General features: G+C 51.7%; 1 long non-coding RNA gene across 1 annotated transcript; it reads left to right on the forward strand.

The window, feature by feature from the left end:
• The first annotated feature begins 20,905 nt into the window (after positions 1-20,905).
• On the forward strand, positions 20,906-54,200 carry LOC125147884 (uncharacterized). Its single transcript, XR_007145339.1, has 5 exons — positions 20,906-21,195; positions 23,914-24,031; positions 24,350-24,537; positions 53,613-53,697; positions 54,091-54,200. It is a non-coding gene; the product is annotated as an uncharacterized LOC125147884 (long non-coding RNA).
• Positions 54,201-71,071: the final 16,871 nt, after the last annotated feature.

A 71,071-nucleotide genomic window follows, 5' to 3' on the forward strand; every position in this document is an offset into this window, starting at 1 on the left:
AGTAATAACATCGAACATTCCAGGTGAAGCTGGGGCTGTCCATCTCCTCTGTGCTCCTGGACATCCAAGAGGTCACAGGCAGCAGGAAAGAGAAAGGAGCCCTAAGTTGAGTCGGGGTCCACCTACCCTGCCCCCGTCTAGGCTGCTGACCCTCAGCAGAGGGCACCATGCATTCACTGGGGTGTGGCCTTGGGTCCCCATGCCATGGAGCTGCTGGTGAGGGTGGTTGGTCATAGCAGGGTCCACCGTCCTTCCTATACCCCACTCAGCCTGTCCCTTTCAGGGGCCCCACATCCCACATCCTTGGGACATGGCCCCATATCCAGAGATGTCACTCTGGGAGAGCTCAGGATGTTTAACCAGCCACCCCAGCCTCCCTCTGCTTCTCAGTAGGGCCTCACTTGGTCTCCTTCCATCTCCTTCCGTTTACAACCAATGGGATCCTCTCAGGATGCTTGCTGTTCCATGTGTCTCATTCGGTTCGGGCTTCTAAAACAAACTATGGTAGACTGGGGAGGTTAAACGGCAGAGATTTATTTCTTACGGTTGGGGAGTCCAAGGTCAAGGCACCAGCAGGTTCAGTGTCTGGTGAGGACGGGCTTCCTGGTTCATAGTTGGCCAACTTCTTGCTGTGTCCTCATATGGCAGAGAGAGAGGGAGCAAACTCTTGTGTCTCAGGGCACTAATCCTATGCATTGGGGCCCCACCCTCATGATGTAATCACCTTCCAAAGGCTGCATCTCCTAACACCACCACACTGGGGATTAGGGTTTCAATATATGAACTTTGTTGGGAGCACAAACATTCAGTATATAGGAATATACTCTCTACTTCAGAGAGGGTGATGTGGGGCACAGAATGGCCAGTAATCATTAGGGATTGCCTCTAACAGAGGCTGTTTGCTCTGAGCCATGGGAAGGTAGCCAAGGATACCAATTTGGTCAAGGGACAGCTAAATACAATCCCAACGGCTGTTGCTTGGCCCGTTGACTGTTTTTGAGGGCTGGCATAATGCTGGCCCAACCCTGGGTGGATGGGCATGCCCTTGGGGGTACCTAGTAGGTATTATTTATTTAGACTTTTCTGTGACCATCCTCAGGTCAGAGGTTTCCTGGAATAGTCTAGGTGGGCATCTGTACATTCCTTCATATGTTCAAAAAACACTTACTAAATAATTGCAGTGTGCTAGGCTCTTGGGAAACAAGATGGAAAATAAATGCGGTCCCAGCCTTCATATAACTCAGTCTTAAAGAGACTGTAGGTGAGGAAACAGGTGTATTAGCTAGCTATCACTGTGTAACAAAAAACCCTGCAAAACTATCAGGAGCATATAAGAATAAACATCTATTTTCATAGATTTGTGGGTTAACTGGGATGGTTCAGTTTCAGGCTGTAGGTCTGTGAGCATTGGTTGAGCTGATTTTATTCCAAGGTGGCCCATCCCAGGTCCCAGGCTAAGGGGCCACAATGACCTGGCACTAGACTCTTCTATCGATAATGACAGGGCTACGAAAGAGCAAGTGGAAACATGCAAAACTCTCAAGACCCAGGCCTGGAGTTGGCACAATGGCTCCTCTGTCCATATGCCCGTGGCCAACACAAAGCCACACCGCTAAGCCTGAAGCCAAGGGGCGGGGAAGAGCATTCCCGAATGGCGAGGCTACATGTATGGAAGGGAAGAATGGGGCTGATAATGCAATCCACCACACCATGGGCAGCTCCCTTAGGCACTGACCACTGGGGGAGCATGAAGGGGCCTGGGGGGCTGGCAGTGGTTGGGGTACTAAAACAGGGCGGCGGGGGGGGGGGTGCGGGGTGGGTGGGCACAGGTCAGTACAGCCGTGAACTGCATTAGTTTTCTGGGCTGGAGAAAGCAGGTGTTCCAAGCAGGGCCTGTGAAGGTGCTGGTTCCTGGCTTTGTGGCCTCTGTGTGCCCATGGCTATGCCAACTCCAGCATCTGGAGAGTGCGTGGGCACGAGTTTGGCCACATTCTCCGGGGCCTTGGTATGCTGCACGGAGGGGAGCACTGAGGCTCTGCTTGTCCTGTTCTTGCTCCCGGAAGGGCAGGCCCCTCTCTCTGGCCTAGGCCAGCCCACCGTCTGATGTCTAAGCTCTGAGCATAGCCCAGGACATGGCAGGTGCAGACAGCCATGCATCCAGGGAGGCACTTCCCCCAAGTCCTTTGGCACTGTTGGGCCCCTCTCAGTGTGGCGCTAGAGGCTTCCTTCCCTTCCCGCACGTCTCCCCTTTGGGCCCATGGAGCCACGCATTCAGCATTCTCTGGAACCCAGCCATGTCTCTGCCAGCCTCCTGGCTCGGGCCCCCCTCCTCTTTGCCCTGACTATTCTGAGAGCCTCCCAATCGGTCCCTCTGCTCCCACCCTTGTCCCCCCTCTGTTTCTTCTTGACACAGCACCCATCCCAACCCGTAGCTCGGGGCACGTCACTCCCTACTTCACCCCTTCTGCGGCTTCCCATTGCGCCGAGGGGAGAAACCTCCACCTTTTAGGGTGGCCTCTGGGAAGTCGAGGCTCTTGGAAAACGACACTCGGGCATTATTTGCCTCTTTCCCCGGTGCTGTCTCACGGGTGTGTGGTGGATTCCCACGGGCTTCACCAGAGAGCTGCACCACGATTTCAGAAGCAGAAATGAGAACTCGGTCCCGAAGCCAGGCACTGAAGGGATGCACAAACCCGTGAAACAGGACCACTTTCGCCACCGCTGTGTCCTCTCTCTGAAAACGTGGTATTTATGTCAGCATGCAGGAAGTTTATTATTGCTATTTTTAAGTGAACGAACAGGTTTTAAAACTGCTTCGGTTTCCTTTCTAAGACAGGGCATTTGAAAGACGGAACCCACGTGAGCGGAAGCCCTCCGGAGGTTTCCATGATAGACATTTTCAAGGGTGGTAAAGGGTTCCCGAGACCAAACAGTTTGAGGACCGTGGCTACAGAGTATTGCTGAAACTTAACTTGTCTAGGTCTGTTGAGAAGATTATATGCAAACATGGGTGCAGGGCATTGGGTACCTAGCAAGCGCTCAGCGAGTGCTCGCTAATATCACGGCTATGTAACAATGGTACTGTACGGCTGTATTTTAATTCAAAACAACAACAGTAATGAAAGAAACATTGATTTGAAGTCTACGAGGAAGGGAGGAAGAATTTGCTCTGTATGTGCGTTACGAGGGAGACGGGGAGTTAGAAGAGGTGGCTTCTCTGGGGTAGGGTTGAAGCCCCTGCTGAAAAGGCTAAAGGTGGGTTTTCTCAGCTGGGCTCGTGGCTGGCCATGAGGGGGCCCGGCCTCCGCCCGTCTGTGGTAGGTGGGATCTGAAGTGCTTGCCCAGCCCACGCCTTTGGGGGACCAAGAGTGGGTGATGGGACTTGGCCTCACTGGACAGCGCTCTCGCGGCGGCATCCGAAAGGCCAAACACAAAGAAAATGCTGGCTTTGTCCAGGACGGAGCAAATCTGTTGCCTCTCCCTTTGCTGGCGGCTCCCTGCTGTCTCATTTCGGAGTAACTGCTCATTTGGCTGGTAGAGTGAAACTAAGAGACAGGTTTGACCTTGGTATATTTATAGCCAGGAAGTAGGAAAGTATCATGAGTAAAACCAGACCAGGGAAACCATACGAAGTCCCCTGGGGAACAGCAGCGTTTGTGTGAATGTGTGAGTATGTGTGTCTGAGACAGAGAGAGAGAGAGAGAATATGTTTGCGCGTGAACCATTTGGTCAAAGGCTTGATTATTTCTAGAAGGAAGCCTGATTGGCTCGGTCAACTTGACGACCGGAACTTCTTTCCTTATCTGAACTTAGTTTCCCCAGCTATAAAATGGGAGCAGTGCCTGTGTCCTTGCTGTCCCTCTAAGGCCCACGGCGGCAGAAGTCACATAACTGTAAACCGTGGCAGACATGAGGTGATCTAGAAGGCATTTGTCCCCTCTCCAATCCGGTAAGAAAAAAGCCACAGCGTCGCTGGCTGAGGAGGGGAAAAAAACGTCCAAACACGAGCAGTTCAACTATCCGTGGCATCCTCAAACTTCGTGCAAGTTGCCCTTGACGCGGTGTGGCGACGGCAGAGAACGGTCAGCCCGAGGGATAAGGAGCTTCCGTCTGTCTGGCCCACGACGTCCTTGGCAACCGTGGGCCTCTCCTCAGATGGAAGCCACTTCAAGGCCTTGGGAGCCACGACCAGGGACAGCCCTGGCTGAGGGGGGCTGATATTGGTGGAGGTACGCCTTCACATAAAGAGTTGGGCAAGAGGAGAATTGCGGAGAAGAGGAAAAGTGCTCCCCCGCCGGGGGTGCAGAACAGAGCTGTGTCCCTCACGGACACACGGGGGCCTGGCGCCCTCTCATCTTCCTTCTATATAACGACAACTGTGTCCCCTCTGGCAGCAGTGAAATAGGGGATAACATCTGTGTTAGATGACATCTGAAGGGGGTGAGCCACCGTGAAGTGACCTCAGTGCTGAGGATGACAGTTTGGCAAGATGGCAGGCCGGTAGAGGTGACCCTTGGCCTAGAGGTAGGGTGACCATACACTTTCTTACACAAGGGGGGACGCTTGTTTGGAAATGAAAGGAGGCGCTATTGGTAATGAAACTAGGCATCAGGAGAAGACTAGGACAGTCTGGGTACAGGAGACATATGGTCACCCTCTTGGAGGCCACGGGAGGCTGATGGAAGAGCTTACCCCGTGGGGTTTCCCAGGGAGGGTTGGCTAGGCCGCTTCACAAGGGTTTAGTGCACAGGGAGAAAGAGCCCCAGCATTTATGCCCGAAGAGGGGTTGGCCAGCAGGCGTGGTCTTGAGAAAGGGACAAAGGAATGTTCCTCTACAGGTGAAGGGGCCCTTTCTGGAGGTCGGGTATGGAGACCCAAATTGCATTCTTCCAGGGTTTTATACTTTCCAGAACACGCTCATAGGATCCACGATATAACCAGAAAAGCCCACCCAACCGTCCAGGAGTGGATAGGGCAGATTATCACTTGAGAGGTGAGGAACTTTGAGGAACAGATGGGCCCAAAGCCCTCAGCCTGCGGGGAGTGAGTTCATTTCCCAGCATCTGGCGGAGGGAATGTTCCATCCACGACGCTACCTACCAGGAAGATGGCTAAGGTCTGAGTTTCTTCCAATGTGTTTCTACCCAACTGGTGACCTTCAAGGCAGGGCAGGAATCAGGAAGGAGAAACCCACGGGGCCACAGAACAGAGAAGCCTCTTCACGTGGAGAAGTGGAACTTGGTAGCCTGGGTGCCTGTGGGGCTAAGCTTCCACCCAGGTCTGTGTCTTTGTGGTTTTATAGGACCAGCTGCGCCCAGGGCGTGGGGACAGGCTGGATGAGGGATGCACCAAATTACCGAGCCCACCAAGGAGAGTGACCCACTGCCCCTGGAGTTTTGTGGAATGGCAGGAAGTTGGAGCTGAAAGTGGCCTGACGTTCACGTCCTCCAACGGCCTCATCTGCGACATGGAGAACCTGACGTCTGTAGCAGGAGAAGGAGGCGACGCGTGTTTGCATCTCGCCTGCGGGAGCCTCGGTTAATCCGTAAACCCCTCTGAGACAGGAAATGTGATCCGAGGTCAGCTCTGTTGTCCAAACGAGTAGGTGGGGAGGCAGGCTTCAAACCCGGTTCTCAGGCTGACTCTGAAACCCACACTCTTGGTAGCACATGGCACCCCCTCCCCCCGGGGCTTTGTCTGGAAGAGGTCAAGCCGCGCTGAAAGTATGCTGACCCCCATCTAAGTCTTTTTTAGGTCAACTCTCATTGTAAATGTTTTCTCTTTGATTTTGCAACCCTCGGCAATTAGTTACCCGGGCTGCAAAGGGAAGATAAGGTCGCAAGAGAGGAACCTCCCATCTGGCCCTAGTGAACCACGGGCAATTTCCGAGTGGCTCTCGGGCTGTCAAATGCAGTGACCCCACGAGGCGAACACTGAGGCCACACCGTAGATACGACTGGGCTTCGTTTTTCCATGATCTCAGCAGAACTGTATAAACCAGAAGCAGATCAGGTTCAGAGATGAGGGGAGGACATGGTCGCAGGTCCTAAAAGCCCACCCTCCCCAGCAGAGGGATCCACATCGGGGGTGGGGAGAGCTGGGTTGGGGGGAGAGGCAGGCGGATGCAGGTGTATTCTTGCATGGCCACCTCTGATCTGCTGTCTCCAGAGATGCTGGAATGAGGGCTGTGTTGCCAAGAAGACAGTCTTGCGAAGAGGGACGCCCCTCACGTGGGGCTGGTGGTCTCTGTAGAGAGTCTGGATGCAGCAGGAGGGGAAATTGTGCAAGCACTGAAGGGTGCAGGGGGCTGTCCTTGAGGCAAGGGTCAGCCCAGTAAGAACAAACAGGTTGTTTTGGAAACTTGTCTGGCACCCTTCCCCTCGGCCCTCGTTCAGGGCCCAGTATTTTCCGAGTCTTTCGCCTTATTTGTTGATCAGCGCTTACCACATCCTTGAGAAACAGGTCAATGCAGGTGGCTGGCCATGTTCACCCCTGGGGCCGAGGTTGGGAGCTCTGATCCACACAGAGGCAAACAGAGCCACCCCCAGCCCTCCCGCCCCAGGGACCTCTGCTGGGCTGGTCTCTCCACCAATGACGGTTCTGTCTGTTTCCATCCGTGAGATGCTGCTTGCCTTTCAAGGCTCAGCCAAAAGTCTCTCTTCACTGCCTGCCGCCTTATCTTCTGTTTCAACCTTTCTGCGTTATGAGCATTTCAAACATTCCGCAAGCTAGGGAGCAGAGGACGACGCGCGTCACCCATGTGTCATCCAGAATCAAGATTCTGCCGCACCCGCTTCATCTCTCTCTCTCTCTCTGAATTTTTTTATAGCATCATGTCATTTCACTTCTGCATACTAGACTTTGCATCTCTAAAAAGTACCGGCATTTTCAGACATAGTGATATTCTGGTTCGGGGCCTAAAAAGGGCCAGTGATTCCTTGCTGTCATCCAATACCCAATCCACACGGAGATTCCAATTGTCCCAATTTTTCCCCCCTCTCACAGGTGATTCTTTTGAATCACGCCTACCATGTGATTTGGTTGAGTTTCTGAAGGAACGGGGCTAGCCGTTCGGCAGAACTCCCACACATGGCTTCTACCCCCAACTTTCCATTTCTGTTTGTCTTACAGCCCTTATTATAGGTGCCCTCGATTGGGCCACTGCTGTCCTGGCCCCGAGTCCCCTCCACAGCGCGAGCTTTTTGAGGGCAGGCGTGATGTATTCTCTTCATCTCCGGGCCCCTCATGCCTCCCAACGTGAGGCTATGTGCATAATAAGTGTTCCGTTGACTCTCAAAAATGTCACCGTATCTGAGCGACTTTTCTCTTTGCCACTTACAACTTAGAGTCTTAAGATTTTTGAAAACCGCCCCCCCCCATGACCGGGAGTGACCGCCGGGTCCTGTGAGGTTCATATGCACAGCAGAGGACAGACCAGATTACCTTTACGACTCAGCACGACTCTGCGACTTTGGGTTCCAGAATCTGGCTGATGCCAGACATCGACTTCGTCCTCCGGCTTTGTCCTGGGATTTATCCGTCTTCTCGTGGTTAAATTCCACAAGCTGGCGTGATCTGAGGAGGAAAATTAGGGCATGATTTCTTGCCATCCCTTTTTACAGCTTGGCAAGGGACAGAAAGGTTATCCTTCCCTCCCCGTGTCGCTGTGTCTTCAGTGAGCTTGCATGGAGCTGAGGCCCTGGAACGTTCGGGGGGGTGGGGCTTCCTGCTCCTCACCTTGCTTTCTGACCCAATTCTCTGATCTCACAACCTCGGACTTGGTTGTTTCTAGAGGTATAATCTGTATGCCGTATTGAGAGTGGATGAGAAAATATGGCTTGGATTATGGAATTCAGCTTCGTGATTCATTTGTTCGACAAGCTTCTTTTGCGAACCTACCCTGGGCCAGGCCTTGCCTGCCTGGGTTCTGGGAGTCCAAAGGTAGCCAAGGCCCACTTTACCAGCTAGGAGTTCGCTGGTTAATGAAATAGATCATTAGTGCCAAGGTAGAAGGAAGCCTGGACATTATAGAAGACAGAGAAGGGCAGCCAAGTTAGACTGCTGGAGTATGGGAGGGCTTCCTGGAGGAGGCAGTTTGTCCAATGAGTCTCAAAGGACACATCGGAATTTACTGGAAAAAGGGGAAGGGGAAGAGGGAAGAACATTCCAGATATATTTCAAGGGTGTAGAGTAACATGTGGAAAGGGAAATTATATTTACCCTGTATTTTCGTTTTCTCTCTCTCTCTCTTTTTTACCCTATATTTTCAGAGATGCTTATAATATCATTCACACTTCTGAAATGATTTAAAGAAAATATGCCTTGGGGTACCCGGGTGGCTCAGTCGGTTAAGCATCCAACTCTTGGTTTCGACTCAGGTCGCGATCTCGTGGTTCGTGGGTTCAAGCCCCACATCGGGCTCTGTGCTGACAGCACAGAGTCTGCTTGGGATTCTCTGTCTCTCCTTCTCTCTCTGCCCCTCCCCCATTTGTGCACACTCTCTCTCTCTCTCTCTCTCTCTCAAAATAAATAAACATTAAAAAAATTTTATTTTTTATTTTATGTTTATTTATTTTTGACAGAAAGAGAGAGACAGAATGCGAGCAAATGAGGGGCAGACACACACACACACACACACACACACACAGAATCTGAAGCAGGCTCCAGGCTCTGAGCTGTCAGCATGAGGCTTGAACTCACAAGCCATGCGATCATGACCTGAGCCAAAGTCAAATGTTTAACCGACTGAGCCACCCAGGCGCCCCAATAAATATTTTTAAAGATTAAAAAAATAGGCCTTGAGGATGTTAAATGATTTGTCCAAGGGGAGGAAGAGGAATTAGAATTAGGCCCACAGATTCTCTGAGAAGCAGGGCAGCATCCTGACTCTATTCGGTGCCCACGTTAACACCCATCCCTCCGTGAAGTCCCTCTGAAATTTTCACTCGTGCCAGTCACAGAAGGGCCGGGCCCCGGTGAGGGGGCATGCAGTGGTTGCGTTCCGGAACAGAATTGCAGAGCAGAATTGCCTACGGCCTCTTCACAACATGCCCACGGTGCTCCTGGGGACCAGGAACCAAGGGCAACAAGCCTTATCTCAGAGAGTGGAAAAGTTTCTCTTCTTGAAGCAGACACAGACTGTGTTATGCTGGCTTTCTGACAAGCTGGAAATACCAGACTACTGACCAAATAGGATTATTTGATGGTTTATGTATTCCGTGAAAACCATTGTGTTTTATTATGTATACATGAAGTGTTAGTGAATGCAGTTAATCCAGCCACGATCTTCAGGAAGACCAAGACTTTTCTTCTCTTCACGTCAGATGATTTTTAAAAAACCTCTAGAAACTTAGAAGTGTTCCTCTAGAATAGTTCAAGGAGCTTTTGCAAATCCCCTTGACCCCTAAGTACTCGGCCCTGAAGTGATCACCATGGCAACGGGCGCTTTGAAGACCTCCTCAGGGGAAACAACAATGACCCAGCACCCACCACGTATTAGACAGTGTTCTAGACACTTCCACACGCAGTGCTGTTTAATTTGGGATCACGCGCCCTACCAGATGCAGTCATTGTTTGCCCAGTTTTTACAGGGGAGGGGACCAATATTCTGACAGGTTCAATAACTCGCCGGTTTCACAGAGTAAGGAGCGAATCGACAATTCTGACCCCGAAGTCTCCTCTTCCCTCAGCGCCATGATTACATTTCACACATGAGAGGAGGCGCCCAAGACGCAGCTCTCGGGTCTGACTCTCTGGGTTTGAACCCAGACTCCAGTAATGACTCACTCTGGACAAGTTACTTGGCCCCTTTTCCTCGACCTCCCTGGTTGTAAATGGGGAAGTAATGGTGGCTTCCTCATAGGAAGGATGCGAGGGGTCAATCCAGGTAAAATCCTCCAGATGGTGCTTGGTGCCGATAAACACCTCATGAATGTTAACGACTCGTGTGGGGACCTTTGCTTGAAATCAAGGTTACCTTTCGCCTGGGCTCGTCCTGCTTGGGAAGAGGACAGGGTGTTGGTGCATCTTTGAGGGCTGAACAGTTAGGGAAGCGGTGGGCCATTCGGGACTGGGCTTCCTCCCGGCAGAGCCCTGGAGAGCTGGCTGGTACGCGGGGGTCCGGGAGGCCCCGAGGTTGCGGGCTGTTTCCGCCACCCTGGATCCATCCGAGGGATGAGGCACGGAAAAGCACGTGGCTTTGGAGACAAAGGCTCCTGAAAATAACTAAAAGCTGGAAGCCTCTGTGAATTCAGTGATGCGCGATGTCCCTGCAGGTGCTTTCAGGGGAATCAGAACAGGGGCAAACGTCCGCCTGCCGAGGCCGGTCAAAACCAACCCCAGAGGGTGCAGAACAAGGCTCGGGTCAGAAGCTGAGTTCCCCGGGAATCAGTGGCCAGAGTGTCATTGCCTGCCGGGGAGTGGAGGAGGCCGTGCTGACCAGGGAGGACAGAGCAAGACGCCGGGTCTGGCTCGTCCACAGGGCAGGCAGACAGGACCGGGGTGGTGGCCTGTCACTAAGGTGGGAGTGGGTCCGGGCGGGGAAGTGAGGGCCACTGTTCACGTAGGAGGATCTGCTGGGCCACCTTGCAGGGGGTCAGAGAGGACCCACCAGGGAGAAGGCCTCTCAAAGGCCAAGCCAAGGGGCAGCAGACAAGGGCAGGGCTGGACAACAGGAGGGGACTTCTGGCCTACGGCAGAGGAGGCTGGCTCGGGAGTGGTGGGTCTTTCCAGCTCTGGTGGGTGAGGAAGGGGGTCCAGGTGGGAGAGAGGCCCTACCCCGGCCCTCTCGCTGCACTCCAATTATTTCTGCCAAGTTACCCCACCTCCCTGAATCTTGTTGGTCTCATCTGCAAAATGGAGTAAAAACAACTTCCTCTCCTTGTGCCTGTGAATGAAGGTTCTTGGTGCCACAAATGTTCGAGACATGGGAGTGCTCCTCGAGGGGCCGGGGACCTCGGGGGGAGCTAGAACCTCCAGGATGCTGTGGCGGTGTAGCTCTGTGTGCCCAGGGACCAGGCAAGGCCACCCCTTCCTGGAGCTTGACTTCAGCTGAAAGGCAGCGCGAGCCCTGCGTGTGGGGTCAAGCCTGCGTTTCCCGGGAGACCTTCCAGTCTCCACCACCTGGAAACCAGGCTTCCCCGTCACGGGGCCGAGCAGTGGACTCCTCTGCAGGGCGCTCTCAGTGCCACGGAGTGTCTCCCCCGGTCTCCCCTGTCCTCGGACAAGGTAATGGTGATATACGTAGACCCCCGTGAGTGCCTCAGGCGGGTGGCTTTAATGGCTATCTTGGAGGTGACATTCCATTAGGGGTGATTGAACTTAATTTTAATGGCAGGATGACTTACGTTTTCATCATCCCCTCCCAGGCCTGAAGGTCAATGGGAAAACTTTCTCTCCTCCAGGAATGAACCCTTTGAAATCGCCGTAAGGCCACGCCAGGCTTGGTTAATGCTGAGATCCTGAATTGTAAGGGAACCCCCCCTGCACCAGCGGGTTTGTTTGGCAGTGTGGGGTTCTTGGTTCGGGGACCCTGGAGCCAGGGATGGCAGAGGGTTGAAGGTTGACCCTACCACCCGCTGGCTGTGTGGCCTCAGGCAACTTACTTAACCTCTCTGTGCTTCCTCGTGTCCGTGTAAGGATTCCAGGATTGGCTGGGTGGAAAACGGCTAGCGCAGTGCCTGAAACGGGAAATTCCCGTGCAAGTATGGGCTCCCGTAATCAGCTTTTTCGAGAAAGGGACAGAAGCAGCAGCCATTTACAGAACGCGCGTCCGAAGCCACAATGGAACACAACGGGTGGTCGGGCTAAGGCGAGGGCTTCGGGCAGGAGCAGGTAGGTGTGGAACCGCAGATTGGGGCCGGCTGGCGAGGCATCGGAATTAAACCCCATCCTGAATGATACACCGGCGAGTGGAGGGCTTCCCGGGAGGGAAGGCGATAGGGAAGGGGTGTTTCTGGAAGATCTGTGCTGACAGTGGTGATGGAAAGAAAAATATATATGAGAGCCATTAGGAAAGAAGCCTCCCCAGGAGCTTGCCGTAACTGGATGCGGGGTGGAGGAGAAGGACTTTGAGGTGCCGGGGGAGGTGACTAACAGGAGAGTGTCCTCACCAGCGCGGGGGGGAGCTGGTCTGCAGGGCAGAGGGCGTTTGGCGTTCCGATACCAGAACCGTGTGGCCGCCCGGAGCGATGTCAGGGCTGGGGATGTGGTTCCGGGAGCCGTCTGCAGAGACGGGGGTGAGGAGAGAGAGAGGGAAGCAGAGAGGACGCAGTCCTGGTGTAGGGCAGCTTTCACAGGGTCTGAAGCTGATAAGGGAAGAGGAAATCACGAGGAAGGCCAAGAGCAGGGAGGAGGGCGGGATCATCCCCTGGGCAGGTGCAGGGGCAGCCCCGGGGAGCTGCGCGGGAAAACAGGGCACCGGCAGGAAGGGAGGCCTCAAGGTGTCGGGCGACTCAGCAGTCTTACGAATTTCTGCAAAGTGCCAGAAACGAGAAGATCTTGTCTTCCTCAAAGGAAAGTATCGACAACACAGCTGGTAGTCACGGAGGCCTGTGCTTCGGCTCCCTGGGCTGCCTTCCGGAGCCCAGACCAGGTCTATGTAATTTTGAGCAGACTGGCTCTGGATTGCCCACCTGTGATGGGGGGGGGGGACGGAGCGAGGGGCCTTTGTAGTGATGGTGCCTGGGGTCCCTCTCTGCCCCCTCGGCCCATGAGCCATCACTAAGTCATTCTGAGGACAGCGGTGGCCCTGCGCCGTGTGTGTGGGCCGTGTCACTCCCGCCCTCCCGCGAGCCCGGGGGGGCGAGAAGAACTAACGGGTGACATGAAAGCATATAGACTACAGGCTACTTATGCAAATGTTACCACGTGAGCTTGCCGTTACCATCCTGTTTGTGCAGTCAAGAAATTCGAGGTTCAGAAACTTGACCGAGTTCATGGCAGAGCTGGATCCAGACCCAGACACTGGTACCCTCAGCTCAAAGCTCTTTCCATCACCACATGCTATTTTAACATTTAAGCGGAGTAAAGTAAAAAAATGCTTTTAAGGTTTATTTATTTTTGAGAGACAGAGACAGAGACAGAGACAGAGAGCAAGTGGGGGAAGGACAGAGAGAGAGGGAGACACAGAATCCGAAGCAGGCTCCAGGCGCTGAGCTGTCAGCACCGAGCCCGACGTGGGGTTTGAACCCACGAACCATGAGATCGTGACCCGAGTTGAAGTTGCATGCTTAACCGACTGAGCCACCCAAATGCCCCAGAGTAAAGTAAAAGTTTTAATTTCAGTGGCATGGACAGTGTTGTGTCCTCCTTGAGGTATTTAACAAATTTGGTGTGGCCACATTTGAGCTGGGAGACCCTGCTGGTCATGGGGGCATTGGCTTCGCCAGCGTGGGAACAGCTGTTTTTTACCTCCCCCCCCCCCCCCCCCATTTGCAGATGGAGAAATCGAGGTGGCTCCAAATCAGCTTTCTGCTGCTGCTTCGGGATCTGATACCAGCTTGGACGGTGGCCATGGTAACCTGTGTTTCCCCAGCTCTCCAGGGGTTTATGTTCAGCGAGTGATGATGTGTCCTACTAACATCAGGCTCTGGCTTAAAGTCCTACCTGCATAACTTCTGGAACCCAAGCCCTCCCTTTCCCTGGAAGGTAAAGGTCCCAGGAGGGTTCAAAGGGTCCCCTTGGTGGGAGATAGTTTTGCACACAGCTGCTGCTCTGGAGTCCTTTGCTCCTGTCCTGCTGGTGAAGGGACCTCGAGATTCACCACTGCCACGCTGATGTCTCTCTTGCTGTCTTCCTCCACGGTCCCATGCCACCTGATGGGAAGAGGAGGCAGCCCCCTCCCCCAAGAGTAACGGCTTATACTCAGTGACCAAACGTAGGTAATTCTTACTCTTTCCTCAGGATTACAAGCCCATGTTTCACTTACTCCCTTTCTTTCAATGTCCCCTGTGCCTCAAGACATTAGAACAAAGTCCAGGGGATATGTGGAAAGACAACATGTATGGAAGCACCCAGCATTGCCCCCTAAATTGTCCCTCTCCCCTGACAATTGGCCCCCGTCTCTACATTAAGCTCAAGCACTCCACCAGGGCCTCGGTGGAGAATGGAGGTGAGGGCTGGTTGGATGTGGCCTCTGCCGTCTCTTAGCGGTGGTGGTTTCTCTATGGCAGAATTGAACATGTGCCCCATTATTCCTGGATGAGCATGCGTCCCATTTTTCCTGGACGAGCATGCGTCCCATTATTCCTGGACGAACGTGCGTCCCATTATTCCTGGACGAGCGTGCGTCCCATTATTCCTGGACGAGCGTGCGTCCCATTATTCCTGGACGAGCGTGCGTCCCATTATTCCTGGATGAGCGTGCGTCCCATTATTCCTGGACGAGCGTGCGTCCCATTATTCCTGGACGAGCGTGCGTCCCATTATTCCTGGACGAGCGTGCGTCCCATTATTCCTGGATGAGCGTGCGTCCCATTATTCCTGGACGAGTGTGCGTCCCATTATTCCTGGATGAGCGTGTGTCCCATTATTTCTGGATGAGCATGTGTCCCATTATTTCTGGATGAGCATGCATCCCATTATTCCTGGATGAACATGTGTCCCATTATTTCTAGATGAGTTGGAGTTTTCCCATCCTCTGCTGAACAGGCTTGGGTGTCCTTTGACACATATTTGATACCGGGAGTGCCATTACAGAAACAAACCCCAAGGGACATGGGAGTAGAGGTGTAGAGAGGCATCTGGTGAAACAAATGTCGGCTGTCAGTCAGACTCACCCGATGTGGCAGGCAGCCCCTGAACAGCCCCCAGAGAGTCCCACCTCCTGGTAGTCATGCCTCTGTGTAGTTTCCTCCCACGATGAATGGGGCTGACTTGTGTGACCGAAAGAATATTATGGGAGTGACCGAGCGTGACCTCTGAAGCTGGGTCTTGGAAGACATTGAGGCTTCTTCCGCATTGTTCTCTTGGATAAGTCCCTCTGGGAAGCCAGCTGTCAACTGCTGAGGCCATTGGTGGACAGATCTACGGACAAGTGTGAGGAACAAGTTCTACTGTTGGCAACGACCCACCAGTGTGTGACAGCAGAGCCGTCTTAGAAGGAGACCCTCCCACCCCAGTGAAGCATTCAGAGGACTATAGCCTCTGCTGACATTTTAACAACAATCTCAGGAGAGACACTAAACCGGAACCATCTAGCTAATTCACTCTTGGATTCCTGACCCACAGAAACTGCAACATAAGAAATGCCATTGCTGTTTTAAGTGGCTAAGCGTAGGCTAATTTGTTACACAGCAGCAGATGCCTAATACATCCGCCGTAGGTCACAGGGACTTGGGAGTCAGTCCGGACTCAGGTACAGGTCACACTTCCCGGAGTTTTCATCCAACACTGCTGCCTATCTGCCTGTTTCTCCCTGTGCTGCCTCTGTTGACGTGCAGGCTCTAACGGGGGCACTTGGTCCCTTACGTGCCTGCGACTTGCTTCATGGCGGGAGTCCAGGCTCGGAGCTTCACTTCACACTGGCGCAGTGTGGAAGCTGGAATACTCCCTCACGACGGCCCTCAGACTGTGAATAGACACGAAGGGCGATGCTGAGTCAGGCAGCAGGCTGGCAGGAGGGCACACGTCAGCAGGCCGGCTTCCAGAGCCCCGGCTTGCCGCGCTCCCAGCCGCCTCCTCCTGAAGCTTCACCTCCCATGGTGATTCCGCACGGCGGTCACCTCCGATGCACACAGAACCTGGTCCCACAGGCACATATGAGAGACCGAGAACTCTGAATTTCAAACCAGAGAAGTCCAGGGCTGCCACGTTTTGCCCCGACTCAGCAGAGCCACCCTATGCTAGAAACCCTACTCGAAGAGCTTGGAGCACACAGTGCTTGGCACATATCCAGCCAACGAGTAACTGAGGGGCCACGCTCTGACACCCTCTGCCCTGTTCAGAGAACCTCGGGGAGGGGATGGCACCGTGGGGCTCACACTTCCAGAGGGACATGGGAACGTTGGAGCAGGCGTGGGCGTGAATGGTGAGGCTGGTGACACGTGAGGGCTCTCACTCTGCAGGGGAGGCCCGCAGGCACATCGTAGTCTGGAAATCGTCCACGGGCCCTCTTGTGCCCACTCAGGATCTAAGGTCTGCAAAGGGCGGGAGGGTCTTTGTGAGACACCTGTCATGAAGAAAGATGTGTCATCGATGCTGAGGCACAACCACGGCCCTCGGGAGGAGATGAGCTGCCTGGTCCAGGAGTCGCCCGGTCCCGGCCAGATGGGAGGGATGAGGGTAGGAAGACCAGTCGGTGGACTAGTCCGGTCGGTGGACCACACTCCATGAAGTCTTTTGGAGGCTGCAGTCTTGAGTGTCCCCCATGAGGAACATCGATGGGCTGGGTGCAGGGAAGTCCTGCCCTCGGATGTCCTGCCCAGGGCCTCCTGATGTGTGGCCTGCCTATGCCTGATACCAATGGCGTGTTGGCCTTGACCGACGGTCCCTGGTTCTTCAGTGCTTTTGCGGACAGCAGGGAAAACACATGTCCGCTCGGAAGAGTGGGTGAGTCACCAGCCCCAGGGAACGTGGCATATTCTCTCTGTCACTGAGTCTGTGAACCAGGCCCAGGGTCTCCCTTCCTCTGCTGTTTTTAATTAGGGAAACAGAGCAGCCCTTGATGGTGGGGACCCACGGAGGGGATGCCTCGGGCAGCGGGGTTGCGGAGGGGCCGGAGGGCCGTGGCTTCTGCTCGATGCCCAGCCTCCAGCCCTCTGTCTCCAGGACCCCTCCCAGTGGCCACGTCTCCTGCCCCCTTTGAGCCAGGATCCTAGTGATAAATCTGTTCCCCCCCGTCAGCAACAGAACAAATGCGTTCTCTGCAGCCTGCTGCTCACTCTCAGGGACCGGAGCCTCCCCAAACCCAACCAGCTCATTCATGTGGACAACGTCCAGGCTGGTGGGAACCGGAGAAGCTGGCATCTCCCCCTCTCCCTGCGCTCCCAGGCCACTCCGTGCTTTCCCTTGAAGTCCCAAATGGGGGCACAAGCACATTCTTTCCTGGGGCAGCCGCTCTGCTAACTTCTAGCACGTGCTCTGAGCTCATAAAATCCTAGCAAAGTGAGGAAAATGCAGGCATCAGGCCTGCGGGGACCCGAAGCTCTGGGGACCCCTGGTTTGCTTTTTTCCTTTCCGTGTGCGTCGGATGAGCCGGCTCATCTTGCAGAGCCTTGGCCAGCCCTGGCTCTTCCGTAAAGGAAGGTAGAACCTTAAAGCGGTGGCCGGGGGTCCCCTCAGGCTGGGAAAATATTTAAAGCTGGGGGCGGTGGGGACAGGCTGCTGTCCTGGGCGCTCCAAGAGAGATGCAGATTACTGAGCCAAACGTGAGAGCAGGTGCACATTCGTCATCCAGGCAAAGCTCTGAACACAACGGTGAAATCAGGTCGGGGCTGGGTCCCGCCGCCGCACTGAAGGCTGGAGAGGAACTATTCTGGAATTGGGAGCCTGCTCTTTCCCCGGCTGGTGGCAGGAACCTGCGGTCCGTGGCTGAAGTTGCTCTGTCTAGATGCCCCCCCACTCAGTGGCCAGTTTCTTTCCACAGTGGGCACTGGTTCCCCTTGTTGTGAAAATAGCCCCTCTTCTGACTTCACTGGGCAGGAGTCCATTCACATGAGGCGATCTTTCTGTCTTGTGGGCACCCCCCTGCGGCTGCCCGTTCACCCTTGACCTTGCCCCTTCCTCCAAAGTCACAATTAGAGGTGGGAAAAATACTCGACAGACGTGAAAACGATAGGCTTAGCAGGAGCCTGAGGAATCGGTAGGGAAAGACCGAATTTAGTTTGCTTTTACGTTGGAATGGATCGTTCATTTTCTTGGTTCAAAAATCAACACTCGAAAAAGCTAGACTTCTACCCTTGCTCCCTTCAACCCAACCCAAGTAGTTTCTTGGGCATTTTTATCATGCCTCTGTGTGTGTGTGTGTGTGTGTGTGTGCGCATGCACACGAGCATTTTCTTTTTCTTTCCTCCTTTCACAGATAGGGAAGTACAGGGGTGCCAGGGTGGCTCAGTCGGTTAAGCGTCCTACTTCGGCTCAGGTCATGATCTCACGGCTCGTGAGTTCGAGCCCCACTTTGGGCTCTGTGCCGACAGCTCGGAGCCTGGAGGCTGCTTCGGATTCTGTGTCTCCCTCTCTCTCTGCCCCTCCCCCTCTCACACTGTCTCTCTCTCTCTCTCTCTCTCTCTCAAAAATAAATAAACATTAAAAAAATTTTTTTTAAAGAAAAGGAAATACAAATGGTCATAAAAGAACGGGAAGGACCCACCATCTCACTTAGGTTAGGAAAAGTGCAAATTGAAGCGACAGCAGAATACCCTTGTGACAAGGCTGACAAAAGCACTCTACGCAAATGGGTTTGGACTTTGTTCTCCTCACTTAATTGTATATCTTGGAGATCTTTCAAATCAGTGCCTAAAGAGTGTCTCCATTCATTTTTACAGCTTTTATAGTGTCCTATTTATGGACACACCATAAATTTGTTTAACTAGTTTCCCACTGATGGACCCTTGGGTTGCTTCCAAGGTTTGGCTACTACAAACAGTGCCACCCAGGACATTTCCTGTATGTGCAGGTACGTCTGTGGGACGAATTCCGGCAAGGAGGACTGTTGGGTCACAAGTGAGTGTGTTTATGATATTTACAAGGCTTTCCGGATACTCTGAATGGGCTTGTGCGATATACGCAGCCCCTGGGAATCGAGGAGAGCCCTCTTTCCCCGCAGCCTCGTTGCAGAGACATCTCAATGCAGTTTTAATTTGCATTTTCTCTCATTAAAGTGGGCCTGAGCCTCATTCCGTTCTCTGAGGAGCCGTTGCCTTTCCTTTTCTATGAGCTGCCTCTGCACCCGTAGCCTTTGCCCATCTAAACAAAAATTGCATTGTTGGCTTGATCCTTTTCCTTAACTATTTTCTAGGAGCTCCTTTTATGTTAAGGAAAGATTAGCTCTCTGTGACAGGGCTTGCAAATATTTACCCCGTGTTCTTGTCTTTTGATTTTGCTTATGTTGTGTGTGTAGGTATACGTTTTTTAAAAATTAGGTGGTAGAATACTGCAATGTCTTTTTCTTTTTTAACGGATTCTGATAAAAGAGAACCGTACTCCAAGGTTCTAGAGGAATTTGACGTGTTTTCTTCTAAGTACTTTTATATCTTTGTACTTTTATATCTAAGTCCTTTATATCTTTGATCCCTTTTTAAAGATTTTTTTAATGTTTGTTATTTATTATTGAGAGAGAGAGAGAGAGAGAGCACAAGCAGGGGAGGGTTAGGGAGAGGGAGACACAGAATCTGAAGCAGGCTCCAGGCTCCAAGCTGTCAGCACAAAGCCCGATGTGGGCCTGGAACTCACGAACCACATGATCATGACCTGAGCCGATATCGGACACTTAATTGACTGAGCCGCCCAGGCAGCCCTCTTTGATCCCTTTAGAGTTGATGCTGCGGCAAAATATGAGGTATGATATGGTATCCTTAACTCTTTTTCAATCATCTTGACGTCATCTATTGGCCTATTCCCCAATGATTAGACGTGTCGACTTTGTAATTTACCGAATTTCGGACCAGAACCGGGTCTATTTATAGTTTACTCCATTGACTGGGCTGTCCATTGGCAGGTACAGTGCTGTTGTCATTATTGAGCCTCTATGATGCACTTTGATACATGGGATGGTTGTTTCTTCTCATTCCTTCCCTTTTCCCCCTTTGCTCTGTTTCCTTTTCCTTTTTCTTTTCCTGGCCCTTCTTGTTTGCTTCATTTGCCACATGAATTTTAGAATCTGCTTATTTAGTTTAAAAAAAGTTGATCTTTATATCGAAATCACATTGTTTATTAATTAACATAACTGATATGATGGTGTTAATTGTCATGGGGATATTGACATGATTGTGAATTTCCCTCTGTTAGAACGTGGCATGTGTTGCGTTGGTTTTACTCTTCTTTTGCATTTCTTTATCTTTCTTTCTTTTCTTTTTTATTTGAGAGAGCAAGAGAGAGAGAGAGAGACACAGTGAGCTCGTGAGTTGAAGAGGGGCAGAGAGAGAGGGAGATTGAGAATCTCCAGCAGGTTCCGTGCCCAGGGAGGAGACTGATGTGAGGCTTGATCTCGTGACCTCGGGATCGTGACTTGAGCCAAAATCGAGAGTCGGATGCTTAACCGACTGAGTCAGCCATATGCCCCTTCTTTTAATTTCTGAAAGGTTTTTCTCTGAGACATTTTGCCTGAATCTTAAGTTTTTTGCAGATATTTTGTTGTGTTGCTATTGGAAAAAAAAAATCTCTTGAAGGATATGCCGTTTTCCTCTCCACCTGATTGCTATTTGTGTATCTAAGTATTGCTGTTGTCCAGTATGTTAGTTGTGTACTGGGCTATGTTAATGAACTCGTTGTTTGTAGTTGTTTTTGCCAGAAAGCCTTTAATTAATTAATTAATTAATTAAATGCTTATTTATTTATTTTGAGAGAGAAAGCCCACACGAGCAGGGACCGCAGAGAGAGAATCCCAGACAGGTTCCATGCTGTCAGTGCAGAGTCTGACCCGGGGCTCAATCCCATAAACTGTGAGATCATGACCGGAGCTGAAATTAAGGGTCAGACGCTTAACCGACTGAGCCACCCAGGTGCTCCAGGAAGACTTTAATTTAAAGAATAACAATGTGGTTTGGGAAATTATCCCAAATGGATATTTCAGCAATGACAAGAAGGCAGCCACCAGGGGGTTTGGGGAAGTTCATGGTTGGGGTGGGAGGGCTGAAGAGTGTACCTCCTGAGATTTACTGAACTGCCTTCAGTAAAGTGGAACTGGGGGGCGGAATCCAATTTCGGAAGCTTCATTTTGGACCGAGATTTAGAAGGTGTAACAGCTGAGCCAGTTCCGTGGAGAAAAATCTGGGCTGAACTTACATGTGGTTGTGTTCCTTTGAGCCCCAGAGCACAGAAGGAAAATGCCCAAGACCGACGGCAGTGAGGATCAAGGTTCTTGCTGGCTCCCAAACCCAGAGAACTGCGGGGACACTGGCCACCTAGGGTCGTGGATCCTTACCTCTCGGGGACACCCACCAGAACCCATCGGTGGAGGGATCTCAGAACACAGAGGAGGGAATAGAGATCCAGCACTCCTCTGCTCCCTTGGAGATGGAAGGCAGATGGAATTAACAGGTGACCTATGACCCCGTGAGGGACATTACCACTCTCTGTTCTGTCTCGGTTGGGGTCTAAGGCAGACCCAGCCCCGACACCCTGATGCCTTTGGGGTCTCCCATATAGTTTATCCAGACAAGGACTTGGAGCTCGGGAGCCTTTTAGGGAACAAAGTTTAGCTTCCTCTTCACCTCACTCACCCCAGGTAAGAGGAGGGGTAGGAGCTGTTAGTAAGCCCTGTGCATTATGCTTGGTGCTGTCTGTATGCCATTTTATTCACTCTCCTACATAGTCCTCTGAAGCATTCTCTCTGCTTCAAGGGCGAAAGAATGAAGGGCCAGAGGGGCAGTTAGCTTGCCTAAGGCCATTCAGCAGGCAAGTGGTCGATGCAGGGTCCAGGGAGCAGAACAGAAGCAGAGCCCTACCTCCTGCCCCCACCCCCTCCACCTTTGCTTAAATAAAAACAGCTCGGCCTTCACCTACTTGGCTCCCATTAGATTTTGGTTTGAAGGATGAATTCTACCGTGAAAGAGCCTGTGTTCTCCAGACAGGTCCATTCTGTTGTTTCTCATCTCCCGCCATTTTGAATTAGCGGCACCTCCCCACCCCTAGCCCTGCCCCCACCCCACCGCTGCTACTGCTGCCGCCTCTGCTAGTGGATCTGAGGGGTCCCAGCCCACTCTCTCTCTCTCTCAAAAATAAGTACAGATTAAAAAAAAAATTTAGAAAAAAAAATAAAATTGAGTTGAATGCAATGTTGATGGGTGGAGCCAGTACCATCATTCTGATCACCGTTACTAATAAAAATTATACGGAATTAAATGATCAGCCTAGGTCCAACACCATCCTTGAGCAAACTCAAAGTTGTGAGACAGGGAAAATGGCCATCTAGAGAGAGGAGGTCATTCATTCTACATTCCTTGCAAAGATAAAGGCAAATCTTTGTTCTGCTGTGTTCTACTCTTCCCGGTGGTTGCGAGTGGTTACAGCTTGTGAGGACCGTGTGTCCTGGGCAGAATTCCCTGGCAGGATGGCTGTATTTGGTGATCAGCACCTGGGCTGTGTGTGGGCAGGCAGGTGCGCTCAGAACCAGGGGTCCTCGCCTGACACCCTGTACTCTTGTCGTGGACCAGGGGATGCAAGGACCTTCCATCAGGCTTGATGAGAACAAGCTCAAACTTCTGGGGGCAGTGGTGCCACTAAATGGCCAATGCAATATCATCTGTGGCCCAGAGCTGGGGAAGAGGTGTATTGTATTAACAAACACCTAGATATCGGTGTAAGCATTTTACAAACACTCGTTTACCTAATCTTCATATGGATTAGGGTTCTCACTTTATTATTCCTGTTTCCATACAAGAAAACGAGGCACGGAGTTCGGTAATCAGAACGAGGCCACACAGCCAATCTGCCGCAGGGCTGGAATGGGGGTCCGGGCTCGTTCAGATCCCGAGGCTAACATGCACTCACTGTTCGTGAAGCATCTCTCACGTGCCCTGGGCCTGGAGGTGGAGATCAGAATCCAATCTGACATGCCCCTTCCTTCTGGTAGCTTAGAGTCAGTGAGGAGCTTACATTTTGAAAGAAGCTTTGCCCTGTAAGTTTCTCTGCCCCATCTCTGACGCTTCATTCCTCTGTACGTCAACCTGGCTCGGCGACAAGGGTTACAAATACTAAAGGGACGTGATGGTTAATTTTACGTATGAACCAGGATAGGCTATGGTACCCCAATACTAGTTTAGATGTCACCGTGATGGTATTTTTTAGGTACAAATAACATTTAAATCAGTAGAGTTTGAAGAAGGCAGATGGCCCTTCGTAACGTGGGTGGGCCTCATCTAATCAGTTGAAGGCCTTAAGCGAGAAAGACCTGAGGTTCCCAAGGAAGAAGGATTTCTACCTCAAGACTTGAGACTGCAAAAGTAACTCTTCACTGGGTCTTCAGTTTGCCAGTCTGCCCTGCGGATTTCAGACCTGCCAGCAATCATGTGAGCCAGTTCCTTAAAATAAATCCTTCTCTCTCTCTGTCCACACACCCTATTGGTCTGTTCCTCTGGAGAACCCTGACTTATACAAGGGAAAAATTGTATTTATGAGCTTCAGTAATGAACTTCTTCGGCGGCAAATGGCTTCTGTTAAATAGGGGGCCAGAATGCAAGTGAAGGTGTCCGAGAACTATAGAATCCTCTGCAGAATTTTTTTTTAAGGTTTTAATTTATTTTTGAGAGAGAGAGAGACAGTACAAGTGGGGGAGGGGCAGAGAGATTGGGAGACAGAATCCGAAACAGACTCCAGGCCCTGAGCTGTCAGCACAGAGCCCGACACGGGGCTTGGAGCTCGTGAACCCTGAGATCACGACCTGAGCCAAAGTCATACGCTTAACCGACCGAGCCACCCAAGAGCCCCCTCTGCAGAATTTCTGCAATGCAGATACCTCTTCTATGATCCTTATGGCGTGCGAGTAATGACTTGAATCTGAGAATTCCGAAATTCTGATCCTGGTCCTGAGCTCGGATCTCTACATACTGGCGGTTGGTAGGTTGGAAAGGAAAACCACATCTCCAAGCACGAGGCACCTCCTTCCAGCAGGAGGCTTGTCCATCCTACCGTGTGCCACTGCTTCGAAGGTACGACAGAAAACATCTACCTCATGCCAGGATCTGGGCTGGATGCGCGTGACGGTTCTGGCGACGGCTCTGAATGGTGGGTATAGTGCTTCCAATTCGCTATTTACAGGGAACCGTTTTCTGACGTGTCACGGCCAGGAGTTGGCAGTTACCCACTTTCAGGTGCAGCGACGGTGTCCCCACCTGCAGGGATGGTGAGGCGCATCCAATCCCGGGGCTCTGATCAGGTGAGCAAGACACAGAAAGCGCTGCTTACGGGGGGGGGGGTGCTGGTGTGGGGACCGGTTGACAAGCAGGGATACAAGGGAATGGCCGAGAGTACTCCCAGGGGCAAGAGTGCCTCTGAGGGACTCTGCTGGTGTCTGAGAGAGTCCCGGGAGGGAGGACTGCACGTGGCACTGGCCATGATTTACCCACCCCAATTAGTTGCAACAACAGCCCGTGCTGTGAAGCAAATCAAAGGGGGAGAAAATAGCCTTTCCAGAATGGTGACAGATGTCTCATAGTGCCGCATTACAGTGAGAAGCACTTGGACCTTATTCTAGGTGAGAAGTCCAATGAAACCCAAACTTGTCCTCTGGACAAGGCTGCTCCGTGAAATAGAGCTGCCCCTCAGTGAGTCTGGCTGTCTCTCCGGGCCCCTCGCCAAGCCTCAGAAGCACCTTAACTCGAAGCCCTGCTGATTCAAAGCACCGCCTTCTGTTCTGGGCAAGCCTCGGCCAGGAAAAGTCAGGTAGGGACCCGTTCGTGAAGCAAGCCTACCACGTGAGACTGCAGCTGGGCTCCCGGAGTTCGTGGAGAGGAGTATGTTGAGTAGAGTTGAAATGGACCAGTTGTTCCCAGCTGCATCTCAGCTGTGTTGGTGCTAGAGTCAGGGTGTGGGGTTGCCTTGGGGCCACTCGCCACCCACAGTGTTGTTTCTTTGGGAAAATGCACTCCCAAGTATCTTTGTTGGTTAGTGGGTTGACTGGCCGATTAATTGATGGATTCATTCATTCATTCGGTCAGTCACAGCCTGCCCTACGCCAGGAAGTAACCAGGGATGCCATGGCTGTTCTTTTGATATGAACAGCAACAGTGTGGAATGCCTGGGTGCGGGGTAGGGGAGGAGCCTGCTCCAGCCATCCATTTCCGTATGTCATATCAGGAATCAAGAAGCAAAAGGCTAAGGGCAGGGGCGATTCCTCATCTGCGTGCCATGTGATGTGGGCTGGTCATCCAAAAACCACGTCTTCCCACGTCAGAGAAAAGTTGGGTTTCCCTGACCCAGTTGGATGAACCTGTGAGCCACTTTGAGGGCAGGGCTGTGTCTCAGGTATTTTGGTATCCTCAGATGCCTCCCACAGAGGGAGGGCCGACCAGGTCAGTCAATACGCGCCTGATACAGTGAAACCAACTTCGGCTGTCCCAAAGGCCTTTCTTTTGTTGGGTTCTAAATGGTTAAGAAAGTCTTGGCTTGGATAGAGTCTTGGCTGTCACTGGGGTTTTGTGATTGTGTGTTTGAGGGATATGCGTTCCAATGGATGGAGAGCTTTCCAAAGCACAAGTGATTCCTATGGGAGGGGCTCGATCCCTGTACCCCACCTTGGCCTAGACAAGTCTGAGAGGCTGGAGAGGGAGGCCAATTATGGTCTTTGGGAAATTCTTAAGGTCAGCACCAACCCCCTGTGTGAGAAAAGGTAGGATTTCCAACAAGATGTCTGCTTAGGCTGTGGTGTTGACAGTTCAGGCATGCGGGTGACAATAAAGAGAAGGCTACTCACTCTTGTCCTCTTCCAACAACTTCTGCTATCCATGGTGGCCTCGCATTCATCTCTCTTGTCTCAGAAGAACTTCCGGGGCTGATGACACCTAGCACTTCTAGAAGGATCTTGTCCAGTAATCTCATCATACATGTAATTCATTTTGGCCAAGCTAGCTAGGGCGATCAGCACCCTTACGTCAGAGTCACTCTGTTCTAATTATCTTGTCAAAGGGGCTTCTTTGCTTCCCCTCTCAGATGCCTCTATCTTTGTCAAACCTTAGTGACAAAACTTGGGCCATAGGCTCAGGTGTGGTCTTCCAAACACAGGGGACAGAGGGAACAGGCGGGATTCTACTTACCCAGAGTCCCTTTGTGAAGGCAAGGGCACTCAATTTTGTTGGTCATTATAACAAAAATGATGTTAGCTAGCATTCATGGCCCGACATGGTGCTGAACACTTTCCACGCATTATCTCACGGGATTCTCCCAGCACCTCAACAAGAGACTCTGTTTTCCTCCCATCTTTACCGATGAAGGAAACTGAGGTTTCAAGAAGTTCAGGGAGCACACCTGAGGTCCTGTCTCAGGTCAGGCTCCCAGAAGCAGACCCCGAGATGAGGACTCACAGGCAGGGGATGTGTTAGGGAAGTGATTCCTGGAGAAATCTGCTGAGAGAGCAGCTGGACCGGAAAGCGAGCCAAGCAGGGGCCATCTCCGAGAAGTCCCTGGGCTGATGGGTTCCACCTAATCCCACGGGCTGGGCTGGGTTCGTGGGTGTGCACCCTGTGCCCGTGCGGGGCCCCGTGCTCAGGAGGGCCCTGTGCTTGGGCTGATGTGCTGCTCTTGCTGTCTTGAAATTCTTAACAACTTTGGAACAAGGGACTTGCATTTTCATCTTGCACTGCACCCTGCAGACTCTGCCCACGGGATTTCCGAAGTGCGGGCCCCTCGGGGCTGCTCCCACTGGAGGCCTGGGGATGCGGGCTTTAATCCTGTCATCAGCCATCGGTCATTGGGTAAGGGCTGCTCCTTAACCGTTCCCACGTTTTCCTGGTTCCTTCTGTAGGCAGGCAAAGCTGTCTAATGGCCTGTGGGCAATGCTCTGAAAAACAGCCGCAGGTAGTGGCTGTTGGAACTGGAAGCGTCCCGAAGGGATGGCAGGATTCAAACTTAGGGCCACGGTTCTTAATCACTCTTCCTTTGAGAGGTCACGGGGTGGCTTCGGTTCTGCCGTGAGCCCCCGTGTCCTCCAGCCCCACCTTTCCTTCTCTGTTCCTCCTGCTTCAGGTCATGGGTAGGAGGGAGAGTGAAAGAATGGGAAGTGGAGGTTGGCAGTGTGCCAGCTGCTGGGAACGCCATGATTTACCTTTCCTGCAGACAACTATTCTGGTCTGGGTGGGCCACCCGGGAACCCGCAGGGGCCAGGCTGGAACAGCGTCGATGTGCTAATTCAGCCTTCCCTTCGCTGGCGCAGTCCTCAAAGTTGTCTACCAAAATATCAAATCTATGTAGTTTTCTGCTTTGCCATCTGTGCATTTTTATTTTTATTTATGTTTATTTCTTTATTTTTTTGAGAGAGAGCAAGCAGGGGAGGGGCAGAAGGAGAGAGCAAGAGAATCTCAGGCAGGCTCCACGCCCAGCACGGACCCCGATTTGGGGCTCGATCCCGCGAGCCGTGAGATCATGACCTGAGCTGAAATCAAAAACTGGACACTTAACTGATTGAGCCCCCCAGGCACCCCTCCTGTGCATTTTTCAAGATGCAGCTCCTATGGCTTTGGATCTTTGTACTAAGCTCCTCACAATGTGCATTTTAAAGAGATTTTCTTTAGCTTAAAAATGATATTTAACAACCCACTTGTCCCTTGGCAGGCTGTGTTTGTGACTGTGTAGACACATCTCCTCTATCTCTATAAGTCTCTGCCTAAATAGGATTAGTTTAGCCGGTCTGCCCAGAATTTTCCCTCCTATGTTAGGTTGTGGAAGCCTTGACTGCAGAAGCCCTCTTTCAAATCACATTCATGCAGCCATTCCCAGAAACTTTGGTAGGAAACAAGGCACGCAGGCATACAAAATGATCCCCGGAATTGGCTTGCGTTGGCATGCATTTGCAGATGATGGGCCCTAAGTCCTAAGAGCAGGGACTGCCCTTTCCAAAAAAAAAAAAAAAAAAAAAATTATCGTTCCTCCTACATGCCCAGGGACTGTAGTGCAAGAGGCACATTCAGTAAATATACTAAATATAAATAAGCAGTAAGCAGGAGGGTGAACTTGCTTTCTGATCGGTGCTACCTGCAATGTTCTGGAAGTGTTTAGACGTCTCCTGTGTACCTGTACCGCGTTTTGAAAAAAACGTCCTGTTTGGCCCACTGTGCCCCAGCTCTTTAAAAGATCTTGACTTGGAAACGTTGGCTGTTAGTCCCTGGGTTGCCATCCTCACAAGGGGACCCTGCATGGGAGAAGGGTGTTAGCCAGGGACTCTTCTAGAATGCACCACCAGTGAAGTCACCATCCTTTCTTCCCTTTGTCTCCATTGTCCTAATGACTTGTTACCTTGTCCTCTTCTCTTCTCCTTAGTATATTTGCAGTGTGCTTATCCCGTATTTCAATTAGGTCAGATTCATTGGCCTGGGAGAGGTGGGGTGCTCCTTCTGATGGAGGCACACATCTTAGGCCAACCGGCTAGAGACCAATAAGCAAACCACTGCCAAACCTTAGTCTTCTTTGCATGGGAAACCAGCAGAAACAGGTTCTTTTTGTTATTTCCACAAAACGTACATCCCCAAAGCACGCAGAGAAGCCCACGCTGGATCGTAGCATCATCGTTTACTCAAGATGCCGTACAAAAGCCGAAAGAGGAAGGAGTGGACGTTGGGCCATCAAAGCCAAGCGGGAGGAATCTTCGAAGGAGGAAGAGGCTAAGCATGGAGGCGGAGGCCGCGATGAGAAGGCCATTATTGGTGTCTTTAGCAAGTCCTGAGCTCAGACATCCTTGTTTATGCCTCCGATGTGCCAGTGACCCCACCTCCTACCATAGCTTGTCTCGGGAGGGAAAGAAACTGGCCAAGAGAGCCAATTTCAGAGAGTTCTCTGGGGGAAGGAGGGAATGAGTGAGAATCAGGCGTGTGTGGGCGCTGGGGATGCTTAGGTGCAGCCAATTTGGAGCCCCCTTTCTGAACTCATCCCGCCCACTCCCCAATTTCTACTCCTTGTGCCATGCTGTGCAGGATAGAGGTCCCATCTGGGAGGGAGTGTCTGGGACTACCGAAGAGTTACATTATGGTGCAAGGCTTCCAAAGGACCCTCCACACTCCCCCCTTCCAGCATGAGGATGGCTCACTGAAAGGAGCTCAGCATTTATACCCAGTTGGGTAATTTACTAATGCTTGTTAGTTTCATATCCTGGGAAACTTTCACTTGCTACCTCAATGAGGACAGTCACAGGCCATTCCCCGAAAAACTATCCCCAGTGAAAAACTACAGACATGGCCCCTAGGACCCCAGAACCCAGTATAGACTTGCATCCATCATTCTCCCTTTCTGTCTCTGTGTCTCTGTCTGTGTCTCTGTCTCTCTCTCTCTCATCTGCCACTTCACTGTGGCTCACCGTCTTACTCTCTCCCACCCACATAACCTCAGAAACTGCAGTTGAAAAGTTTCCATTTTAATTCTGATATTACGAGCCTATGTATTTTGCAACTCTGAATTTTTAGACCGAGACATGGTACTTTCTATTAGACGTCTGATACTTTTTTTTTTTTTTCTTTCGCCTAATGGACCAAGATGGCTGCAAATATGATAACACAGAGTTTAATTAACTCTGCATTTCTTCAAAAGTCAGGATAACAGTGAAAAGCTATTTTAATGGGTAGAGCCCACTATCATTTAAGGTCATAAACTTGAGCCTTTGAAAAAATAATGAATCAGATAGGTTCATACCAGTACTGCCTTTAAAGGCACCTTCTTACATTACCAGAATCTTCTGATAATGAGAGAACTAAACGGGATGCACCGTGACACTTTTTACAGCAGCCTCTCCTCGTCGTTACCTGTTATAAGGTCCTTGTCTAATTCGAAGGAGCAGAGGAGGGACTTCCTCTAGGTTGTATTGATTGGCGTTAGTGTGTTTCCAGCTGTCTGATTTGGACCACTATCTAGACTTCACCAGTGATGCCGTGGAGTGTTCCTATTGAAGACTTAAGAGAAATAGTTTTCTTTCCACCAACATCAGCTCTCTCTAGCCACTGGATTTTGCACGGCTCCTTGGTGCATGCATACAAGTCACCTGGCTTAACAGGTGTTTGCTTTTTGGTGACTTTCTCACTCCTTTCTGGTAATTTCCCTGACAGAGCTTGGTTTCCCCTTCTCTCCCCATGTACAAGGGACACGAGCGCTTGTAGTTGAAAAACTCTGTCAGATATATTTGCATGAGTCCTTTTTTGTCTTTCAAGCTACAAGACTCCGATTTTTCTGCAGAATGCTTGCTTTGTTTTAAAGAACTTGACCACGCATTGTGTAGGATGTTGCTTGCTTGCTCCTGAGTGGTACAAGGCCCTCGGGGCCTGCCAACAAGACCAGCTGCATAATTCGCAGGGTCCAGTGAAAAACGGGAGGGCAGGCCTCCTTGTTCAGTATGATCAAGAACTCCAGGTTGGTGACCGCCGAGCGTTGGGCCAAGAGCAGTGACCCTGTGCAGATCACATCCCCGTGAAGTCTGTCATTCCTACAGAAGTAACTTTTTACGACTAACCCTGAGCAGGATCTGTGACCGCCTGAGTTTGTTCCTTTGCTATGGTTAGCTTGTAAACCGAGTAAGCTCATCCTGTATCTCTCAGTGCTTTGAAAAGGTTCCACTGACTTCTGGCTTCCATCGTCGCTATAGAAAAGTCTATGTCAAGCTACCCCCACCCCACCCCCACGCCCAACTCTCTGCTCTTGGATTTTCCCTTTGGCAATTTTTCCTTAAACTGTGTCTAGTTTTGTCTATCTTGCTTTGAACCAGTGTTGCTTCCTGAAATCTGATTTCCATCCTGCCCTAGAAAACTCTCAGCCCCTGTCTTTAAAATATCGCCTCTTGCTCCCGTCTTCCTGGAACTCCAGTGTGATACCTGCTAGAGCTTCTTGTTCATCTTCCATGTCTTCAACTTCTCTTTCATTTTGAAAATCTCTTTGTCTCTGTGCGCTGTGCTCCAGGTGATTCCCTTCCAAACCATTTCCTGGGTCACAATGCTCTCTTTAGCTGTCTAAGCTGATCTTTAAAACCCATTCGTTACGTTTTTGTTTTTAATGATGCACATTTCATTTCTAGAAGTTATATTTGGTCATTTTTCAAATTTGGGTTTTAAAATGTTTTCATGTTTATTCGTTTTTTGAGAGAGAGAGAGAGAGAGAGAGAGAGAGAGAGAGAAAGCATGCACGTGAGCAGGGGAGGGACAGAGAGAGGGAGACACAGAATCCGAAGCAGGCTCCAGGCTCTGAGCTGTCAGTGCAGAGCCTGATTTGGGGCTCGAACCCGTGAACCGTGAGACCATGACCTGAGCCAAAGTCAGACATTTAACCGACTGAGCTGCCCAGGTGCCCCTGGGTCTTTTGTTTTTTTTTTTTTTAATTTTAAATAGAGTCTGATTATTTGCTTATAATTTTGATCCTCCCTTTTATATTTTTAAATTCATTTAGGCATAATTTATAGCCTCTTCTGAGAGCTTCATTATCTGATGTTCTTGGGGGTTCCTGAGGTTCATTACTGCCTGCCGTGTTTGTTGGCTCTGGTTCTTCGTGCTCATGTCCCTTGAAGCATTTTGTAGTTTTTGATTGTGAACTTCCGTTTCAAAGAACGTGCACTATGGGAATCTTGTGTGGCCGAGGCTGGGGATCTGTTTCCATAGAGAAGTTTCTCATTTGCTTCAGCAAGTGCCCCTGTGATATTACTAGATTGGGACTCTTTTGATGCTATCTAATCAGCATGGACTTTCTAGAACATACAGGTGTGTCAGTTTAAACCCCAAGGCTGCGTGAAGCATGGCCTGTGGTTCTGAAGCTCAAGGTGACTTTGTTCCCTGCCAGGGCTCCCTCTGCACAGGCAGCCAAAGTGTCCGCACCTGCTCCGGTGTTCAGCCCGCTTTGGCCTCAGGGATTTCCTTTACTGATCTCAGCTGTGCTTTTAAAACCGTGTGTGTTATTTTTGTATAGCATATCTAGGTATTTTGTGGCCGGAGGTTTTTCAGATTCTCCTCCATGATAATGCCACAAATGATAGTTTCTGTCATTCCGAATTTCTGAGCCCAGAAAAAGCTTTCTCACCATGATTACATGTTTTGAGATCTCCCCAAACGTTAGAGACGGATGGCGGTGATGGTTGCACAGCATCGTGAATGTACTTAATGCCACAAAACAAAACAAAACAAAACGAAAAAAATGGTGAAGCAGGCCAGGAACCCTGACCGAATTCATGGCAATTCTACTGCACTGATCAGAAGACATCCCTTATTTTTGTGTGCAGCTTTTCATTTGGATGGGGTTTTGGTTTTGTTCTGCAGAGAAAACAGCTAACGCACTCTTTGCTAAAAAGGACTAGAGTGCACAAATGGTTGGATTTATTTAGTACCAAAATGTGAGATTAAAAAAAAAAAAAAACCCTTAGGAATTTGAGGACACTGGGAGGGTTGCTCAGCACTGAAAAGAAAGCTGAGGGAGAAAGGCGTCTCAGTTCTCTCTGCCATCCATGCTCTCTGGCTTTGAGTAAGGCAAGCATTGCTTTCTGTTGTTCCTTTCTCTCGCTGTTGGGTTTCTCGCGCCTCAGAGATCTGCTTTACCAGAAAACGAGAAAGTCTTCGCCCAAGGAAGCATCAGTGTAGTGAAGTCGAATTACTGTAAAGGTTTCACGGCTGAGTCAGTGGGAGGGCGGCCAGTGATCACTTCCTGTCTCACCCAGAGGAGGGAGCTGCCCCGGAAAGGGACGTTGATGCTGGACCAACTTTAGGTGCCTCCTTTACTTCCTCAGGGACCAGCAGGACACTCTCTTTCTCTGCATGGAATGCTCTGATATCCAGATGGGGAAAATCTAACTCCGTGGACCAGGAAGGATAAGCCATTCATTCGTTCATCACTCCTACCTCTTATTAGAGTGAAGTAAGAGCTTTATGGGAAATGTAGGCAGGAAACTTTCACTATGACTACATATGTGTATTTAACAATTTTTTTTTTTGGATTGAGAATCTTAATTACTCTGAATGCAAAACACTCAATAATGTCCTTTGTCTTTGTTGTCATTACTGTTCTGTGAACATGTTTTTAGAAAAAACACGGTGCCGTGACATGACCTTTGCTGATGAGGCAATGCTGGGTCCATTTGTTCATTCTTTTTTTTTTTCTTTCAAATAACATTTGTCCCACATTATATATTAGGGATTTGTACTGGTGCTGAGGGGCTCAAAGGATAAATAATAGTCTCTGTCCTCAAGAGTCTCTGTCTGATGCCTTGTGGAAAGGCCAGCCCACATACAGAAAGAAAATGCTAAACAGAACACAATTCATCTTCAAAGGATCTAATTAAAGAATCAGAGCGAATATTTCCATAACTTTTTTTATTGTGACAAAATATACAGAACGCAAATTTACCACTTTAACCATTTTTTAAGTGGCATTAAGGACGTTCCCACCGTGGGCAACCATCAGCTACCGTCCATCTCCAGAACTTTCTTATCTTCCCAACTGAAAGTCTGTCCCCCTAAAACGCTAACTCCCCATTTCCACCCCTCACCCACCAGCCTCTGGCGGCCACCGGTCTCCTTTCTGTCTCTATGAATTTGACTCCTCTCAGGAGCTCGTAGAAGTGGAATCTTACAGCGTTTGTCGTTTGGGGTCTGGCTTCTCCATTACTTTTTTTAATGGAAGGAAATATGACTTGCTGAAAAGAAAATGTCAGCCTTGTCCCTGACTGACTCACCACTTGGCTTGGCCCAGAGTAAGACGGTCAACTTTAGCGTGCTCAGCTCTCCGATAATGCGACCATTTTAGTATCTTTTCTTGAAGACCCCATCACAGTGTTGTGATATTAGTCCATTCGAGTTGATCGACATTATTATAGCCTTAAGAGGCTGCCCTCCCTGGAAACATGTTCCAGACTCCCCCCCCTCAGGGGGTGGTGGAGTGAGGTAAGCAGCTTGCAGGTGGGACCAGCCCTGCTGGCTTCCACGGGCTGCGTGTCTCACAGCGCTTCACGGGTGAGCACGTAGCGAGCCCTGCTAGTCCCTGAGCCCGGAGGCCTGCCAGAAACCCAGGCCCCGAGGACTCCCCTCCAGACGTGTGCTCTGAGCCGGGCTGTCTAAACTCTTTCCTCTGGAACCAATCAGACCCTCGCCGAAGGGGCCATATCTCACCGACTGCTTTTGAGTCACGTGTCATATTTGAGATCTGCCCTGGGTTGGGAGCTGAAACATTTTGGCTTGTCTCCACTGGAGTCGGGGCAAGGCCTGAAGTCACGAGGAAGGCTGGCTCAGGTTTCCCACTGTGTTTCTGGGGCACGTGGATATGCAGCTGAAATGCTGTACCTTAGGCGGCAAGGGTGGTCTGCCGAGTATGAGTCGATATGGCAGCTCAGCTTCTTGGGGTTCATCTCTTCATTCCAGCAGAGCATAAGGTCCACGAGGGCTGAGCTGATCACCGCCCGATCCTCAGTGCCTTCCAGGGAGTCTGGAACAAAGTGTGACTGTGTCCTACAAACTGGAGGAGGTATCTGTTGTCAGGCTAGGGAGTGCGCCAACGTACGGAAAGTTACGTTGTCAGAAACAAGAAAAGGGATGCCGCTGATAAATACAGTGTTTTATCCTAAAATAACATTATTTTTTTAAAAAGTTTTTTAAATGTTTATTTATTTTTGAGAGAAGGGGAGAGAGACAGAGTGTGAAGGAGGGGCAGAGAGAGAGAGGGAGACACAGAATCCGAAGCGGGCTCCAGGCTCTGAGCTGTCAGCCCGGAGCCCGAAGCGGGGCTCAAACTCATGAACCGTGAGATCGTGCCCTGAGCCGAAGCCGGATGCCCAACCAACTGAGCCACCCAGGTGCCCCCTAAAATAACATCATCGATCACCTTTCTTCTTGCCAGATTTCACAGAAGCTTCTGGAGGTACCAGTGAAACACTTAGAACTGAAAGAGGAAATTAATGACTTGCGTTTTCAGGGTACAAATATCCTGGTTTTCTCGGATGCTTAAACACTAATCCTGCCAGTGAGAATGTGATGCAACGTTGGTGAAGCAACTGGCGTGTAACATTGTCTTGTGTAGGATTTTATTGGAAAAAAAAGAAAAGAAAGCTGAGGTCTTGGAAAATATTAGAAAAGTATCTCTCTGCAGGGCTTACCACGTAAGCACGTTGTTCTCATTCCCCAGTGGCTATGGTTGGTTTGGACCGGACAGTTCCGCCTTTGTCTCCAGGGTTTGGGCCTCGCTTCTGGTTTTTGACCACCCGCCAGCCATGCTGTCCTCATGGAAGTCATGCAGGGAGAGCTGACGTGGTCTGAGCTGACTCCTCCCGGGCCTTGCACAGATGTGAGGTCTATCACCAGCACGCCGCTCTCTCACGGAGGGTGCCGGGAAGCTGTGCGGGCGGGCAGAGCAGTGGCGAACGGATAGCCCAAGAACTGAGCCTTCCTCTAAGGTACCCCCACCCCCCGGAAGGTCAGCAAAGACCCCTCGAATGTTTTTTCTCCTTGCTTCTCTCCCCTTATTTGTGTGGTATACATCTCTTTTTAGCTTGCAGGGACCACGCCTAACCAAAGGAGCCAAAGATACACCCAAAATCGAAGCCACATCCCGTGTTCCCCAAAGACGATGGCTTTTCTGTTCCCCGCAGCTCATTACGAGGGCCCCTCACCGGACAATGGATCTCTCTGGGCCACCCAGCCACGCAGGGGATAAGACAGCTTCTGAAATACAGAATATTTTTGGAGCTCTGATCCCGGCTCCCACATCCGCAGCCCCTTTTGGACTAGACAGCCTCCTCCTCGGATTCTCGGTGGCTCATCACATCCCTCCGTCTCTGACCAGAAACGGGCCGGGGGAACGCGTAGACAAGAAGGCCGTCGCCGACCAGGCCCACGGCTTCCCAGAGGGAAAGCGGTTGGAAGCACAGCGGTTTGCGTATCAGCCGTCGCAGAGCAGGGGCTGAGGCAGGCGATGGAGGAAGACGGGAGGTGAAGCTGGCATCAGAGCCTTCCCTGGCGGAGCGATCCCCGAAGACACTGCTGATGAACTGCAGCCTGTCTGGGAGCCCCCCGCCCCGGGCCCCCCGCCCCCTCCTCTTCTGTGCGGAGAAACGTAGCCGGGGAGCTGTTGCATGGCTGGGGTGCCGTCTGCCCTGGCCCCTATCGTTTCGCCTCTTGGCTTGGGTCCCAGGCCCCACGGTGGGCCGGCGGCTGGCTAAGGCCACAGATGAGCTGAGGAGCTACACGGTGTGGCTTGGGAGCACTTCAGCATGGCGAGAAGGGAGCGTGCTTTGCAGGCGAATGGCCCCGGCGTCCTGGCCCAGCCCTCTCTCCTTTGAAATCCAACTGCATTCTGGCACTTTGCATTACTTAGGGTAACACGGGCAGCAGTAACAAAGGACCCCTCCGATGTCACAGCCTTAGCACTGATATTTACGTCCAGTTCAGGACAGTGGGTGACGGTCCTCAGGTGGCGATTCAGGAGCCCAGGCTCGCCGACCCCTAGGGCCTCGGAGATCTCCGCGCGGAGGGTGAGAGAAAGCGCAGGTTACATGAGCCTCAAACGACACACCTCACTTCTACTCACATTTCATTGTCGGGAGGATGGGGAAACGTAATCCGAGGGAGAACTTCGTGCTGTGGCCGGGAGGGGGCCAGTGTCGCTGTCACAATAATGGGGTAAACTTTCAAAGCTTCGATTTCCTCGTCTGTAAACAGAGACGTGGAACCAACAGCCGAGAGTTACCAGGAAGATGAGAGCTGATGTCTGCGATGCGACTCAGCCAGTGCCTGACGTGGATCGGGGGTTGTGATTACAGCCAGAGGGACAGGGGCTGTCTCATCAGCTGGAGCCGGGGCGATCCAAGCTCATGCCCACGTGTCCATCCTGTGCTTCTGCAGAAAGAGGTTTCTTACGTGAGACTGTTATGCAATGTGCGTGCTGGATCATGGTTAATATGGGAACGCTGGTCTCCGTCATGATGATTATTAGGTAACGTGCATTACGTACTGTGATTATGTTGTAAATGCAAGTGAACCACTCACTCTACCGAACGTCCCATGGACTAAAATTCCGGGGGCATCGACGCAAGCTTTGGACTATTTTCCCATTGTTTGCTATCTTTGAAAAGGCCTTTGTTATCAAAGCGGTAGAGATCATTGCAAAAATTGCCAACACACAGATGGCTCTAAAGTGGAACTTAAAAGCCTTCTCCCCACACTCCGTGCCCCCTCTCTTACCGTTGTTGGATAAGCAACTATCGTTAACGCTTTCGGTAAATCCTTCCAGAAACACTCTACGTTTATACACAAGCGTATTTAAGTCCTCTCCTTTTGCACAAAAGCAAATCATGCTAACGTGTTATTCTGCAGCTCCTTTCTCTTTTTCTCTGCTTCCGCATCTGCTCTAACGCAATAGTATTCCATCGTGGAATGAGCCAGTTTCTTTAACCAGAGATGAGAGGTTTAGTGCGAAGCAAAAAGGCATCAAACCCCTCTTTTCTCCGTGTGAGTTGAGGGCTCACTCCCCACGCTGACCTCCCCACCAGATTTCAGGTGTCCTCTGAAATCGCAGTCCCATCCGGGTGCACCCAGGGTCCATGTGCCTCCTACCGGGGCATCCCCTCAACATCCCAGGATGTGAATGGCTGTGGTTCAAAAAACGAGGATAAGGGCCTGGGGGTGGAGTAAGCTGTCAAAAGTCTTCAGGAACTCCTTCCTTGCGCCCGTAGCCTCTAGCTGGCTCAAAAAGGTAAAACGCTCTTTCTTGTCTCCTCCGGGGCACGGGGTACGCTTGGTTCAACTTCAGAGATCTGGGCCCAGAGATTGGTGATCCGGAAAGGAATCCTATACTGTCGCTCGGGTCATTTGGATGAAGACTTCTTAATGTAGGGAGAAAACCAAGTGGTCCTTGCAACTTTGCGGGTTTTCACTGGGCATTTGGAGATCTCGCTGGTTCTGTGTTCCGCGAGGCTGTGAAAATGATTCTGTGCACACATCACTTGTCCAAGCCATGGGAACCCAACCGGCTTCGGCCCTAGAAGAGTATTTTCCAGTTTTCAAACGTTCGTGTGCCACCTTCTGATTTCCTTTTTTCCATCTCTGCAGACGGCAAAGCCTTGAGTCACAGGTTGGGTGTGTTTATATTCTTTGGAATAAACACATCACAATAAATAAACTCCTTTAAAAAAAAAAGGCATGATCGTTGCCCTGCCGCACCTTGGCAATTGCTGCCCAAGTGACTCGTAAATCTTTTCGAGGGAGATGTATTCCTTCGGACAATTTAGAAGGAGATTTGTGCTATAAGAAAACAACCTCTGTTGATTCTCCTGCATCAGCACAGGATGATATTTTTGGCCACAGTGATCCTCATGGAATGTTTTTTGCTTTTTCTGGAAAGCAGATAAATGCCTCCCTTCCCAATTACCACTGAGGATAAGTAGTAAAGAGTCAGGGAGCGTCCAGGGACTCCTGCTCTAGCAGATGTAGAGATCTTTTTATTGCCTTCAGTGCACTGGGCCAGGCTCACATTAGTCCTATTTTTAGCCTTTCGGACTGACTTGGTGAATCTGGCCTCCTTTTCCAACGGATCGTATTAACGAACTGCAGATGGGGCCCTAATTGATTCTTTTCTATCACAATTATTTGCAGGCAAATGTCCTCAATGTCTCCTTGGTGAATAGTCACCTAGTTTCTGAAAGCCCTGCTCGGTCTGGGAACAGGTTTTCTCTTTGGCTTGGACACCAGAGGAGAGACTATCCTAGACGGATTCACTGAAGCGCTTGGATGCATACACGGCATCTCTGGCGGGCGTGTTGAGGGTCTGGAATCTCGGCGGCTCTGCGTTCAGTTACACGGAGATGTTGGCACCTAGCGTCTCGGTGGACCAGGCAAGGGCCGCATTACTGGATGACGTTTAGAAGCATTTCCCCCACCGATTAACACGCTCACGAGCCCCATTAGTCCAGCAGTCTGCCCCAAGTGAGTCCTCTCCTCCCCGCCACACCTGGAGGTATCGCTGTAGGTCGATCCCCGAAGGCATTTTTATTTTATATCCCACAGACTTTTCCTTAAAAGGCTCTCAATTTACTCTTTGGAATTCTGGGACCGGTCTCCTCCGTGTGACCAAACGCTGGCAGCGGGTCGGGGGGTTAGCACTGTGTTCTTTTTCTTTTAAAGTTTATTTATTTATTTATTTATTGAGAGCGAGCGAGCGAGCAGGGGAGGGGCAGAGGCGGCAGGGAGGGAGAGAGAGAGAATCCCAAGCAGGCTCCACACTGTCAGCGCAGAGCCCGATGCGGGGCTCGAACCCACGAACCATGAGATCGTGACTTGAGCCGAAACCAAGAGTCGGATGCTTAACTGACTGAGCCACCCAGGCGCCCCTAGCATTGTGTTCTAATATAAACGGGAGCGTGAGTTTGCATGCACAACCGTGCAAGGTGCTGTCCGTCCACACCGAGGGAAGCCACAGATGGCACTGACACAGAATTGCTGCTGAGTCAGGCGGGGCACTTACTCAACCGACTGGTGCAGAGAACCATAGGGAGTGATGAAGGACAAAACATCACCCCTGTTCGTACTCCAGACAAACATCTGTCTGTTTTCCGGTGAGTTACAATCGATCAGTCAGTCAACAAACCAAGAAATGATGTCATGGATGTTTTCTAAGACGCCAGACGCCGTGTTAAGTGCGTTCCATCCTGCCTCCATAGCAGCCCCTGTGCAAGAACGTGGTGACTTACACGTTCCCATAGCAGCCCTAGAAGCTCTGTGCTGTTTTCGTCCCCACCTCACAGATGAGGAGACAGCCTCACAGAAAGCACCGATCGGGGCTCATCAATCAGACAGCCGGATTTATCCAGCTCGGTGCTTCATCCAGGGCACCAGTGTTTCCTCCGTCACACGGAGGGTCTTGCTGTCACCCAGGATGCACGTGGTCACATCCGTTCCGTGTCGGATGCTTTCAACCAGGAGACAATTTATGTGTTGATCTAGTTAAACGTATAATTTGAAAGCCAAAGCTTCTATATAAAACATCATAGCCTCATTTTCAGGTCTGACAACTTTTACTATATTATTATCTGCCCTTTGGGTTATTCGAGCGCCTGTCCATCATGGCAATCACAGAGTTACCTTATTTTATGTTCAGGCACTGACATACGACATGATTTTAGCTTCAGGTACGCATAATGATTCGATATTTGTATGTATTGCGAAACGATCACCACAATAAACCTAACTCACATCTTTCACCACACATAATTACAGAGGTTTCTTTTTTTTTCTTTTTTCTTGTGATGATGGGAACTTTTAAGACTTATTCCCTTAACAACTTTCAAATAGGCAGTACAGTGTTATTAACTGTAGTCACCATGCTGTACCTGACATCCCCGGGACTTAGAATAATTTTAACTTTCGGAATTAAGGACTCACGTTGCCCAAATATGTTCTGGGCCGTCCCTCAAAAGGGCCAACCCGCAGCCGTCTTACAGTTCACTTGATCTTTTAGGACGTCTCCAAGCTGACCGATTTGACAAAGCACATCAGTAGTGAGTCTCGCTGGCTTGGGGATTGGAAGCTGCCGTCTGAGAGTGTTGTGGTCTGTGGACAGTCCAGTCTGCTCTCTTCAGGGAGAGTGTAGACAAGGCAGGTGGGCTCCACCGTTCTCCGCATTTCTTCCTTGTGGCTTCCAAGCCCACTTCTATGGCCTTGATTATTGCATTGCTACCTAAGGAAATGCGGGCTCCCCACCAAGAAGTGAAGTCATTTTCACTCGTAGTGAATTAAATCATTGGGGTGCCCAACAGTTACGTATTCTGTGACCTTGATTCCCCCTAGACACCGACATCCCTGAAGTCCCTGCAAAAAAGACTCTGGGAAGGCACTCGACTCCCTGGCCTCTTTTTCATCATCTCTAAATGATGACACTTAATGAGCTAATATTTTGTGGTTCGGCGGAGTTAGGAAATTTCCAATCTCTGCTGATAAAGGGGTTTATTATTTTTCTAGCACATGCTGGCTTGAGAATTATAGTTGACCTCAGTAGATCCCAGTTAGGAGGGAGGGGGCGGTGATGGCAGAGTTCAACCGTGGATCTATAAATACTTAGTGATAGGCTTGATTCCTATCACCTAGCCTTAAAAGATTTTTTAAAGCTCACAATTGGTTTTCATTTATTTGAGACAAATCACCACCATACATCCTTATTTTTTTAATTCTATTAAAAAAATTTTTTTTTCAACGTTTATTTATTTTTGGGACAGAGAGACAGAGCATGAACGGGGGAGGGACAGAGAGAGAGGGAGACACAGAATCGGAAACAGGCTCCAGGCTCTGAGCCATCAGCCCAGAGCCCGACGCGGGGCTCGAACTCACGGACCGCGAGATCGTGACCTGGCTGAAGTCGGACGCTTAACCGACTGCGCCACCCAGGCGCCCCTTTAATTCTATTTTAGAGAGAGAGAGAGTGAGCAAGAAGAGAGGGGGTAGAGTGGGGGAGAGAGACAGAATCTTAAGCAGCTCCCTGCTGAGCAGATTTCGATCCCAGAACCCTGAGATCATGACCTGAGCTGAAATCAAGAGTCGGATGCTCAACTGACCGAGCCACCCAGGCACTCTACATCCCTCTTTTTGAAAAGGATTTTCTTTGGCACACATGCTTCCTTCAATTTGCTATTGGAATTGAGTCCCTTGACCGATGAGATGAGTCAGTGGTGCTTCTCATGCACATTAAATTTTGATCAAAGAATGTCTCATACCGACCAAGGGTCTCTCTGCCCCCAGATGAACCCTCCTGTTTGGGCAAGTCATTTGTCTTTGCCAGTCGGGGGTGGGGGTAAAGATGCTGAAGAAGGAAGGAGAAAAGTGCCCAATGCCTCAGGTTTTGTAGACTCTCCCCTTTGAAGACAGGAAAGGGCTTTGCAGATTAGGATCAGCGTTCAGAGTGACCTCTCCAAGTCTGTGCGATTAAGACAGCGGCGTGTAGGATTCTGAATTAACTGGACCAAAGTTAAAATTCCAGCCTGGCCTCTTACAAGCCCTTTGACTCTGGGCACATTTCTTATATTTGCTGACCGTCAGGTTCTTCATCTGAAAAATAGGACATGACCATGTCTGTCTCATAGAGTTGCTGTCACCTGAAATGAAATAAAGTAGGAAAAAGCACCTTGCACAGTCTGGTGTATTGCCAGAGTACTGGAATATTCTCAGTCAACATCGGTTCATTTCCTCTCCACTTGCAAAGGCAAGGAGACCTGCCTTAAAAGCCAAGTCCCCTTGCGCAGGCCCACGGGGCAAGCTGCGTTCGGGTGGAGCCTGCCAGCGCTAAAACAGCACCTGTCCCTAAAGAGGATTATCCAGACCTAAAGGTGCCACCCCGGATGGTGCTGGCTGCTTTTCAGCTTCTGAGCAGCCAGCATCCTGACCGTGTTGGGGTTGGGGTCCTGACCTGTGATTTCGTTTTCTTGTTGGCGGGGGGACGGACCGGACTGTCCCCAATGCGCCCGCGGGGAGCTGTCCAAACAAAGTTGAGAGACTGGGCTGTGATCCCCAGGGCAGGGCAGTCTCTCTGTGATTCTCCTGCCTCGATAGCGGGAACAATCCGTCAGTCAGTCAACAAACCAAGAAATGAAGTCATGGATGTTTTCTAGATGCCAGACGCCGTGTTGAGTGCTTTCCATCCTGACTGCATAGCAGTCCCTCTGCAAGAACGTGATGACTTGTACGTTCCCACAGCAGCCCTAGAAGCTCTGTGCCGTTTTCGTCCCCACCCCACAGATGAGGAGACAGCCTCACAGAAAGCGCTTACAGTTTACAAAGCATTTAAATAAAGCGTATATATATTTTTAGGATAAGAGCAGCAATATAGTAGTTGGAAATGGGGAAAGTAACAAAATTAAAGAAGGAGAAACCAAAATGACCCTTAATCCCACGATTTGGTGAAGCCACTACACCCATACTTTTTTTTTTTTTAATGTTTATTTTTGAGAGAGAGAGAGAATGAGAGTGGGGGAGGGGCAGAGAAGGAGGGAGACACAGAATCCGAAGCAGGTCCCAGGCTCCGAGCGGTCAGCACAGAGCCCGACGCGGGGCTCAAACTCGTGAACCGCGAGATCATGACCTGAATGGGAGTCGGAACGCTTAACCGACTGAGCCGCCCAGGCGCCCCGGCATACCTAAATTCTTTACGGGCTTTTGTCATGCTGTATTTTCTTGATCAAGAAGTGGTAAACATACAACCATTATCACATGTGAGTCTGCCATATTTTGGGGGGTCTGAAAAGGGGTCCCCTATTTGAGACTATGGGAGCTGCTAATACAGAGGAGAGCCAAGGCACATACAGTGACAAACCCTTGAAACGCCAGGCCCAGCGGGGCAGAGGCCTGCATCCCGGGTGGGGTCACCAGCAAGAGGATCGTAGGAATGAGGACGGGGTTCTGTGTAAAGAGGGCTGGGGACAGCTCACTCATCTACGAGCTCTGTGGTTTGGCATCATGTTTATGAAATACCTGCTTCATTTGTTGATTTTTTATTTTTTAAAAAAAATTTTTTTTTCAACGTTTATTTATTTTTGGGACAGAGAGAGACAGAGCATGAACGGGGGAGGGGCAGAGAGAGAGGGAGACACAGATTCGGAAACAGGCTCCAGGCTCTGAGCCATCAGCTCAGAGCCTGACGCGGGGCTCGAACTCCCGGACCGCGAGATCGTGACCTGGCTGAAGTCAGACGCTCAACCGACTGCGCCACCCGGGCGCCCCCATTTGTTGATTTTTTAAAAAAATGTTTATTTAGGGGCGCCTGGGTGGCGCAGTTGGTTGAGTGTCCGACTTCAGCTCAGGTCACGATCTCGCGGTTTGTGAGTTCGAGCCCCGCGTCGGGCTCTGTGCTGATGGCTCAGAGCCTGGAGCCTGCTTCAGATTCTGTGTCTCCCCTCTCTCTGCCCCTTCCCTGCTCATGCTCTGTCTCTGTCTTTCAATAATAAATAAACATTAAAAAAATTTTAAAAATGTTTATTTTAAGAGAGAGAAAGAGAGAGAGATCAGGAAAGGTACAAAGAAAGAATCACAAGCAGGCTCTGTGCTCAGCCTGGGCTCGAACCCAAGAACATGGATCATGACCTGAGCCAAAATCCATTCCAGAAGCTTAACCCGATGAACCGCCCACAGGCCTGTAGTTTGTTGATTTTTAAAATGAGCTTTTAGTAGGGCGCCTGGGTGGTTCAGTCAGTTAAGTGTCTGACTCTCAATTTCAGCTCAGGACACGATCTCGAGGTTCAGGAATTCAAGCCCCACGTCAGGCTCTGTGCTGATAGCGTGGAGTGTGCTTGGGATTCTCTCTCTCTCTCCCTCTCTCTTTCTGTCCCTCAAAATAAATAAACTTAAAAAAAAATAAAATGAGCTTTTATCTAAATTCATTTTCACGCTGCCTAGACCCAGTCTGTTTGGACAGCCAGCCCAGTAGAAATGGAGGCACTGATGGGTTTTGTCCCTCTGACCCTTCAGAGGGGAAAAAAATGATATTACCTATCGTGATGGTAGGAAGCAGTTCCCCATGCCCTTTCTTAGGACAAGGAAAGAGGCCACCAAATGGAGTATCCAGGCACCACTGTGTGTCTCCTGGGGAGGTGGGTCCCCCCCAAGCACCCTTTCACCTGTCACCTGGGACCCTTCCTTGTGTCAGATAGTTTCGTGTTCCACGCCTATTTGCTCTGCCAGATTTTAGGCTTTGTGCATGCAGGCTGTATCTGCCTGGCCTTATTTCCTGGGTCCAACATAGGACATGTTCAAAAATATTTGTTGAGGGGTGCCTGGGTGGCGCAGTCGGTTAAGCATCTGACTTCAGCCAGGTCACGATCTCGCGGTCCGTGAGTTCGAGCCCCTTGTCGGGGTCTGGGCTGATGGCTCAGAGCCTGGAGCCTGTTTCCGAATCTGTGTCTCCCTCTCTCTCTGCCCCTCCCCCGTTCACGCTCTGTCTCTCTCTGTCTCAAAAATAAATAAAAACGTTGAAAAAAAATAAAATAAAATTACCTTTTTTAGAGAAACAGAGAGCGAGCATGAGCAAGGGGGAGGGGCAGAGAGAGAGACAGAGAGAGAGAGAGAGACTCCTAAGCAGGCTCCACGCTCAGCTCAGAGCCCGACGCAGGGCCCGATCCCACGACCCTGGGATCATGACCTGAGCTGAAATCAAGAGCCAGATGCTCAACCGACTGAGCCACCCAGGTGCCCCTGGTTACCTGCTTTTAAAGTCAACAATACTCTGTAATAGGAATCTTTTAATGGCAGATACAATTAAGTTTCCGCATTATTCTACTTGTTAGGATTTTCAGTGGGATCTAATTAAATTCCATAAGTATGTATTGAGTTTCTACCCTGGGTAAGATATAGTCCCTGCCCTTAAGTGGGGCGGGGGGGGGGGGACAATGCTATGTGGGCCTTAAGACAAGCTAACTGTGTGGAAAATAGGAGGTGTCATAAAGGAGATACTAGCTAAGAGCCATAAGAGTTCAAAGGAGAGAGTGTGGGTCATGCCGAAAGGCTTGTTGGAGGAGGCAGTGGCCAGGATAAGCCGGGGGTGGGGAGCACCTCAAACCAAAGGGAGCGGGAGCCTGGAAGACACCCCAGGCAGAGAGGGTGGCCGGGCCCAAGGCTTGGAGCTGAGAACTTACAGGAATTTTTTTGAGCCATGAAGAGTCTGGTTCAGCTGAGAAGAATGGAATGTTCTTCCAAAGGTACTTTGTTCATCTCTTCTTTAAATTAATTTTTCTTGAATGGATATCATTTTTCCTTTTCCCTTCTGGATGATAGCCTCCTTGAGGCCAAGGACCAATCCTTCACACCCTGCTGTAGACCTTATGCTTAGAATAGGGCAGGGATTCCCAGTAAAAGTTTGTCGAGTGAATCTGAATAGATAACCCTACGATGGGAACGGAAATTTGTTGTCAGATCGTGGTGGGTCTTGGGGGCCGCGCTGAGTGGTTTGTGGGAAATGCTCTGGACCTGTCTCCTTCTGGTCATTTCCCGCCCCCAACTCCTTTCAGAGACTTCTCGCTCCTTTAGACCTAAATGGAATCACCGATATGAAAATGCTTTTTGGACAGGGACGCTATCTCCCAAGAAGATGGGTCCCATTTTCCCATGTCTTCCTTCTTCTACATGTGGGTCAGGGGTAGGAGGCCCTGACTCATGCTGCCCAGGGAAAGAGGTTGCAAATTGTTTGGCCAAGAATCGGGCTGGCCTTTGAAAACGGAGGGCAAAACAAGAACTCAGGTTGGCTTTTCTACCAATATTCAAAGTCCTGAGCCCCTTCTCCTCTGGCCAACCCAAGAAAAGCCAGGAAGTGCCAACGTTCGCCCTATCTATCCCTCCACATCCTGCCTATGTGGCTTGGTAGCTTGAAGGCATTGATTGTTGGGCAAGGGAACGTGACCAGGTCTGGGACATCTGTGCAGCGCGTGCGTATGTAGTGAGGGGGTGTCGATGATGGTGGTGCGCAACAACCACAATAACGAAACGGCAGAAGAGACGATTTATGTGGGCGTGAAGGTGAGCTCCGCCGCGCACTGACCGCGTGTGTGACTTTGCCATGAGGCAGCTTACCTTTCTTAGCTTTCTCTTCCATCAGTAAAGTGGAGGCGGTGATATCTACACTCACAAAGTTGTGCAAACACAGGGGAGAACGGGCAGACGCAAACACATAGCTTGGTGCAGGGACTCGCCGTATTTTATTCATTTCCTCCCTACACGTCAGTACTCTATCTTCTCTTTTTTTCTTTTTTGATGTTTATTTATTTTGACAGAGAGAAAAAGAGGGAGAGAGCATGCACAAGTGGGGGAGGGGCAGAGAGAGAGAGAGGGAGAGAGAGAATCCCAAACAGGCTCTGCGCTGTCAGCAAGGGATCAATTCCATGAACCATGAGATCGTGACCCGAGCAGAGATCAGGGGTTGGATGCTTGGGGCGCCTGGGTGGCTCAGTCGGTTGAGCGTCCGACTTCAGCTCAGGCCGTGATCTCACGGTTTGTGGGTTCGAGCCCCGCGTCGGGCTCTGTGCTGAGGCTCGGAGCCTGGAGCCCGCTTCAGATTCTGTGTCTCGTTCTCTCTCTGCCCCTCTCCCACTCATGCTCCGTCTCACTCTGTCTCTCAAAAATAAATGGAAAAAAAAATTGGAAAGAAAAGAGTCGGATGCTTAACCGACTGAGCTACCCAGGCGCCCCTGGGCTCTATCTTTTCTATTCCAGACTTTGTTGGGACAGACTTTTATATTTCTCTGTGAAGGATTATCTATTGATATCATGTGCGGTACAAATTTTCTTGGAAGTGTATGGCACTTTGGATGTAGTTGGGGAGAATTCTCCATTGCCTCGTCATCTCTGATCCCTAAGAAACAAAACAAAACAAAACAAAACAAAAAACGACCAAAAAGCAAAACTTGGGCGTCTGGCTTCCATTCTGAAGCCAGCTGTTCTGTTAGCTGGTGTGGAGTGAAAGGCACGCGATGCAGATGAATGGCCCTCCCGAAGCATGTAATATGCTTCTCGGGGAGGAGAGATACTTTGAATGAAACCAGTTTGCACCACGGGACCTCAGGGTGTCCTATTATGACGGCCTCGTAGACATCCAGGAAAACCTGTTGACTGTTAAAAAGCCAGATTCTAAATACTGTTTACTCCCGAATAATTTGTAATTCCTTTCCCAGCTCAAATAACCATAAACTCCTACAAAGTGGTTTATAAACACTCATTAGAGTATTACAAAAGTCCTTTGAGCTCCACATGATTATCTCCATTTGGCAGTTGAGTAAACTGAGTCACAGAAGTTGAAAGATCTGCTCGAAGCTCTGCCAGGAGCAAAGACGGGGCAGGGCCAGAGCTCAGACATCCCGGCTCCTCACCCGGTGAGTGGTTCCACAGAACGTGCTGGAGGTGGGGCACGTCCAGGCTCTTGACCTTTCAGGGTCCCTCGGTGCCCCGGCCTCCTGTTAACCCATTGTCTGGGACTGACAGAGGTCCCCTGGCTCCTGAGCTGCCACTGTCCAGGAGCAAAGGCTTTGCTTTGAAAAGGCCATCAAAACATGTGTCCAAAACCCACCGTAGGTTCTGGCCTCACCTTTCCCAATGCCTGCTTGTAAATCGGGCCACAGAGCAGCAGAGAGAGTAGTAAGAGAGAGTCAGTAGTAAGAGAGAATAGTAAGACGTCGGTTTTCTGCTTTTCCTGAAAAGCTGAAAATAGCCAGGGTTAGCGGGGTGTAGTAAACATTTCCTGCTTTCGGGCTGCCCTGAATTTAAACCCACTTCTTATATGTAGGTTCCACCGTCCCCCAGGGTGAACAGAAAGTGCCAGCTACTTGCTCTCCGAGATCCCTGGCACTGGGGTGTGGGCACAGGACCCAGGCTCGGCCAGCTGGCAGCGCTGTGGGGGACTCAAGTGAATGGTAGGAAGAGTGGACTTGGCCCAGTGGTGGGTGGTGATCCCCCCCTGCCCCCCACCTGTTAGTGTTAGGGCCGTGGGGCCAGCAGGTCGGTCGGGGTCCCGGGGAGGCAGCTTTACCACCAGATTGCTGCTGTGTTGACCTTGGCTGTGGTTAAAACTGTTGCCCGGGGTGCTCTTTGCTTCCCACTCATTTCTGGAAACTTCTGGATTGTTTGTGAGTTAGCAATTCTCCTTCCAATAAGATACCTTCCTGAGGTACACCCGAGTCAAGAGTTTTGTTTGTTTGCATCTGGCTGGGAACAAGTTGCAGAACGAGAGAGTTTTCCCTTTTCCTTTCCCCCTTGAGTTATGGAGAGATGGGTTCTCCCATTAGTATTGCAGAGACAGTCAACACGCCATGATACGGAAAGGCTCGAAAGGTCCGGAGTTGATGTTTGAGGGTGATCTACCTCATCAGCGACATTGGTTGAACCCACATCGGAAACATTGCTTGGCACATGGCCATCACATCACGTGGTGACGACTCTTACGTCATCACCATGACCAGCATCTCACCAGCATTGCTGTCCCTGACCCTCTCACCGTAACGGTTGTGACTTAGATCCGCACCGTGTACCCATTCGCCTCTCCCCCAGGCGCGCCATCCAGGGTCCTTAGGCAGCTCGGATGTGGAGTTGAGGAAGGGCTGCACATGGGGAGTGAATGCTTTCGTCTTTCCCGCTACTTGGGGGGGGGGTGGCGACGGTGCTGTCTGGGGCACCTGGAAATCTTAGAAAACAGCGTTTTTCCCTACCCCGGTGGCAGTGGGCAAAATGCCTCTTACAGACTCACAGAAGAAGAGAACAGAATAAAAGGTAATGTTTGTTGAGTGCTTTTTTTTTTTTTTTAATTTATTTTTGGGACAGAGAGAGACAGAGCATGAACGGGGGAGGGGCAGAGAGAGAGGGAGACACAGAATCAGAAACAGGTTCCAGGCTCCGAGCCATCGGCCCAGAGCCCGACGCAGGGCTCGAACTCACGGACCGAGAGATCGTGACCTGGCTGAAGTCGGAGGCTCAACCGACTGCACCACCCAGGCGCCCCTGTTGAGTGCTTTTTATGTAAAACCTCATTTAGTCTTCCTAATATCCCTAAGAGGGAGGTGCTATTATTGTCCCTAAATTACATGTGGGGCACCTGAGGCACAGAGAGGTGAAGTGACTTGCCCGGGGCTCTTTACTACCAGGCATTGGGTAGATGTCCACATGCTACAGGGTGGCTTCTAAAGCTAACTCTTTATCACAACTCCAAGGAAAGATGACAAAAACATAGACTTCCAGGGCCCACAGCCAGAGATTTTAATTCCTCAAATCTGGGGAGGGTGAGGGTTGGGGCTTAGAGAGGGAACTGCTACCACGCCTCCCAAGGGATTCTGATGGGATCTGTCCATGGGCGGGTATTGGACAACCACTGGTTGACCCGGGGCTTATGTGGCCACATCCCTTTCCGTGTGCTTGACGGAGAATACCTATTGATCGCTGTACTCTTTCCTGACTTGGCCTCAGAATCCTTCCCGATGCAGGTAGTGACTATCAGTCACTAGCAGGTGACTTCAAGACAAAATCAATTTGTCATCTTCAGCCTACGGTATCCAGGAGGGGAAGTGAAGGGGCTGAGTTTTATCACCGGCCGCTAACTCACCAAAGAAGGAAAATAAGGAGATATTTCTGTGCCCCGGGTTTCTTTCTGCTCTGTCGTGGGGAGATGTCATAGAACTTCTCATTTTTGGCCTGGAGAGGGTGGATTATTATCTCTAAATTGCTCTATTAGTTTAAGATTATGCTGGCTATTTTAACATTTTATGACATTTTGTGAACTATTACAACTGTCACTGAAACGGTTCCGAATTTGAGCTTTTTTCTTTCTTTTTTTGAGTCATCCAAATGACCAGCTTCTACCCCGTGGATGGGATTAGTTTACGTACACAGGATCTATTTGTTAGGATGGCTGTAAACACTGACTCAGTTATGCTTGATCAGCAGCAGGACAATGGGGAAGGGGCTCTCTTCCATCCATTCCTTAAGGTTCCAGGCTGATGACGTCTCTGCCATCCTCGATATGTGGGTTCCAAGATCAGGCACCTTGGGTGTTCAGTCCAGGAGGTTGATCGTACTGAAAGACAGTGGAGACTTGCCCAGGAAAGTTTAGCGATCATTGGTTGGAAGTCACATTCCATTGGCCAGAACCAGTCACATGGCCTTAATTAACAGCAAAGGAGGAAATGGGGCCTGGCTTGCCTGGGAGCAAAGGGAGATGGGTTTGGTGAACAGCTACCAGAGTCCCCTTGTGAGCCACGAAGGGCTGTAGGTGTGCTCAGAAGGAGCGAGTGAGGCCCACACAATCCAGAGTGGGCGGTGCTTGGGCCAGTGGTACCTGGTTTTGTAACTGCCAAATAATTCCCATATTGGACAACTAAAATGCGTTCAGTGCGACAATTTTCAAATTTCAAATAGTAAAAAACCTGAAACCAACCAACCAACCAAACCAAGAACAATGAATAGAATTTTTTCCATCATTTTAAGAATCTCTTGTGACATTTTTTGGAGTTCTTTATATATATATTCTATATACATATATATATTATATAGAATATATGTATACATATATATGTATATATACACACATATATATGTATGTGTATATATATATATATAAAATTTTAGAAATGCTTGTCCAGCTCACCTCGTGGTTTTGTTCATTAGCTGTCGGTCTCCCAAACTGTTTCCTTGGACTCTAAGGGAAACCTACCCAAATCTGTCCTAGCCTTCCCCATATTCTGAAATAAAGACGAAGAACGCATTAAAATTTCTGGTTCTGGACAAAAACGTTGGCTTGAACCCCCTTTTTGAAAGTCAGTGCCCCCGGTCCCTAAAGTGGAGGCTCTGGGCTTAGACACCCCCCCCCCCCGGCACTCCCCCCCTCCAGTCGTGGGTCCTTTGCAAGTGTATTAATGGGCTCATGTCTCATCATTCTAATTTACACATGAGGATAGCAGTAACCACCCCTCAGCACCGTGAGGGGATGCAGGGGAGAGATAGGAGAGCATCGGGTGTGTCTGATGTACAATAAGCATGAAAACTACTATTGTTAACTCCAGGGTCCATGAGCCACCCACTGGAGTTCAGCTGTGTTGGGCTGTGTGGGTAAAATTCACACGGATGGGTAAGAATCTATACATTTAAGCTCAGGGCAAAGGTGTGGTCGGGGGGGCGCCCTCCCGACGGCCCAACACAGAGGCGTCTCCCAGACCCCTCCCTTGAAACAAATCCCGCAAGCTCTCAAACGCTCACTGCGCCGTGACTCGGTTTCCCCCCCGATAACAGGGGGACACGACGGCAGTTCTAAACTTGTTTGCAAAACCCGTTGAGAGGCTTGGAATAAAGGTGGTATTTAGCGTGAGTTCAAAGCGTTATGCGATTATTTTATTGCCCCTTTTATTCCTGAGATTTTTGTTTGCTTGGCTTACAAACCCAAGCCAGAGCCATAAAAGCACTTTTATGCCAGCGCCTTTCACACACATCATGGACCCACTGCACATGTCAATCAGTGCCTAAAGAGCTCAGGAGGGTGAGGGTGGAGACAAGCAGAACGCGAACGCCAGCAGTTTCTGCCACGTGGAGGCCTTTACTGCACGCTGTCCCTGAAACTGTCCCGCGGTCAAGTTTTCTAGCCGTGCAGGCGGACCGCGAATTGGGTCAGCTGGCACGCGTTGGATCTGTTAGTGAGGATGGCCCCAAACACCAGCTCAATTTGCGTTTCTCAGCCCACCCTTCTTTCTCGTGGGGTCAGTCTATGGCTCACCACATTCTTTGCAAAGCCCCGTGACCCCAAACCATAGGGCGAAAAGAAGTTTCAAGCTGCTGTAGCTGACCCGGGGTGGGAGTCCCTTTCACAGTGCTCCAGGCACGGCCTTCACGGGCAAACACGGGGCCCACCCTCCCTGCTTTGGGAGGCGTCCCGTTCTATTGTTGGGTGGACCTGGCTGTAAAGTGTTCTTCCTGAAGGTGAACAGACGTGTCGGCCGTGCTCAGGTGAGCTCCGGGGAGCACTGTTTTCCCAGGCTGGCCACGGAAGCGGGCAGCTGGAAAGGCTGAGAAGGCTCTCGTGGTCCTGGGCCTCGTTAAGCCCCCGAGAAGAAAGAGGAAAGACGTAGGAGCTAAGGGTTATTTCTGTTCGGGTCCTTCCTCTACTCGGCTCTACAAACGTGGCCGCAAGTGGCGGTCCATTTAGATGAGTCAAAGCTTAGGGTGAATTTATAGGGACTGACTCTTCAGGGACAGTGTTTTTGTCGCTCTTCTCCTGTGCCTTCCACTTGGGGTCCAGGTAGTGAACTGCAGGCCTACCACATTGTGCAAGAACAGAGAAGTCTCTTCAGTGTCTGTCTACGTCAGCAGGAGTTTAAGTGAATGATCTTTTCCTCAAATTCATCGAGTGAATCATTTATTCAACTACCATTCAGTAACCCTCTACTGGGTAAACAGCCCTTCCCAGGACCAAGGGATTCAGATCCTTGTGCTTGAGAAACTTATATACTCCTTAAGGATATGGGACATTTTACCTGGACAGGTTAACTGCACACCTCACCCCCAGGAAATCCCACTGTAGGATAGTGGAGAACAGTGGTCTTTGGGACTTCTAGTCTACCTCTTTCTATTGGCCTCTCTCTCTCTCTCTCTCACGCGCACACACACACACACACACACGCACACCAGAAAACAACTTCCTTTTACCTGGCAGCCACCTTACCCCACGGACCATGGAGAAGAGCAAAATGTGAGCAGGTAGGGGGTGCGAGGCAAACAATCTGATTCTGAGGGAGATCCAAGCCAGGGCCAGCCGGTTCTGGAGTCAGACAGTGGCGACCAAACCCTGGGCTTGGTGGTTGGATGCCTCGTAGGGAGCCCACGATAAATGCTCTGTACATTTTAGCGGAAAAAATGAATAAGTGAATGACAGCATGAACCTGGAATCCAAACCATGTCTGTACATGGTCTCAAAGTATTACTCATATTCCTTCTCATTCCTCCGTGCTGAATGCTTTAGTCTAGAATGTTCAGGGAAAGGGGTTTGGAAAACCAAACAATTCTAGAGATAGCTCTCGCCATCCGTCAGCCCTGGGTACGCCCTTAGACGTTTTTCTTCAAAGAGATTTTACAGAGCAGAGAATTCTAGAGCTAAGGTCTTGTGGGATTCTCTCTTTTAATCTCTCAATAAAGACAGGCAGAGGAATGATGATCTACTTTAGCCGGTAGCTGTTCAAGAAAATGCAGCAGTGAGTGCACTCATGTGTACATAGTTCCTTTTAATGTGAACCCAAAACACTCGGGGGAAATATCTATATCCAGAGCGTCCAAGTAAGGCAAGCGGACATCAAGAATTACTATCCCATTTGACAGATGGAAAATCTAAGGCTCTCGCTCATGGAGCACGTCAGGAACAGAGCTCAGGAGAGAAGCCGTCTCTCTATGCCCGCGTAAGTAGGTGAGTTACCATATGCGTGTCTGCAGTCCCACGCTCTTGGGATATAGTCAGCTTTCCCTGGTCCGCGCCCCTGCAGGAGCCGCATGGAGGGAGTGGGTCCAAAGGCATTCATATCTTTGCCCATGTCTTTCTAAGCGTCTGGGAGGGAAGGAGGGTGACTCTCCCTCCAGTGCGGGCTCCGCAGCATTGTGCCACCACTGTCCAGAGCCTCTTGGCCATCCGTGAGTATCACAAATCTTTGTCCATGCTGTCACCTTTTGGGGCCACCAAGTCACACCCCCAGTGAGGGTTGCATCTAGGTCACTCGTCCCCTCCACATCACCTGGGCAGTCTCATTGCCAGTTCAATAGTTCAGCCATTCACTTTCCTTTTTACCTTTTCTTGGTCATACAGATGGCTGTGCCTCCACCTGAAGGGTCCCTCAGAAGTATGTCACCTCAAAAATTCTGGACTCAGGGGGCACCTGGGTGGCTCAGTCGGTTGAGCGTCCGACTTCAGCTCAGGTCACGATCTCGCGGTTTGTGAGTTCGAGCCCCGCGTCGGGCTCTGTGCTGACGGCTCAGAGCCCGGAGCCTGCTTCGGATTCTGTGTCTCCCTCTCTCTCTGCTCCTTCCCTGTTCGCACTCTGTTTCTCTCTCTCTCTCTCTCAAAAATAAATAAACATGAAAAAAAAATTCTGGACTCAGAGGACTCCCTCTCTGACTGCACACTTTCACTGCTGCTGCCACTTGCCGGGAACTCTTTTGGACCTTGTCCACCTCCCTCTCCACTCTAGACCATGTTTATTTACTCCGTTTTAATACTGCTCCTCGAGCAAATGGAACCCCTTCCCATATCCCCTTGATTCTTCACCGAACAGCTTCCCAGCCTTGGTTCTAATCGCTCAAAACCTACCTGCAACCATTCACATTTCCAGAGCTTCAAGCCCTGATTCCCAACTGCCCATTGGACACACGGCCCCACCGGGACATCTCAGAAGCACCGGAAACGCCACACATTGAAACCGATTCATCGTTCTCTCCCCAAACTTGCGCTTCTTCACGGTCCCTTTCTCACCAAGGTGGTGCCACCACCCACCCGGGAGGTCGTTCAAACCCAAGAGTGGGAGTCGTCCTTGGAAAGCTCATCTCCCTCGGCCCCACCTTCGACTGGCCACCCAGGGGCATCTCACTTTGCCCATTTCTGTCTCCCCACCGCCTTCTGCGGTTGTTCAGTGGTTCGGGCCACGGGTCTCCCCCGGTGGGATCATGCCAACCTTCCCACAGCTCGCCCTGCCCTCTAGGCTCGTCCCCCTCCAACTTCACGTCCAAACTGCAGCGAGAGAGATGCTTCTAAAACACAGGTCTGATCATTCTCCCCCTAAAACCGTGCAGGGGCTCCCTGGTGGCCTCGGGATAAAATTCACATGTTGCCAGGTCCCTGTCTTCCTGCTCTCTCTCTCTCTTTGCACTCCAGCCTCAGAAAAACCACTTCCTGTCCCTTCTGTGCTTTTGGCCCGGTGGCCTGGGAACTTTGTACACGTTGTTCCCTCCGCCTGAAATGTGACCCCCTTCCCCATCTCACCCCCATCCACTCTGGCTTGGCTAACCCCACGCTCTCTGCGTGTCTCGGCCCAGAAGTCACCTTCCCCAGGAAGCCCTTCCTGACCCTCAGACCTGGCACAGATTCCCCACGCGGGTTCGCACAGCACCGCGTTACCATGCCGCCAGCGCCCCGGCCGTGCCTTTCAGCTGACAGCCAGCGAGTGTTAAGCGATTGTTGCGTGTTAGGCTGTGTCTCAAGGCTTTGCAGGACGGATCGTGTCCAGCTGTCACTATAGCCCGATGAAGAAGATGCCGTTATGATCTCCTTTTATGGATGAGGAAGCGAGGGCGAGAGGCAGTGTCCCGCTTGCTCTGTGTTAGACTCGGTCTTTAGAAAACACACTTGCTCATGCCCTGTGTTAAGAGATTTTTTTTTTTTTTTTTTTTTTTTTTTGGTGGTAGTGATAATGGCGGGACTCTGGGATCCTAAAGACCTCCAAAGGCGAATGTGATGTGCAGGACCAAGACCCATTATGCTGCATCGTAGCCGCCCGTTTTGACGTCTTCGGGCTGCCGCGAGCTTGGTGAGGGCGGGGAAGGTATCTCTGACTCGCCGTTTCCCCGCAGTGCCTAGAACGGCGCCCGGCCCACAGTCAACCTTCAAGATGTGTTGAAGGGGTAAATACACTGCTTTTACTCTGGGCTTTCTGGACTCCTGGGATGCTAGAAAGAACCAGATAACCTGGCCCACTGGGCCCATGAGTTCACGGTTGCTGTCCTTGGTCCCCCTCATGGCTCGACTCCTTCCCCGGACTCGTGGAAGTCTCTCCACGGTCTGTGAGCCCTCCCCCTTCCCTGCCATGCTCTCAGCAGATGCCCTGGCCCCCACGCCCCAGGCTCATGAGAACAGGACCACCGAAGCAAGGTCTCTTGTCTGGCCTCCCTCCCGGGGCCCCCAAAGGAGCTGTATCTTCACTCTTTGATCCTTTTCCTTTCAGGGCACAGAGGAGGCAGGGCCTTCCTTCTGCCTCGGGCTGCCCTCCCCAGCCTGAGCTCCAGGGATGACAGAGCCCCAATCCCCAGCTGGCATCCCCCACCCCCCTCACTTGCTGTCTTTGGAACCTTCTCGTGCTCTCCCTTCTGACTTCCTAACCATTGCCCCACACGAATCCATCTGTCTTCTGTGCCCCACGCTCACTGCCCGGGCCACCCTGGTGGCCCAACAGCTGATCGGCTTGTTCTCGTCTTTCACGCCTGCCCCCCCCCCCCCCCCCCGCCACCGCCGCCTCGCCCCACCAAGTGCACTCTGGTAATTCCCCTGCCCCCTCCAAAGTCCCAGGGAATACAGTCGACGCACTGGAGCGTGCTGACTTCCTCTCGGATGAGGCCCGAGGCTCTCTTTAAAACACCATCTCCTTTTCCCTCCTCTCTGCTCCAGCTAGATTTCTTCCTTGAACATTTCCTGCCATTCCTGTCTCGCGCCCGTTTCTCCCCCCTCCCATCAAAGCCTCGCCCAGCCTCAGAGTCCGGCTCAGGGCGGTTCTGTGCGCTCCGTGACCGGCCCAGCACTGAAGGGGGGGGGGGGGGCGCCTCCTTCCTTCGAGTCTGCTCTGCAGTTTGGCGGTTTGTTTGCACCGCTCTTCTGGCACTTGCCACAGATCGTCTTACCTCCTGAATGGACTGTAAGCCCTTTGAGGGCAGGATCTGGCCTTAATAGCCCGCCAGCACTCCACACGAGCCTTGCACAGAGAGAAGGCTCCCGTCTGCATGACGGTCGTGGGATGACACTGTCTAAGCCTCCTCGTGGCCCTGCACCACCGTTAGGGGGCCTGGAAGCTGTTCGTGCGAAGCAGTTTTGCGCCCTATGTCCTCCCGATCCCTGGGCCAGCCCACTGTGAGATGCTGGAACCTGGTAGGGAAACTGAGGCTAATGCTGTTTGTCTTCCGGACGGGGAATAGGCAGCCCCCCCTCCAGGCGAGTGGGGGTGATTTGGGTCAGGGACCAGGGCGCCGGCCAGGGCGGGCCTCCTGGACACCCTCGCTTTGTTCCAGCACGAGGGCCTGGGTTCCTCTTCTTCCCGAAGGGGCTGGAAGAAGGAATCACACGGTGGGCAGACTCAGCTGTGGGAGTCTGGAGCAAAAAAGCCAATAAAACCGGCTTTGTTTGTCATGTTCCCTCGCTTGTTATTTTGTTATCCCCGGTTCTGTTTCCTCAGAACAACGAAACAAGGAAAAGAATTAAAAAAAAAAAAACAAACCCAAAACCCGGCTGTAAGTGTGCATGAACTTTATGGCCTCGTTCTGCGCCCTGTCCTCCTCCCCACGAGGTTGCCCGTGAATTCCTCTCCCAGGCTTCGCGTTTTCCACCCTAACTTTTATGGCATTTCCCTTTGATTAATGGTTAACACATTCATTTTCTCTCCTCCGCCCCCGTTATCAAAGAGTGCTTTGAATAACTATTAACTCTCCAGTTAACAGAAACATGTTAATCATCTACAAACCCTTGGGCAGGAAAAATTATTCTTTGTAACCTTGTTCCAATGGCAGGAGAGCCCCCGTCCCCTGGCGGCTGACCTTCAACCGCATCTGGGTCGAGAAGCTGGCGAGACCCCGACAGTAATGGTGTTACAAGGGCTTACTAGTCAGCCAAGGTCATAAACCGTCAGCGGGCGCGGGGCTGGTGCTCTGCGGCCCAGGCAGTGAGGGCGACTTTCAATCCAGCCACCCTTGCTCCAGAACCCTATAAAGAGACCAGCCTGCACCTCTTTTTTTAAAAAAAATTGTTTTGCAAGCCAGGGCTAATCTGTTGCACATTCTTTGTTGCTGGGAGACTCAGAGTGGCTGTACAGGCTGTTCTTTCTTGGAGCCATAGTTCAAAAGTGCTCCTGACCCAAACACACACGTGTTGTAACCCTGCCCTCCCTGGAGTGGGGCTGGGACAGCCGCTAGGAAGCGTCTCCCTGCTGCAGCTCCGGGGCCCAGGATCCCAGCCAGACCCAGTGGCGGGGAGGGTGACCTCCTTCTGGAGTTAGGTGGGTGGCGCCCTTCCAGGGAGGGGGAGGAGGAGAGGAGGAGGAAAGAAAGGGCGCAGGGGAGATCGGGGCGCCCCCTCCCCACGCCAGGACAAGGGTTGAAGCAGCTGACACGAGCTCAACGTCTGGAGCTCCACCCGTGCGCCCAAAGGGTTAGAGAGCCACCTTGGAGAAAACGCCCCCTCCATTCACAAAGCGGATCTGTGGCCGAGAGGGGAGGCCAGGGGACAGCAGGGCAGCAGGCCAAGTTCTCGCTGGGCTGGCTCGCTCTCCCTCTCCTGCAGCACCCCACCCCCTTTTCTTAAATAAGACCGGGCGGAGGGGAGAGGCCGATCTGCAGCGAGAGGACGCAGGCACCGCCAGACTTATTAGGAAAGATGTGGTGGGGTCTTGGCAAGCGCGGGCGCAGCGGCTCCCAGCGTCCCCGCGCGTCTGGTTACCGTCAGGCGCTGCGCTCACGGCCCTGCTGGCCCGGCCAGGTCCCGGCCGGCGGCTGCCCGCTGCGCCTGCGCCGCTCGGCGTCCAAACATTTCCACATTAGGCGGCCTCCCAGTGCTCCGCGCCCCTGGCAGTGACCTCGGGTGACCTCCGCGGCCGGGCTGACAGCCAAGCCTCCCCCACAGGTGCACTGGCTGTTTTCTGGGTCACCCTCGTGATCTGGTGTCCAGGCACTTGGCAAAATTTAGCAAACGTTCCTCAGCGCTCGGTTTCCCTTTCCGCTGTTCACCCAGCCGCTCTCGGGACCACGCGGGAGGAGCTTGGTGTCGCCTGCCCGGCACCGAGGGTGACGCGCAGCGAGGGGCGCCGGCTCCTGGGACATGTCGGAGGACCCCACCTCCCTCTTCCTCCCTAGCCGCCTCCCTTGACGCTGGTCTGCCTTCCCACTCGGACTCAAAATTCCGAGCAGGAGCTGTTAGTCCTTATACGGGCGCTCGCGTCCGGATTTGCGCAGCCATCAATGGTAGCCACCAGGCCCCGGTGGCTCCGGGGCACTGGGAACGGGGCTGGTCCACGTGGGGACGTGTAGTGAATGTAAAGGACGCCACAGAGTTCAAGGCTAACCTAAAAAAAGAGGGTAGACTATCACACACGTTGAAATGACCATAGTTGGGAGAAAGGGGCCGAACTAAAAAAAAGTTATCGAAATCAACGTCGCCTGTTTCTTTTTGCTTTTTGACGCGGCTACGAACACTGGTCACAGGTGTGGCTGCATCGCGGGCTGTGGCTCCGGACGGTCTCTGCTACGAACAGTCCTGTCCGTGCTTACCGACGGTCCTGCACGTTCTGTGTCTACGGCTACCTTCTGTCCTTCTCCGTCCTCCTTCCTCCTTGCAGAGCGTCTAGCCACTTTCCAGGATCCAGGCCGAGAGTCTCCCATCCGGCAGACTCCCAGGGGAAGCACCTGCTGGCCATCACCGCTCGGGCGCATGCACCCTTAGGCATTCTCCCACTGCTTGGATGTCACTCGAGCGGTGCCTTCCTTGAGAGCAGTCTTTGTGCCCAACGTCCCCAGGCAGACAGCACCTATGTGCTCGGCTGAACATGGGTGAACGGCCCTAAGGGGTAGAGCGGTGGGAATTTGGTTTTCTTTCTTTCTCTATTGCCAGAGGCCCCAAACGATGAGTCTAAGTCATGTGCACTCGCTTGCAGTTATCAATATTTGAAAGACAAGTGCCGGCCAAGTCTGGGCTTCAGACCTACTTAGTGCTAGTCAAAAGAAACTTTTAGAAATTCTCATGTTATTAAGAGCGCTAGGACTCTAAGTCAAATAAAATGTCGTGTGTCACAGTTTCTTTTGTTCTATATGAAGTGTTTATGGGAAGTCGAAATGCGAGGTAGAAACGTCACCTTCTGAGACTACTGTCTAACGCAGTACCTGTGTCCCTTGTGGCTATTGGGACTTGAAATGTGGCTAGTCCAAACTCGGATGTGACATAAATATAACATGTTCTCGGATTTCCAAGCCTGGAACGTGGGACAAAAGAATGTGAAATATCTCACCGATGATTTTTATATATTTTTTAAAGTTGATTTATTTATTTTTGAGAGAGAGAGAGAGAGAGAGAGAGCATAAGCAGGGGAGGGGCAGAGAGAGGGAAAGAGAATCCCAAGCAGGCTCCACGCTCTCAGCGTGGAGCCTGATACGGGGCTCAAACTCACCAACTGCAAGATCATGACCTGAGCCGAAACCAAGAGTCGGACGCTTAACCGACTGAGCCACCCAGGCGCCCCAGTTTTGATATTTATAGCAAATAGTTTTTTATATTTATTGATGAGAACGATAAGATTTTTTGTCAATTGAGCTACATCATTTAAAATTAGGGGCGCCTGGGTGGCACAGTCGGTTAAGCGTCCGACTTCAGCCAGGTCACGATCTCGCGCTCCGTGGGTTCGAGCCCCGCGTCGGGCTCTGGGCTGATGGCTTGGAGCCTGTTTCCGATTCTGTGTCTCCCTCTCTCTCTCTGCCCCTCCCCCGTTCATGCTCTGTCTCTCTCTGTCCCAAAAATAAATAAAAAACGTTGGAAAAAAAAAGAAAAAAGAAATAAATAAAAAAAATAAAATTAATCTTACTTGTTCCTTTTTTTTTTTTTTTTTAACGTCCATTCTGGAAAATTTAAATGACTTAACGTGGCTTACGTTACATTTCTGTGGGACGGTGCTGCTTTAAGGGAATTATGCATTATTTATTTTGAGACGTTTACAGGTATAGGTGACCATCTCGGCTGGGTTTATCACGGCTTAGGAGCCTGGGGACTTTGAGTCTGAGTCTCTCGGCCATGCAATAAAACATAAGTTCTGTAAGGACCTGTAAAGAACTGTAAAAACCCAGTTCTGTAAGCTTGAATTCTGGTTCCTCTCGCCAGATGTTGCCTGGAGGACCCACCTTGACTTACCCCTTCCAGAAGTGGCCCCTCTGGCCCTCTGGGAAACTCCCAGGTTCCGCAGAGACTTGTCAGGTAGTAATTACAGGTGTGCAAAGAGCCTCCCGTTTCATACACGTAGTCAGGATGATTTACTTTACCAGGCACCAAGGGGGTGCCGGGAGATTAGCTGAACAGAGAGAAGACGTGGCAGGCAGATCACCTTGAAGTTGACCCGTCAGCCAGATTTCACAGCACCTGCCTGTTCCAGCCTGAGGGGCTGCGATTTATTCTTTGGGAAACAGACCTGCAAATTCTGCCCGTAGGCCACAATCCAAATCCTTGCTACTCTCTCCCAGGTTCTGGAGGTCAGGACGCAGGCATCTGGAGAGCAGGGGAGTTTTTTTTCCAGGGAGTTTTCCACCTGAATTATCTTTTATGACACCTTCAAGCGGCCTCTAAGAATTTGGTCTGCTAACACACCCATGCGCACATGTACACGTAAACCTTCAAATCCACATCGGAATGTACTGGTTCTTTGGCCCTCTGGAGATTGGGGGCGGAGTTATCTGCTCCCCTTCCCAAGCCCTCTGGAGCAGGGTCCCCTGGATTAGAGGCAGTGGGAAGAATCCTGGTGAATCCGGTGTGCCTGCCCATTTGCACGAACTGGGCATTCTGCCTGCCCGCCCCACATGCTGAATATTGCTGGGAAGAAGCAAAGAAACATTTATTAAAGGGGAGGAAAAATTAGGCCCTTTTCATTAAGGTCGGAAGATTTTTTGAGGCTGGATCAGCTGGCCAGGTGCATGACCAATTTTCTCGGCTCCTTGGAAGCAGCAAAGTATTTGAAAGATAATGGAGCCCTTGGTCTTCTTATAAGTAAAACCCCATTTATCTTGGAAATTAAAAAAAAAAATGCTGGCGATGGAAATTTTCCGATGGGATGCATTTCTTCTCGCCTGAGTGTCTTGAATGCCTGCTGGGTTTGTTTCCCTGCGAAGACAGACACACTCTGGCAGATCTGTGCTTTTCAAGGTGAGGAGATGAAAATAAAACGCCTGTGAGCTGTATTTTTGGGAGGGCCGAAAACAGGAAGCAAATGGGAACCACGGCATGTGGGGCACGGATATGGGTTCAGGGAGGATGTTTGCTTATTTGGACAGGCAGCAAGCGTCCCATCCCACCCACGGCTAGAAGTCCTACACCTCCTGAACATCCCATGGAAACCTAGGTTCTCTTTGGGACTTGGTGGGAAACCGTGTTATTTTTTTCAGCTGAAATTGTTTTTATATGGTCACTCTCACTATTCCTTTCTGTGTGGGGATATTTTCATATATTTTTTTATTAAGAACCACCCCCCCCCCCAGCACATCTTGATTTTGAAAAGGCACATTCACCCAAGTAGAGGGCCAAGAGCATCAACAAGGTTGCCTCAGTATTTCGTGTGTCAACAGCCAGTGTTCCCAGGATGCGCAGGAGGGCTTGAGAACAAGAGGGGAAGGAAAGGACTCAGTCCTTGCTCTCTGGGTGTTTAAACACCTCCAGTCCCCTCTTCTGACCTCCCTCAACGACTCTCCCTTCTGCGGTTTTGAAGGGAGAGAACACAGCTAGCAGAAGAGGCGATGTTGGGCGTGCCCAGAGGCTCACACGGTCTGCCACGTGGCGTGGGAACCGGCAGCATCGGCTCAACCTTGGGGGCCATCTTGGAGTCCTACCTTGTCTACACTTCCAAGACCCGCCCGGCCATCAAACCTCATCACGCCTCCCTGACTCGTCTCCATCTTCTCTCCCTTTCCGTCCCCGACTCTTCCCGGCGTCCCGGAGGACAGGGTGGAGGGGGACGGGACGGCCCACTGGAGCCGGCTCTTAGCTCAACACGCGTGGCGGCTGGCCCAGGAGTCCGAACCCAGCGATCTCGTCCGGCCCTTCAGCCCACAGGTGCCCGGGTCAGAAGCAGATTCTCCAGGAAACCTGGCGATGTGTCCGTCATTTTGCAGACACGGGAGGCCGAGGCTCATCGAGGTTAAGTGACTTGTCTAGGGTCATTTGGCCAGTTGGTGGTGGAGTCAAAGCCCAGCCCAGGTTTTCTGACTCTGTATGCTTCCCCACACTTACCCATGGGGAATGTTCCGCCGGGCCGTTCTCTTCACCCCCAGTGGAGAGAAGCCGCCTGAGTAATAGCTGTGGTTTTGCAGCTAACTTATACAGACTGAGCACACGGCGAGTCACCGAGTATGTCCCCTGGTCTATGGACTCTGCCTGTCCCCAAGTTTCCTGAGGACTGTGCTCCCGGCCTGGGCAAGCATGCTTGCTGAGAAGCAGAGGGTCACCTGGTGGAGAGTTCCGGACTAGGAGTCGTGCAGCCTCGTTCCACGGCCGGCTGCTGCAGGCTGGAACCAGAGGTCAGATCCGTCAGGCCAGAACCAAATGTCAACTATTCAGGAATCCCGTGAGTCACTTCACTGTTGACAGCGTGAAAGTGGCCCTGGGGAGAGTATTTACGGCGCAGACACTGGTAAAGGCTGTGCATCAGGGTTTCCTTTGCTCTCGCCCGGTTGACCAGGTCACCACTGGTTTGGGGGTAGGACCCTGCTTGGGGCAGGGGGCTACTCCCAGGCACGATATTTCCTGCCAATTAAAAAATGAGGGGCGCCTGGGTGGCGCAGTCGGTTAAGCGTCCGACTTCAGCCAGGTCACGATCTCGCAGTCCGTGAGTTCGAGCCCCGCATCGGGCTCTGGGCTGATGGCTCGGAGCCTGGAGCCTGTTTCCGATTCTGTGTCTCCCTCTCTCTCTGCCCCTCCCCCGTTCATGCTCTGTCTCTCTCTGTCCCAAAAATAAATAAAAAAGTTGAAAAAAAAATTAAAAAAAAAAAAAATGAAACGTGGCCCTACTGTGTGCAGAGGAGACCATCAAAATTTGGAAAAACTACTCCCTGTCCTGCGGGAGGAAAGTGACACTGACGAATCTCGCACCAGACGGAGAGGAGCCATCCAACTTGATTAATGACAGTGAGGCCTGGGTGGGACTCTGGTCACCTTGGGACAGCTTCCCCAGGGTCACCTATGAGCTGGTGGGCCAGGGGTGCCACTCTGTGTCGGGGCAGAGACCCAGTGAAGGGCAGGCAGTCCGTCGCCGCCGCCCCCCGCCCCCAGCACGTCAGCAAATGCTATCATTCTGCCTCCGGTACACTCCTGATTATGCCCTCTGCCCCTCGCCGCGGTCACTACCCGAGTGTGGAGCCCTGGGCCATCTTTCCTGAGATGCCCGCTTCCTGCATTCTTGCTCACGTCTAGTCTATGCTCAACACGGAGCAGAAGTGACGGGGGAAGGAGGAGGAGAAGAAGGGGGAGGCGGAGGAGGAGAAGAGGAAGAGGAAGAAGGAGAAGGAGAAGGGAGAGAAGACGAGCAGGAGGAGAGGGAAAAGAGAAGGAGGGAACAGGGAGGGGGAGGGAAAAAGAGGAAGAAGAGAATGAGGAAGAAAAGAAGGAGGGACGGGAATTTATTATGTCAGCCCTCCCTGGACTTCATCAAAACCCTTCGGTAATTTCCCACTGTACTTAAAATAGAGCAACACTCCGCATGACCTGGCCCCTGCCCCCCTCTCCAGCCCCTCTTGCTCCATGCTCCTGAACATGCACATCGCTCCTGCCCCATCGGCCTTCTCGCAGTTTCTTGAACACTGGCCAACTGTTTGCTGCCTCAGGACCTTTGCACGTCCCCTGAGTCATCCCATGGCTCCTTCATTCCCTTTAGGTCTTAGCTTGAGTGCACCCTTCTTAGAAGGAGGGTTCCCGCTCACCTCATGGAGCCCCGGAGGGCTAGCGAGAGGCTTCGCACGCAGCGTTGGTGGGGAACCAAACGGCGTGGGATTTCTGGGTGAAAGGAACCGTCTGAGTTCAAAATGTTCCTGTTGAGTTTGCCAACGTGGTAAGCCTTACAGCAATACGCCTTGAAAGTCCTTGTCTGCTGACTGTGCAGTTCTGCGTCCATCTGGGCAGAGGCCTGGGCGGGGGGCCAGCGAACGAGGGGGTGTGTGGGGCGACGGGAGTGCAGGAGCCCTGCTCAAGCCACGTACCCTCACAGACGCCCCAGTCTTGTCCTAAAGCTCTGACGGGCCTCCGGTCTGCTGTTGGAGCGAGCGCTGATGATTCACACGAAGTAGATCCGGAGCAAACCTCACAGTTTGTTTTTCTTGAAATGGTCCTGAGAGGTGCTTTCCAAGAAACAAGTTAAAAACTGAACTCGCAGCAGGGACTTTGAGTCCCGGCAGAGCCTTTCGCTGTGGCCCAGAACGTGGGCCGTGAGGGCAGGCGCCAGAGCTTGGGAGATAGACATGCGATGCAGTTCCTCTAGCAGGGTCTTCAGGGCGTATTTATGGGATCCCAGGGGGAGGCGGGAGGGAAGGGGTGCGTCAGTTTCCGTGGCCGCCATTACAAATGACCGCAAACCATGTGGCTTGACACAATGGAATCATATTCTCTGACGGTTCTGGAGCCTAGCAATCTGAAATCAAGGTGCTACAGAGCTGTGCTCCCTGCATAAGCTTTGGGGGGGGGGGGGAGTCCTTCCTTGCCTCTTTCAGCTTCCGGGGGTGGCTGGAAATCCTCGGCATTCCTTGCCTTGTGGCTCCATCAGCCCAATCTCCACCTTCATCCTCACGCGGCAGTCGTCCCCCTGTCCTTGTCTCTGTGTCCAAATCTGGCTCTCCTCATAAGGACCCCAGTCGCTGGGGTTAGGGCCCACCTTACGTCAGCAGGACCTCATCTTAACTCGATTACATCTGCAAAGACCCCATATCCCAATAAGGTCACATTCACAGGTCGCGGGGCCAGGGCATATTTTTCTGGGGGACACAATTCAACCCACGCAGGAGGGGGTCCCCTTGCTTCTACGCAGGTCGTCGCATCACTTGCATGCTTCACAAACACGCAGAGCTGACGAGAAAACATCACCTCCAAGTTGAGTAAGGTGTGGCTTCCACATATGGGACGCACAGATTTACAAAAACATCTTGAGGTCTGGAGGGCGAGCCTGCTGGAATTTAGGAAGCCTCCTTTCTTCTAAGATTTCCAAATACATGTCACACAGGTCACTGTGGCAGGCTGACTAATGGCCCCTCAAAGATGTCTACGTCTTAATCCCTGGGACCTATGAATGTGTCACTTTACGCGGTAAAGGGGACTTTGCAGATGCGATGAAGTTAAGGGTTTTGAAATGAGGAGATGATCCTGGATTATCTGAGTGGGTCCAATGTCAACATGAGGGTCTTTATAAGAGGGAGAGAGCCGGGAGGGGGGGTGGGGTCAGGGTCCAAGAAGGAGACATGGCCACAGGGGCAGAGGTCAGAGACGGAGGGATTTCAAGATGGAGGGATTTGGAAGACGGAGGGAGGGACCAGGAGCCAGGAACGTGGGCAGCCTTCCAAAAGTGGAAAATGCAAGAAGTGGGCTCTTTCCTCGGAGCCTCCAGAAGGAAGCAGCCCTTGCTGACATCTTGATCCTACCCCCAGTGAGACTGAGTTTTCACTTCCGATGAATGCATTTAATTTTGTTTGAAGCCACCAAGTTTGTGGACATTCGTCACAGCGGCAACCGGGAGCTAATTCTGTCACGCAGCCCTAGCCTCTTTGGATGCATACCTGGATTATGCGGTGAGTTCTGTGTGGCAGAAAACTCCAGGGAGGGATGACAGATGAGAGCCAGGGGACCCAGCTCAGACTCCGGGGTCAGGCAGAGCCGCCAGGAGACCCACAGCTGAAATGAGGATGGGCCGCACCTTCTCTTGGCTTCGGTTTCAAAGAGAGGAATGTTCTGTGCACAAGGCGGTCACCTGATCTGAGCTCTCAAGGTGCCCACGTTTTGGGGAATGGTCTGAGGGTGTCATTTGGTCATGGAAAAAAATGGGGTGTAGGTTCAGCCTGGCCCTGAGCCGGATCTTCGTCTTTGATGTGCCATTAATGTAGTCATAAATGCCCTTCCATGACTCTCCTGCCCTCTCTGCACGCCAGGTGCCCTCCAGCTGATGAACGACGATCTCACCGGCACCGTGCGGGAATGGAGTGCCGGTGGGAGGAAGGATCACCGCCGCCCTATTTCTACAGGGCCCGCCTCATCCTTGCTCCTGGGGCTGCTGGCATTTTCTGAAGCGGAGCTGGGGCCCAGAGGAGAGTCACCTTTATGGGCACCTCTGCGCCAGGGAAGGGGCAGGACTGAATGAGGCTGAACCCCCACACCCAAGTGGTGGGGGCATGGGGGAGGGGCAAATGCAGACACTCAGCATCCAGAACATAGAGGGCTGTGCTCGAAGTATAGAGAGAGGCCTGCCCACAAGGTCTGCCTGCGGAGCCCGGGGGGACGCGGGGCAGACCTTGCAGGACCCCAGAGTGCGGTGAGTGAAGTTGGGGAAGCATGTTCCGGGCACAGCCAGAGCCAAGGTTCTCCACACATCAGGGCTCTGAGTGGTTGGGGACCCAGCTTCTCGCCTCCTCCCTTGTGTCCTCACACCCCCAAGGGGCAGCGGCCACCGTTCCTTGAGTGCTTTCCCAACGAGCGCCCAGGACCGTGTTAGCAGCGGGACACGGCCCGTCTCCATTCCCACCGTCACGTCACTGTCCGCACCTTGTCCTTTCAGATGAGCGTCCGGGAGGTGCAATCACCCATCCAATCTCCACCAGCCACTTAGCTCTGGGTGCTGTCGACTTACGGCCCACACCTGGACTCTTTCGCCACGTGGACGGTGGGTCTGGGGGACAAGCCGTCGGCATGGTTTCGTCCCCCGGTCCCCGGCCAGCGTATGCACACCTGACATGTGCAGTTCCTGGCGCGGGAGGGGGCTGAGCCCTGGTGAGCTCAGAACAGGCCCCGGGTGCGATCTGGTGGTCACAGAGGCTGCGCATCTCAGGATGGCCAGCCGCCTCGGGGGGGGGGGGGGGGGGGGGGCACCGGGGACTCTTCTGCGGTTCCGTGGGGCCCCGCTGACCACGCGGAGCTTTCCCCCTTCCACTACTGAGGAGGACGGTTTGTCATGGGCCCAGACGCACGCTCTCCGGATGTGCTCGTTGAAGCTCTGCTCCGGGAGGACAGTCACTGGCTCACGGCAGCGGGAGGGCCTGGGGCGCCAAAATCTTCTGCAGGCTTCCACTTGCCAGCTGCCAAGCCGAATCCCCGGGCGCCCCTTCCCGCCCCCACTCCTAGCCCTGCCTTATCAAGTGGAATCTTGTAGGAACTGCTGGCACCTTGGCAACCGTGGGGGAAACACCCTCGTCAAACAAAGACTGTCCTGGAGAGAGAAGGGTTAGCCCCCGGCTATGGCCTCCTGACAGCACCTCATGCTCAAGCATTTACAGGGGAGCCAAATGCCCTCCTACTGAAGGCCCTTCCGCATCCTTCGGGTGAGTCATCTCCACCCCCCACCCCCCACCCTGGGTGCCCATTTGAGGAAAGACCTTGGCCCCACAGGCAAAATGGCAGCTGCGAAGCGAAGCGAAGCGAAGTGAAGTGAAGTGAAGTGAAGTAATGGGCGGAGGCACGCTTTGGAGCAGAGCCAAGGAACGTGGGGGTGGATACCCACCCCCAGCCTTTACCTTCTCCATCGTCCCAACAACCTGCTCTGGAGCTAGGTGGGAAGTTCCGTGAGGAGGCCGAGGGGAAGGAGGTTGTGTCTAGGAAGGAGGCAGAACGCATGGCGTTCTTCCCATTCGACCAGGGAGCAAGGCCAGCCAGGACCTTCCCTGGCCTTTGTTTAGGCTCCCTTAGGGTTTTGGGTTGGCCCAGAAGGGCACATACGACCTCTCTCCTCGCGGACCGTCATTCTGTTCTAGACTAGCCTCCCTCAGTGCAAGACTGTGGCCATGGAGATGAAGCCCTGAGGTGGAGGAGACGCTCAGCTCTCGGCACCGAGAGGAACCTTCAAGAGTTCATGCTGCTGCTGCTGCAGGGTTAACATACCTGCCATCGGGACAGGCCAGTGTGTGTTCGTCTTTTGTTTGGCCTTATTTAGGACGGTCTGGAACCTTGGGCATATTCGGTGCGTGTGAGGGAGTGAGATGGGGATGGGGTGGAGACATTGGGCCGGCAACAGACTGGCCCCAGCGCCGCCTGGACCTTACCGCACTCTCTTACAACAGTTGCCTGTCTGGCCATCCCTGTGAAGGATGATGAGCTCCATGAGGAGAGGGGCAAAATCTTGTTTCTCTTTGGATTCACAGCTTCTGAGATACTGTAAATTTCAGCACATACTGTTGGTGGCCTGAGGGATGCACCGCACGTGGCCACGGGGGCGCCATACTGGCTGGGGCCCCTCTCCCTAACCGATCTGGGGGTCAACCAGGTCAAGGAGGCTTTGGGCTCCACTAGAAAATGTTCATCTGCTGGGGTATGTAGGGTTATGGGTTTCAAGCAGCTCCACGTTCCTCTAAAACAGTTAACGGCAATAGCGGTGAATTACGGCGTGCCGGGCACCGTGCGGGTTTCTTGCACGCACTGTATCTAATCTTTATAAGGACACTGTAGGGTTGGCGTTATCATCTTCATTTCACAGATGCGGAAATTACCACCCAGCCAGATCAGGGATCCTGCTTAAGGCTAAGAAGGCGGCACAGCCGTTCATTCCATTCACTTATGCGGCCAACATCTATTGAGCGTCTACTCCCTGAGTAGGTCAGCCCCAAGCACCACTCTGGGTGCTGGGAGAATTGCAGCGAAGACAGACAGAAATTCTTGCTCTCCCAGATCTTCAGTCCTGGTGGAGGGAAACAAAATGGTAATCCAGATCATTAACAAAATATATGGTATGTTGGGGGTTGGTGAGTGTAAGGGGAAAAATAAGAGAACGGGGAGGGGAGGGCTGGGGGGACTGGGAGGGGCTGCTGTAACTTGGGGGGAGGGGCAAGGAAGCCCTCACCTAGAAGGTCACATGTGACCACGAACCTGAAGGAGGTGGGAGAAGCAGCAGAGAGATCTGGGCGGAGGGTCCCAGGCAGAGGGAGCAGTGAATTCCGAGGGCCAGAGGCACAAGTGCGTCCAGCATGTTCTAACAGCAATGCCAGATGAAGTGCAGTCAGAGTGAGGGTGTGTGAAGGGACAGGCAGACCACAGAGGGCTCCACAGCCTGTCCCGAGGATCTTACTGTACTCCCACGGAGATCGGAGCCATGGAAGGTTTGGAGCAAAGCAGTGACATGATCCAGTTGGGGTTTCAACATCATCCTTCTGGCTGCCGGGCTGAGAACAGATTGAGGGGACATGGATAGAGCAGGGAGGCTCTATCCATGGTGGCTCAGATCAGGGTTGTAGCAGGGCCAGGATCTGGGTACCGGGTGAAAATAGAGCCATTTGGGAGAGAAATGCGAGAGCTCTGTTTTGGACATGTGACCTCGGAGCCGCCGGTCAGACATTCAAGTGGAGACGGCGAGCAGATGGTCGGATCTCTGAGTCCGGAGCCGTGGAGAGGGACGGAGACTGGAGATGAGACACTGGCATCATCGTGTAGGTAAAAGGCATTTGAAATCCTCACACTGGAGCTCGTTGATGGAGACAGGGAGCGCACATAGAGAAAAGAAGAGACCTGAACACCGAGCTCCGAGAGGCACTTGCGGGGAAGGGGAGGAACCGGCAAAGGAGGCGGAAAAGAGCAAACAGGAAGGCAGGAGTAAAACAAAAAGGCGGGAAGGCAGGTGTGAGTGCGGGAGGGGAAGGAGGTGGAGGGGAAAGAGGATGAGGGGAACGAGGGGGAGGAGGATGGAGAAATCAGCTGCATCAAATGCTGCCTGCAGGTCACATAAAATGAGAACTGAGATTCAGCCCGGCCCCATGTAGCCCCAAACTGCTGTGCTCTGTTCACTCCCTTAGTATTTGACGGATGACAGATGCCGAAAACTGTTAACAGAAAAAATCCTAAGCCCCAAACCACAGTGTACTGAACATTTGACTTCGCTAAACCACTCGATGCAACCCAAGCA

The sequence above is a fragment of the Prionailurus viverrinus genome, chromosome D2 (assembly GCF_022837055.1).
Source record: "Prionailurus viverrinus isolate Anna chromosome D2, UM_Priviv_1.0, whole genome shotgun sequence".
Lineage (NCBI taxonomy): Eukaryota > Metazoa > Chordata > Mammalia > Carnivora > Felidae > Prionailurus > Prionailurus viverrinus.